Raw genomic sequence first — 53,853 nt, 5'->3', positions numbered from 1 at the left:
TACCCAGGCAGGCCCTTTCATTACATGCTTCGGAACACATCCATCAAGCACCCTTATAACGCCTCTTAGTTAGTGCCCGATGGAGATCAACCCACCGAGTCAGCTAACGAGTGTACACAATTCTCAAATAACGTGTTAGACCATAAGAGAACCTCAATTGATTCGTTGTGGCGAGCCTTAAACAGAGCAGAGTGCACATAAACATTTTATTGGATAAACAGTTTGCATTTCATTAAATAAACATTTTGCATTTCATTGAAACATTTAGAGCTTAATAACTCAATCATACTTTATACATTTGGGAAGTAAGCCCACCTGTACAGGCAAAGCCTGTCGTTTAACCTTATCTCTGAATCGGAATAGCAGTGCTAATCCTCCTGACGTTCAAAGCCTACAAGAAATCTATTCTTAATGGGTCTCCTTGAATTTAATCTTAAGTCACGGTAAAGTACTTAACATTCTATGATTCACTTAGCCGGGTTTTCAAAATTTATAGAATAAATAATTGAAAACATTTCTCTTGAGTTAAGAACACCAACAATATTCTTACTCATCCTTCTTTTGTAATTGAAGTTATAAATAAAACCAATTAAAACATGATGCAATGCATGGCTCATTTCATACTTAAGCATATAAGAAGTGTTTTTTTAAAAAAAAAACACAAAATTCTAGTTCGTTCTGCTCTGTTACGTTAACCAGCTCTGGTCTCTACCAGCTCTGGCTATCCCAGCTCTGGATTCCAGCTCTGGCATTCAGCCTTTCAGCTCTGGTCATTCAGCTCTGGCCTCCGAGCTCTGGCCTTTTAGCTCTGGCCTTTTAGCTCTGGCCTTTTAGCTCTGTCATTCCAGCTCTGACATTCAGCTCTGGCATTCAGCTCTGGTGGTCAGCTCTGTGGTCAGCTCTGGTGGTCAGCTCTGATGGTCAGCTCTGGCGGTTAGCTCTGATGGTCAGCTCTGATGGTCAGCTCTGGCTTTCGAGCTCTGCTCTGCCATCCAGCTCTGCTCTGCCCTCCAGCTCTGACCTTTCCAGCCCTGGCTTTCCCAGCTCTGGTGGTCTTTTCCAGCTCTAAACTCTCGCTACTCTGCTCTGCTCTTCACCCCCAACCTCTGAACACCTCACGATTCTCTCTTTCTCAGCCTAACAGTACAGCTCACGCAGATCTCCTCCTTGGCAACGGCGAAGCGCCGTCACCTTCCTCTGTTTCCGGCAACCGCAGCAAGCCACGGCCGCCACCCTCACTCTCCTCTACTCTCGACTTATCCGCCCACACAGCCAACTCCACAACAAGACTCTACCTTTATCTTATCCTTTAACAGTTATGATGCTACAATTCTAAAATTTCGTATAAACACACAAATGCATGAACATGAATATTTGGGTTTAAAGATCGAAAAGTGAAGTGAAGAAGCAAAAGTTAAAGGTGAAACCTTGGCTTGAATTTCTGGGTGAATCGTTGGCTGCTGTTCTTGAAGTTCTCTTCGGTTGGAAAGAGAGAGAGAATTGCGTGAATGAGAGAGAGAGTGCAGCGGAGGTGTATTTGAAGAGGGAGAGAGAATAGTGAGGCGGTGGAGGTGAGTGAAAATATCTTGGAAACAAGATGGGTTGGGCTTTGTTTGGAAAGGTTTGGGCTCTCATTTTATTACCCATAATTAATTAAAACATAAGGCCCAAACAAAAATAAATCCCAACTCATGGAATGCTTGAATGCTTAATCAAATAAATATGTAATGCATATGAATTTAATAACTAAATTTACAAATGTTTTTGTAAATCATTTTTGTTGGAATTAAAATAAATTCTTTTTCTCAATCCAGCGTGAATCATCTTAAATCTAAGTTCAAAAATTTATTCTAAACTTAGCTCGAGGAAAACGGGGTATTACATCCCTCCCTCCTTATAAAAATTCCGTCCTCGGAATTGCATACCTTGATAATCTAGCTCGGGATACTAGTCGTTTGTTTCATTCATCTCTTTTGTGGCTTTTTCCATCCTGTGATGGTTCCACTTCATGATGAGAACAAAATTATTGTCTCGTAAAACTTGAACCTTGCGATCAAGTAACTGGACTGATTTCTCTTCATAACTTTGGTCCTGTCTAGGACTACTTTATCTGACTTAATCAAATGCTTTGGATTAAACACATACTTTCTTAATTGCGAGATGCAATACGTATTGTATACATCCACAATGCTTGGTGGCAGAGCCAACTTATAGGCTACAAAGGCCTAACTTATCTAGGATCTCAAAAGGTCCTATATAACGGGGTCGTAACTTGCCCCTCTTTTCAAAACGTATAACTCCCTTTGAGGGAGAGACTTTGAGGAAAAATTCGATCCCCAACATTAAATTCTAGCTCCGATCGGCGTTTATCGGCGTAAGACTTTTGTCTATCTTGAGCTTTTTTGATTCTTTGCTTGATGTGGTCGACTTTCTCAACCATCTGTTGGACCAGTTCAGGACCTAACAGCTTTCTTTCACCCACTTCATCCCAGTAAAGTGGTGATCGACATTTTCGGCCGTACAAAGCCTCATATGGAGTCATTCCAATTGTTGCTTGATAACTGTTGTTATAAGCAAATTCTATAAGAGGTAACAAATCCTCCCAACTTCCACATTTGTCTGCGATAATCGTTCGCAACATATCTTCTAGAATCTGAATCGTTCTTTCTGACTGTCCGTCAGTCTGAGGGTGGTACGCTGTGCTGAAGTTCAGCTGAGTGCTCATTGCTTCTTGTAAATCATTTCCAGAGACGCGATGTGAATCTGGTGTCACGATCTGTCGTGATAGATACAGGTACACCATGAAGGCGTACTATCTCCTTGACATCTAAATTTGCAAGTTTCCCCCAATCCAGAAGTCATTTGAATTGGTAGAAAGTGCGCTGACTTTGACAAACGGTCTACTATGACGCTATATCTCTTTTCATTCGTGTTCACCAGAAAATTTTCTTTAAATTCTGGTGCATCTTTGTACTGCCTGGATGTGCAGTGTAAGGAGTATCATGAGCCTCGCTCATAATCTCGTTCTTTAATTCCTCCTTAAATGGCACACACAGTCTTTCACCAACCATAAGTGCGTTATCCTTGGCTTCAGTGAATCCTTTCGTTTCATTTGTTCTTGCAGCAAGACGCATCTTCTCCAAGAACCAATCTTCTCTTTGTGCTTGCACAATTCTTTCTCTCAAATCAGGTTTAGCTATCAAGGCAGCTACACAACCCGATACTGTGTTTGGAGGATGAACAATCTCCGAACTGAGTGAGGCGAAGTCACGAATCAGTTCCTTCTGCTGGGTGATGAAATATTCTAGCTTAGCCTTCGTCTTTTGACTCCGAGCATCAGCTACCACGTTCACTTTTTCTGGATGGTAACTAACGATGTTATCATAATCCTTTACTAATTCGAGCCATCTTCGTTGTCTCAAGTTCAAATCCTTTTGCTCGAAGAAGTACTTCAAACTCTTATGATCTGTAAAGATCTCACACTTAACTCCATAGAGGTAGTGTCTCCAAATCTTCAAAGCGTGCACGACAGCTGCTAGTTCTAAATCATGAGTCGGGTAGTTCAGCTCATGGGGCTTCAATTGGCGAGACGCGTATGTTATCACTTTCTGATTTTGCATCAACACGCAACCCAATCCTAGTTTCGAGGCATCAGTGTACACCTCAAATTCTTCATTCTCCCCTAGTGTTGCTAACACTGGTGCAGTAGTCAGCCTAGTCTTGAGCTACTTAAAACTTTGTTTAAAAGCTTCGGACCAAACATACTTAGTCCCTTTTCTTAAAAACCGAGTCATTGGCCTAGCCAATTTCGAGAATCTTTCGATGAACCTTTTGTTGTAACCTGCTAGACCGAGAAAACTTCTGATCTTATTGACATTTGATGGTGCCTTCCATTCCTTGACTGCTTCGACCTTGGCGGGGTCTACTTTAATTCCTTCAGTCGACACTATGTGACCGAGAAACATAACTTCCTTTAACCAAAATTCACACTTGTTGAATTTGGTAAACCATTTCTCATTGCGCAGGGTTTTGAGTACGATGCGTAAGTGCTCTTCATGTTGTTCTTCGGTCTTAGAGTATACGAGGATGTCGTCGATAAACACTAAGACAAAACTATCGAGATACTGATGGAAAACTCTGTTCATCAGGTCCACGAAAACTGCTGGGGCATTGGTTAAATCGAAGGGCATCACTGTGAACTCATAAAGTCCATAACGCGTTCGAAACGCTGTCTTTGGGATGTCTTCTCTTTTCATCCTGAGTTGGTGGTAACCAGATCTTAGGTCAATCTTGGAAAACACACCGGCTCCTCTCAACTGATTTAACAGGTCGTCTATCCTCGGAAGAGGATATCTATTCTTATGAGCTTCTTGCTTCAACTTCTTATAATCAATACACATCCTTGGTGTATCATCTTTTCTTTGACATCTTGAATTAGTGCTCCCCATAGTGACATACTATGTTGCATGAAACTAGGTCTAGTGAAAATTTGGAAATTCATTGGGAAAAATATCTTTGTACTCTCAAATCTGTTGAACTTCCTTAATTGTTTCCTTCGTCCTAATGCACCTTCTCAGATTGACCAGGGAATTCTAACATCAAACTTTTCTCATCGTCTTCGTAACTTTCACTTCGAGGATTAATGGCACTCCTTCTGCCATGTAAACTCATTTTCCCAATTCCAAATGGTTATTTAATGGGGGTTTCTAAGTTTCCATTGTGGTGGCGTTCCAACTTTATTTTTGCTGTAGCTTCTGGCACTTAGCCAAAGCATTCACTCTCTTAGCTTGAGCCTACTAGCCTTGGGGTTGGGTTATACCTTAAGTTAAGTTCCATTGCTTTCCTTCCATTTCCTTTTTCTTTACCTCCATCTTGGGGTGGTGTACATATCTTGTTTGTGCGTGAACTTTTTCCTTCTCCAATTGTTGTAGTGACTCGGTGGTGAGAGTCTCGTTCATTGCTTGTTCCTTCGTAATATCTCCCTGGTTTACTAGGGGAAATGAAAATCTCATGACGCGAATCATTTACGAACTCCTTTACGCATTTCTCATTATTGTCCACCATGTGGACCACATATTGACAGCTGGTTGAAAACTTCATCATACTCACTACCTGCTTCATTTCTTCGCTTGGGATTCCAAAAATCGCTTTGATTACCAAAAGACAGCTTGATACTTAGTGCATCGTTCTAATGGTTGAAAACTAACGACAAACTGAGTAATTCTAATCGCTACTATACTTATCGTAATAAAAGGATATTCTATTGTGACAACTATATAGCGCGAGTCTCTATATATTGGGATGATGCTCTACCTTGTGATCAAAAATCTTAATTGACAATCACCGAGATCTTAGTCATGTGGGCTGGCCAGACCCAACAAAACGAATCACTCAGTCAAATGGGAGCTTCGCCCCCAATCATGTCAACTTCTTATTCATGTAAGGCTTTGGTCAAACTTCTAACTTAAAACACTTACTGACAAGTACTTCATCATTAGTCATTGATACCTTGAAAGTCCATTCTATGCCGTTCTAGCAAAGCTATCACGACTAACATCATAATCATAAGCAACATAAGTTCTTATGTGAAAAACTTAATCTCACCGCTATTGAAATAGCTCAAGTGAATCCTTAGTCTTAAGGCGTTGCCTCTATGTTGTAACATCTCTATGTTAAACATTTCTATCTTACCAGTCTTTACTTAAATCGATCAAGCGGTGCTATCACGATTAACATTCTCAAAGCATTCTTGGGTGGTACTCAAACGGTTTGTAAGAGGACCCATCATTCTAATCGTATAGGCAGCTAGCCTAAAACGACAACATAAAGCTTTCTCATTCATTCATTCATTTGTTTCTTTTGAAACCTTAAAAACACGTGGACAATAAATGTCCCATTCCTTAAAAACTTTGCTTTCGTCGGAAAGATTCAAGAAATCTAACTCGACCATTCGTACATTGATTCGTTAAGGGCTCGGGTAGTCCCAAACACGAAATAACATTCATTGATTCGTTATAGGTTCGGGTAGTCCCAAACACGACACTTAACTGGTTATATGGGTTGGAGACCCAAAATAACAATATGAAAGCGATTAGCAATTCATAACTTATAGCATATGGAAAGCGGTAAGCAATTCACATAGCATCATTCATTGAAAGCGCACACTTTTTCTTTTCTTGGAAACATTCATAACATCAGAAATACATATATGTATATTTTGAAACTATTATCGTACCATGGTTGCGGCAGTGTGACGGTGAGCTGAGGGCTACTGACATTCTTGGAAGTCTAGAGATACTATTCTAGACTCAACATCAAAAAGCTTATGGTTATCAGAAACATGAAAGGAAACTCATGCTCTGATACCACTCTGTCACACCCCAATTCTTGAAGGAATAAATATAATCGAGATGTGAATAATTCATAGAAATAAACAAGGGAAAAACCTTGTTAAAAGCCGAAATAGGATAGAAAGTTGGGCTTTGCCCCTTTGGATCACAAGTTTTGTTTCATGCTTCTAACAACCGACATTCATTAGCATAAATTTAGTAGTGAAGAGTCTAAGCTCGATCAGGTATATCATTTGAAATTTAACATGAAGATCTTCAGTTTGGGAAAACAAAAGACTGATATGAGTAATTGCTACAGCGGAAGTCTAACATAGGAATTTATCTCTAGCCTCAGCTCCGTCCCGTCAGGACCAGCCAGCCAACCTGAAAACATTTGAAAGAAATTTTGGGCCAAGTACTAATGTACTTAGTGGGCATGCATTTTCTGAAACATTTCATATTTTAATAAAGACAGTTTATCCAATCATACTTGACATGACTTAGAAGGTTTTAAAGTGAAAGAACTTCTAAGCATGTTAAAACATTTCTTTCTTTTGTGCGTACATGTCACACTCCCTTTCTGTTACTCGCTGTGATCCCGGACCTTTTAGCCACCGACGGATCCGTTTCTCCCATTTACTTGAACTGAGGGCGTAACCCAGACAAGTTTACTTTTGACCTCGGGACGCTACCCAGGCAGGCCCTTTCATTACATGCTTCGGAACACATCCAGCAAGCACCCTTATAACGCCTCTTAGTTAGTGCCCGATGGAGATCAACCCACTGAGTCAGCTAACGAGTGTACACAATTCTCAAATAACGTGTTAGGCCATAAGAGAACCTCAATTGATTCGTTGTGGCGAGCCTTAAACAGAGCAGAGTGCACATAAACATGTTATTGGATAAATAGTTTGCATTTCATTAAATAAATATTTTGCATTTCATTGAAACATTTAGAGCTTAATAACTCAATCATACTTTATACATTTGGGAAGTAAGCCCACCTGTACAGGCAAAGCCTGTCGTTTAACCTTATCTCTGAATCGGAATAGCAGTGCTAATCCTCCTGACGTTCAAAGCCTACAAGAAATCTATTCTTAATAGGTCTCCTTGAATCTAATCTTAAGTCACGGTAAAGTACTTAACATTCTATGATTCATTTAGCCGGGTTTTCAAAATTTATAGAATAAATAATTGAAAACATTTCTCTTGAGTTAAGAACACCAACAATATTCTTACTCATCCTTCTTTTGTAATTGGAGTTATAAATAAAACCAATTAAAACATGATGCAATGCATGGCTCATTTCATACTTAAGCATATAAGAAGTGTTTTTTTAAAAAAAACACAAAATTCTAGTTCGTTCTGCTCTGTTACGTTAACCAGCTCTGGTCTCTACCAGCTCTGGCTATCCCAACTCTGGCTTCCCAGCTCTGGCATTCAGCTCTGGATTCCAACTTTGCTTTTTATATATATAAAGATTAGTTAACCGTTGATGTACCAACTTTCAGAAAATAAAAGAGTTTGCTGATATATAAATGTTTCTTTCTGTAATTTATTTAATTAGTTGAAAACTATAATTTATACGTAGAAATAATTTGCTATATTTTTTAAGGTTTGTCTTGCTATTATGAATCTGATTCACTTGAATATTATTTTTGTTAATCAAATGTTTTGGAATTTCATGTTTTTCTTAGTTTTTTAGAGACACGATTGAGGATGTATGCTGCTTTTGAGTCTAGAAGCTCTGTGTATGTATCTATTTCATGTATATATTTACTCTCCAAAATTTACAGAACTTATCAACATTTGTATATGTATATATCTATTTTTTAATATAAAACATTTGGTCACCCTTTTCGATTCAGGTGCTTTTTTCGGCTAATTCAAATTCTTTCCTTTTTCTCTATTTTCTCTAATAGAAAACTTTTTTGCTAAAAACCTATATTTAATTTTGTAACCACTGGTATTTTATTCTTATTTTTACTAAGCTTCTCATACACTTTCATCTTTTCTCTTTATTTTGCTTCTTTTTTTATTAATGTTTACTAGCACGAAGGACAAGAAGTTGAAGAAGAGGGAATGAAAGAGCAATGCGAAAAAGACAATGCCCATTACTGGAAAATAGTTAGAGAATCTTCTATGTATTTCGTAATTTTTAAATCTTTGCAAGTCCACATTTTGGACGCGTGGAAAACTCTTGACATTTTTTCTGTATCTCTAATGAGAAATAAAATAAATATAAGAACATTTGAGTAGATTTAATTAGTGGAAATACTTTAAATATACTTTATTCTAATCAGTTCATTAGTTGGGTTATTGAACTCAAGAATAGTTGTTAGGGTCTAGAAAATCTAAAAGTAAAAAAAAGGGAAAATGTGCAGATTGGCCCCCGAAGTAGTAGCCCCTATAGCGTATAACCCTTCTTACTCACTGTGTGTGCAACTAAGCCCCTGAACTCCAAGAAAAGGGTGCAAATTCCCCCATCTGACCTAACGCCGTTAAGTGTCCGTTAACGTTTGGGTTTAATTGCACCCTCTATTTCAGGGGTGGATCTGCACCTTAATTTATTTTTTATTTTTTTTATAATTTCAGCAACCCACCTCCGGCATCAACTTAACCGCCCCCCGTACTCATCGGCTCCAACTTACACTTTGTCAGCTCGCACGCGCTCAATCTCTTGATCGTCGACTGCTTACCGCCGACATGCAGCAGCATCACCAACTCCAGATGTGGACCTGGATCGAATCCTGCTTGGTCCAAATCAATATTCGTATTTTTTTACTTTGGTCAGGATTCAGTCCAAATCCATTAGGTCCAAAAAAACGAGATTCATGTCCAGATTCACAGGGTCTCGAGTCCTGACCCGGATCCATTCTTTTTTCTCTTTTAAAATAAATTTACAAATATTAAATTAACCAAAAATAAAATCATAATTATTATCTAGAGTTTTAATAATTATTCAAAAATAAATAAATAAAATTTAAATATATATTATATAGATAAATATATACACAATTAATATCATAAGATAAGCCTAAAAGGTTAAGGTGTTGGAGGAGATGCTATTGTGCGGGGCGGTGAAGAAGCTGGTGGCGTTGCTGCATGTAAGCGGTGGGCAGTCGACAACCAAGAGATTGGGCGCGTGCGAGCTGACAAGGTGCAAGTTAGAATCGATGAGTATGGGGGCGGTTAAGTTGATGCCGGAGGTGGGTTGCTGAAATTATAAAAAAAAAAAAAAAAAAAAAAATTAAGGTACATATCCACCCCTGAAGTAGAGGGTGCAATTAAACCCAAACGTTAACGGACACTTAACGGCGTTAGGTCAGAGGGGGGAATTTGCACCCTTTTCTCGGAGTTCAGGGGTTTAGTTGCACACACAGTGAGTAAGAGAGGTTATACGCTATAGGGGCTACTACTTCGGGGGCCAATCTGCACATTTTCCCTAAAAAAAATATGCAAACACATGACTTTATGGCTATAAAGACCTTTTTGATTTTATGCGTGATGATTTGAGAAGGTTGTATCGCATGCTATGTTTGCTTTATTTGTATATGATATTTGTAGATTTTATTTACGGTGTGTTTATTTTGATGGATAAATTTATCATTAGAATATGATGAATAACAAAAATTGATGCTTTCAAAATGTCTCATTTCTTTTCCAACATTTGACACAAAAGATAAGTTCACAATTTTTCTTTCCTTATTTTCACTTAAAGGATAAATAATATTATCCACTCAAAAATGGAGGGATAATATTATTCAATGTTGAAGTGAAAATAAGGAAAGAAAAATTATGAATTTATCTTTTATGTCAAATGTTGGAAAAGAAAGGAGATATTTAAAAGTATAAATTTTTGTTATTCATCATTTTTCAATGATAAATTTATCCATCAAATGAAACGCAACCTTAGGAGCTGAAAATATATGTATTTTTAGTTGCTGTGTAAAATCTTATGGGTTGGGGAGTTAATTTCTCATGCTTCTTGGACAATTTTTTATTTTTGATTTTGAAGTTTGAGAAAATTGACTATTCATATGATGATGAAATTGAGTTTGATTAACTCACGAATAAATTGTATTTAAGCATAATTAATAAATCATGATGACTATTTTAAATCATCGCATCGGTGGACGTATTAGTTTTTAATAAAAAAATGAGATTTATTTTATTTTCAATTGAAATATAGATGATCCAAAATTGCTATCATGAAGGTTGGATTTATAAAATCATGACGTTATATGAGATTCTTTAGTATATCGTTAGCATATATGATTTTTTTTCTTCTTCTTGTCAACTTATTTTTCTATATTGTACGAATAATTAATGTTATTTTATTTGATAAAATAAAAAATATAAATATACTATTTATTATATTTAATTTTTCAATTAATAATTTAGTCTATTTAATTCTATTATCTCTTACAATATTTTTTAGAAAATTTATTAGTTTATTATTTCTACTAATTATAATTTATTAGATAGATATATCTTTATCAATAACCGTAGATATATATCACATAAATTTAATGTAATATATAATGAATTAATATATTCTTATAAATATATAATATGTAAAATAATTTTAAAATAAATTATATAATAAGGATAAAATAGGTCATCCATATATTATGCCTAAAATTCTTTTTATATTAGTATAGATTCATCTGTCATACATGGTTACCTTTTTTTTCCCTTTCAAATATACAAATACATATATCAATCCGTGGATAAGCTTGAGCGACCCACATCAACAATTTGCGTTTGGTTTGTTAATGTTGGAATTGAAACCAAACCATGAGTCTGGATTATTATGAAACCGACTCACAGTCGTAACACTTGGAACTAAGGGGATGTATTCAATTAAGCATTTAAAAGATTTTGATAGATTTTTTATAATCTATGAATTCTGCTAATTCTATGAATTATCTTAATTTTACGTAGAGTTTAACAGATTATGTTAGATTAATTTATCTCTATTTTCATAGACTTTATAAGTTCATCGAGAAAAAGTGGCTTCACATGACTCGAGATGTATTCATACCGGGAATTATTAAATTATTTTTCCATTAAAAAAATTAAATATTTCTTAATGAAATTAACTATTTAAATTAAACATCATATTTAATTTACAATCTCTCTTTGTCGTCCTCTATGATTTTTACCGTATTCACTGGTTTATCATCAACAAAAACAAAGATTATAAACATATTAACATAATGGCACAAAGCATTAAGCAAAGTAAATTTGACAAAAGAATGCCTTTTCTACAAGTGGGTTCACCTTGTTCGATTATCAAACCTCGCAAAAATTGTTAAGATTTCTTAATATTAAATGACTCGAGATGTATTCATATAATATAAATGAAAAAAGAACAACCGAAAGAAAATCATGCAAGCAATCAAAATTTTAAAGTTTAGCAGATGATTAGAACCCGCCGTAGAGACTCCACCAGAGAATGACAAATGAGTTTGGAGAGAGGTAGAATATGTCAAAATCTCTTACGGAGAGGTGGGATTTCTGGAGGGGTTAACTATTTATACTAGGGTTTAAGAATCCTATAAAGTCCATGACATACTAGAATCATGCAAATTTTTAATATCACCAGATTTTGATGGATATTTAAGATTCATAATTGAATACCAACATATTTTTAAGGACTTTTTAAAATTTGAATTGAATACCTATAGACTTTTGAAATACAAAAAAATCTTTTAAATTTTGAATTGAATACACCCCATAAGTAAAAGATTCGAAATCTTATATACAAAATGTTTGTGTAGCTATCAATATTAGATTCTTTTTTCTTTTCATTTTCTCCCTTTATCGGAAGGACCTCATATCTACTTCCCACCTTTAATTTCCCCATTTTTAAGCTCAAACATGTAACTTCATCAGTGGCAGAGATGCATGGCTTGAGGCAGCTTATCAACTTCAACCTCATTGTGATCCTTTTCTGATGATCCTTAATTTGTCACCATATGTTTCCAACACAAAATCTCAACACCAATCATCAAAACTTCAACATTATAAATATTGGAAATAGAAATAATTCACTTGTGATAACAGTGGTTGGGAAGTCTGCTGTCTATGTCGATAACAGCACTTTACTGGAAATTAATACAAAGATTAAGAGGGTGTTTGGCTGAGCTTATAAGCTCTTCAAAACAACTTATAAGTTGTTTAGGAAATTATAAGTTTCTTCAAAGTGTTTGGCAAAATAAGCTCCTAAACAACTTATAAGCTCCAAAAATAAGCTTTAAGAGTTTATAAGCTCCCCAAAAAATAAGTTCCTCTACCCCAATTTATTTTTTTATAATCTTATATGCTACAACCATTTTTCAAATGTTTTTCAACTATAATTTATTATTTTCATCATAAATCATTCAAGTTCATTTCTCTTCGATTTTCTCTCTCTAAAAACATATTTTTTCTCTCTAACAAAAAAAAATCTTTCTCTAGCTTATAAGTTCAATTATCCAAATACTTTGACAACTTATAATCTCTTGAAACATCTTATAAGCTGTTGGAGCTTATAAGTTCTTTAAAATAAGCTTAGCCAAACACCCTCTAAGCCAACGCTTGGTTGGGTGTTTTAGAGGTTAGAAATGGATTCAATTAATTGAATCCATTACTTGTTGTTTGATTTGAGTAATGAGTAATCATCACCCTTACTTGGGGGTAACTCAATAATCTAATTTGTTATTCCTCAAAATAGAGGGAAACAAAAGAAAGAGAATCTCTTACTATTGATTCATTTACATTATTAAATCAAACATTTAGTAAAAGTAATTATTATTATCCTTTCACTCTTTTATTTGATTCTATTATCTTTTCATTCCTCTATTTGAATCAAACTAGCGGTAAAACTTAAACAGGATTCGTTTCATCAGCGGTGATGGTGGTTACATTACATGTATGTGATGTGGGAAGCTGCAGTTCCAAAGCAGAAACCAATCAAGATAAAGTGGACGTGGGATTCAGGTACTTGGTTAGGCTATATTTCTCGGGGAAGCTGCAGTTCCAAAGCAAAAACCAAGCAAGATCAAAAACATTAGATTAGTGGATGTGGGATTCAGGTACTTAGTTTGGCTATATTTCTCGGAGCTGCAACTCAAAATGGAAGAGAGTGGTACAGTAGCATTCATTTTGAGGTCAGCATCGGAGAAAGGGGCAATGAAGATAGCCTCATCCCTATGTACGTGGACTCAATGGTGATGATGAGAGGGCATAAACATGATCTCGTAATCTGGATTGAGTCTGGAGAGCTCGTACGACAATACTCATGTCTGGACGAAAATCAGCTTCATCTTGAAGACACACTTCAGCAATTGCAGCCATCTGTTTAAAACAAACCATAAAATCAAGTGCAAGAGACTAATATTCAGCGACACAAATGGTTTACCCTTTCAACTGGCTTGGCATGGTAGTCTGCTTTGAGTCTAGCATCAACAATATTGTGTATCTTGTCTCGAGAGAGCTGTGGTTTTGCCTGGTGTCATGTCATATAATTTTCGAAGTTAACCTTTTTGATCAACTCAAGAAGAAGCAGAAAAAACTAGTACTCGCACGTCGTGGAAGAAGCTACATACATACCCATGACACAAGGTGCCCCTGCCTTGGATCATTTAGTTTACGACCTGTCAAGAGCTCAAGGAGAATTACACCAAAGCTGTACACATCACTTTTCTGAGTGTGGTTACTCTGTCTACAACCCCAAATAAGAGCAATTACTACAAATGCAAACTACTACTTCTCATCATAACTAAAAAACTCATAGATATACATACTTTGGGGGCTCATAATCAATAAGGGAGGCATAAGGATGACGATCTTCCATAAATGGTACGGCATGGCAATAGGAGCATTGAGTTGATAGATAAAGATCAGTTATCTTAGCAGTTTCATCATCAAAAACTAAAACATTACTAGATCTGATGTTATGATGAATCAATGCATTGTCATGAATGTAGGATAATCCCCTTGCAACCCCAATAGCAATTTTCATTCTTTGGGACCATGATAAATCCGGACGTGCCTCCAACTCTAAGCCTTGTATGTCTTCTCGTCCTAATACATCGTAACGTACATGTATATAAGTAGTCAAGTACATGAAGAAGCTTGAATGATTGCAAATTCCATATTAAGGAAACTGAATGCAAAATAGTATTCCTCTTCAAATTTGTTATTTTGAATAATATTTGACGACAAAATAAATCAACTATTGTGAGCCAACCATGAAGTATGTCATGTAGGGAGCCTCGTGGAGCAAACTCATACACCAACACCTTCATACCAGTATCCAAACAATAACCAACTAGTTTGACCACGTTGTTGTGCTTCAGCCTAGATACTGTTAAAACCTACAAAACCATGTGTTAAAGCTACATTACTCACTCCAAAATTTATGAACTTTTCATCCATATTGTCCAAACCTGCGCTATAAATTGGTGGTCTGGCAACTTCTTGTAGAGCTGTTTGATTGCTGCATCCTGTCCACTTTTCAGGACTCCATGTAATACACGTCCTCCTCGATATCCATAGGAGATCACACACTTACTACTGAAATCATCAGTAATTCGCTTTATTTCAGCTAGTGGAATGAAATTAGGGATAGAAATTGGCAGTTTATAAACAGTATGATCCACTTGTAAGGCAGGGGCAGCAATTGGCTGCACCTCATCTTCAACCTCATTCTCATGCTCAACCCCATTCTCATCCCTTTGTGTTGATCCTGTGTCACCATATCCAACACAAAGAAATCTCAACACCAATCATCAAAAATTTCAATATTCAATATCTATATATTATAGAAAGAATTCACTTTTACCAGATGGTGTAACTCTATTCCAAAATGGCCAAAATTGTAATTTTTGAGCTGTCGTCCCTTTCCTCTCCTGTTGCTCAAGGGCTAACTCAAGCTGTGCCACAGCTTGAGTCATTGTGAGTCGTTTCTTTGGTTCAAGATGCAAACATCTTTTAGCAACCCCAACAAATGTCTTGAGACAATCTTCTGAGATATCTCCCTTCAAATCCGAAGCTACAATCTGATCAGCTTTTCCATTTCGAATTTTTTCTTGAGCCCACATGGACATACACAGCTCATCCTCAACAAGCCTATGCTCAACCGCTGGTCTCCCACTCAACACCTCCAATAACATTACCCCAAAAGCATAAGTGTCACTGGCCTTAGTAAGTCTGCCGCTGGTAAAGTAGCTTGGGTCAAAATACCCAAATGAACCCTTAACGTTTGTGAGGACATGACTTTGTAAGAAATCTTGGCCTAAATGTTTGGCCAGCCCAAAATCTGAAACCTTAGCTGTGAAATTCTCATCCAAAAGGATATTTGCAGGCTTGACATCACGATGAATGATGGAGCAACCGGAGTGAAGATAGTCCAGACCTCGTCCCAGCTCCAATACATATCTTCAGTCGTTCATTCCACGACAGAGTTGTTGAGCCGCCGTCCCTACTCCTCGACAGTTTGTGAAGATGATCTGCCAGCGTTCCATTAGGCATGTAATCATAAACAAGAATCATCTCTCCTTGCTCATTGCAGTAGCCAATCAGAGAGACTAGATTACGATGTCGGAACTTAGTGAGTGTTTCAATCTCAGGCCGCAAACTCTGGCTGGCCTTGCCCTTTATTCGAATCTGAAGGTAGCCGCCGCTTTATGGCCACGATAGCAGAGTCGTTATCAATGAGGCCTTTGTAGACGTTACCAAATCCACCCTTTCCAATAATATACGCGTCACTGAAATTTCCGGTGGCTGACTGGATTTCGACTAGTGAAAATTGCCGACAAAGCGTTGATGATGCCATGTTTTCAGTTCAAGTTATTTGGATATTGATGATTTTCAAGTAACTGGAGAACAGAACTACAACTGCCATGACAAAAAGTGATCGTAGAGAGGGAGTTGACTCACTGTGGCAAAATATTTATCCTAATTTAATTCTGGCGTATCATTACAACTAGAGTTGAGCGTGATTTCTTTGAAAATTCAACAAAACTACACTCATTACTAAACTACAAATTAAAAAAGTAGGTGTTCGTATAACTAGAAAATTTATACCTATATAAAAAGAGCTTGTGATCATCCAAAAAAAAAAATAAAAAAACAGAGAGCCTTGTCTATAAAATACAATTTCATGTTGATATTGTTATATATGCATAAATGTTGCTGTTATTATATTATTTAATAAAACGAGAACTTCATATTATGTTAGTATAAATAATAATTAATTATTATGATTAAGAAAATTAATTTGTAATTCAATTGAAACAATAGAACAAAATTATAATAATAAGTATTATGATTAAGTAAATTATCTCATTAATTTGACTTATATATAAATAAGAGTCCCAATTATGGGGAATAAAAAATCCCTATATAAAAAGTTTTATTGTAAGTGTTGATTTAATCTCTCTTTTAATATTAGAAAGAAAGAAAAAAATGTATCTAGGCAGGGGCAGAGCTAGGGGTGGGGCAGGCGGTCATTGGGCCCCCCTGGAATTTTCAAAAATACTAGGATATTTTCGTAATTTTATATTAAAATTAAAAAATATATAATTTTATCTACATCATTATCTTATTGAGCTATTTTATATTGTAATTGATATGTAAGCTTTAGAGTTAAGACGTTTAGAATAAGTAAACACATAATTAATTTATGTGTATCATGCTTGGATTGGATCCTAGAAATTTATATTTTGAATTTGATATTGAAAGTCACTTTGCCTTATAAAGTTTCATGGGATTTTGGAAAATAAAATCACGAACTATTTTGAATTTGCAATTTTAGTGTCTTTTGAGTGTGGCGAATTAAATAACTATTTTTTCAAGTTTTGCAATTTCATCCCCCAATTTTATTTAATTTTTCCGATCGCTAGAGTGTTGAATTGGAGCTTACATGGATTAGTAAAGACGACGACGTTTTTGTGAGGCCTAAACGACATCGTTTCGTACCATTTCAATTAAAAATTTCTCCAAATTAGAAAGAGATTGTATAATGTATTCTATATATAATATTCAATATTTAGTAATTTTATTGCAAAATACATTGTAACATGAATATGAGCTTGAAAATCTGTTAAAATGTGTTTTTTATAATTTAAATAATATTATAATTGTGTTATTGATTATTATTTATTTTTAATTTAATTTAATTCATTTTTTATTTAATTATTAATTTTCTTTTTAAAAAAATTGGACCCCCCTAAATCAATCTGGCTCTGCCCTTGTATGTAGGTCATATATTTAAAAGGGTTAAGTATAAATTTCACCCCTAACATATAGGCCCTTATAACGTCTGGCACCCCATGGTCAAGGTGGTGTCAACTAAGCCCCTGAAGTACCTAATTTTCTCCAATTAAGCCATTTGCCCTAATGTAGAGTTAACTCCGTCTGTTTTTTTTAAATTTAATTCGATTTAATTCAATTTCATCGGAGCACTAAATCAAGCCCTAATTTCTCCAAATCGTCGCGTCGCCGTCCTGTAACTTTCGGCGAATTCGATGCCCTGCTTCAGAGCTTCTCTTTCTCTCTGAATCACAACAGAGCTCGTCGCTCGCGAACGAAACTCGCTCTTCCCTTTTTTTCTCGCGGATTTCCGCCATCAATGGCTCCTGTGGGGCCGACTGTCATCGGCTCTGAAATGGCGAGGCCAACGTTGTCCCCTGATCTCATCTCTCATCTCCTACAGAGCCCTAATTTATCCTCCTTTCAAGACTGTCGCAGCAACCTTCGACTTCTGGCGAGGACGCCGCCATTTCTGAGGATCAGGCGGTTGTTGTCGTTCTCGCTGAAATCATGTGAGTTGGTCATAGTTTCCCTCTTCACCCAACTCTCCTCTCTATTCCCTTCTCTCCTTTGAAAGTTGAGCTAAGCTATCCTCTCTCGTCTCCAATAGGTCAGCTGCCGACAGAACTATGTGGCGGAGGTCGACGAAGATGATGATGCTCGCCACCTCCACCACCCACCGCGTCATCGCCTCCACCCAATCAGAGCCTGGCCCTTCCACCCAGTTGGACCCGGTGGCTTAGCCCACTGGCCACCGGGTCCTCACTTAAGTGAAGTGACCCGGGTTCGATCCCTCTTGGGAGCGAATTGGAGATTGGAGATATAAGGTGGATTTGGTGAATGGAGAGATAAGGTGGTTCTTGGAGTGGATGGAGAACTAATTACTAACATCTAACATGACTTTGACCGATCAAAAAAAAAAAAAAACAACAACACCAATCCTTGAGCGCCGCCGCTGCCGCTGCTGTCACCTAGCGAATTAGATGAGGATCGCGCATCTGAGGATCATCTCGTCACCCCTTGGACCGAATTAAATTTAAAAAAATGGACAAAGTTAACTCTCTGTTAGGGCAGATGGCTTAATTGGAGAAAATTAGTTACTTCAGGGACTTAGTTGACACCACCTCGATCATAGGGTGCCAGACGTGATAAAGGCCTATATGTTAGGGGTGAAATTGATACTTAACCCTATTTAAAATGCCTCATATTACAAAAAGTAGTCACATAATAAATAAATTATAAAGAATTTAGTCATTTCTAACGTACATAAAAATTATGAACATTTGAAATTAATCAAATCACTATAAATTGTGTATCAATAATAATATCATCAAAAGTAACATAATCATGGCACTATAATTTATTGTAGTTGATGATCCTATAATTGAACTTATCAGATATACAGTGGGGATTTTCTATTATCTACCTGTGTTTCCATGATTATCAGAAGGTCAGAAAGCTAGAGAGAGTTTGATAGTGGAAAAATAGAAAAAAAAAAAAAAAACGAGAGAGTCCATTTTATTTTGAGGTCGTGGGTATTTATAGATATTAGAACTTAGGGTAAAATAGTAACTTTACAAAATCACCCATTTCGTGAGGTAACTACCTAACTGACTAGGCCTATCACTGATATGTGCTTTGTCGGGCCCTTGTCTCTAAATATAGAGCTAGCTTGGAAGTCCTTCTTCTGGCCTTTTGTCTGGAAACCATGTCTGTCTGACGACGGATAATCTTCTTCAAAAAAGCCCATCTCGACTGATCTGTCTGTCGACTTTTCTTTGGAAAGGTTGTCTGGAGTCTTCTTTTCTGCTTGATCTTCTCGAACTCGGCTATTTAGATCTGGAGTAGTCCATTTTGGCTCAATATAGTCTACTCCTTGGTATTACTCTGATTTGCCAAGCCAAGCCACGTGTCATGATCCTAAGGGCTCATATATTTTACCCCTCATAAGTAGTAATTAAAAAAGGGGTTATTGCCGGAAAATACATGTAGTTTGTCAATTTTCTGGTTTATAACATGACTTTATAATTTGACCAAAAAATACATCAATTTTCAATTTAATCGCAATTATAACATGACTTTATAGTCTGACAAGAAAATACACCAAGTTTCAATTTATTCTCAATTATAACATGACCTTATTTAGATTATTTTTCATCATATATGCATTAATATTTATTGTATTTATATTAAATTGTTATGTATAAAATATTGTTAATTGATTGATTAATTTTTATAAAAATTAAGTTAGATGATTAATTATTTTTAATATATATATATATATATATATATAAATTCAACACACAAATGCATATATATATAAATTTGATTTTAATATTCTATTAATATATTATATATAATAAGTATTTATTCATTTAAATTATGAAATTATAAAATATTAGGATCAATAAAAAATTTAGGTACATATATAATAGAAACTATGTTAAAAAGTAAATAATATTATGTATTATTTACATATATTTATCAAATATATATGTATTTATATATAGTATATTGTGAGATGAAAAGAAAATTAAAAAAATTTAATGTATTAAACTTTGATATTATTATACAAAATTAATTACTGTAGTGGGCAAATTTTGTATAGCCCATTCGAATAAATATTCGCGGCCCAAGCACCTACCTAGCCCAATCCGAAAAACTGAATTAATTTCAATTAATTCGGCCCAACCCGGTACTTTAGGTCATCAAGGCCCATCGACCCAAACCCTAGATAGGGCAGCGACGTGGGGAGAAAAAAAGGAATGAGGTCAGGGATACGATGCCCCTAATATCGGAACGACTAGGGTTTAAGGAGACGTGCCAGCAAAACCCTAGCCGTCAGGCCATTGCGGTATAAATAAGAACTTACTAGGTCATTCGAGACAATCATTCGCACTCCAACACGTTCTCTCGCTCTTCTCTCCCCTCACGCACTATTCTGCCTCCACGCTCTCAGCCTTAGGTTTTCCGGTGATCAGATCAACCGAGACGACCCAACGCCCCTCGCTCATTGCTCAATCGCCTTCAACTCCGTCGACCAGATCGACTCGATTTAATCTTTCATTTACTTTCAATTGCTTTCAATACGATTTTTATTAATATTGTTTATTGACTTGAGCGTCGGAGACCCTTCCATTGACACCCCCACCGGTGCTCCAAGAAGGGCTCTAACGTTGTTCGTGTTTCAGGTTGCTAGTGCCCATCGTATCGGACGACCCCGACGTCCTTATCCGTAATTGTCGGATTCATCCCCAACAATTACAAGGTCATGTTATAATTGAGAATAAATTGAAACTTGGTGTATTTTCTGGTCAGACTATAAAGTCATGTTATAATTGCAATTAAATTGAAAATTGATGTTTTTTTTGGCCAAATTATAAGGTCATGTTATAAACCAGAAAATTGACAAAATATATGTATTTTCTGGCAATAACCCCATTAAAAAATATATTGTATATTACTCCCTCCGTCCCACCTTCATAGTCCACTTTACTTTTTCACACATATTAAGAAAATAAAATAAGTAGTGCTTGAAAAATACAAATTATATGTAATTATTCAATTTTGTCCTTATTTATTCTATGTTTGACTATATTTAAATAAGGTTATTTTAGTAAAAGAAAAAATTAATGCTTATTTAATTTAGAAAGTGAACTATGTATTAGGACATCTCAAAAAAGAATAGGGGACTATGAAGGTGGGATGGTTGGGACTTTAGAGTACAATTTATCACTCTAAATAAACTACAATCACCAGTTGATAAAATCACAATTGCTACCACCAATCTCATTTCATTAAAATTTTCTTTTTCAATAACACTTATTATTATTATTATTATTATTATTATTATTATTATTATTATTATTATTATTATTATTATTATTATTATTATTATTATTATTATTGTTGTTGTTGTTGTTGTTGTTGTTGTGCCTCAATTGTGGTCATTGATCTAAATTTTACAACTATACAATGTCAGATCGAAATTTAATATGAGGCTTGTGTATGCAATCAAAACACCAACAATGTTATCAGTTACGAATTGTGTTTTATGATCCAGATGTAAAATTTTTAAAAATATATTAAATCCTTACAAATATTGGTTGAATGTTTTCTATTTTTAAAATAGTTAAGTATCAAATACACTCCTAACATAGAGGCCCTTATCATGTCTGGCTCTATATACTCGACTTTGGTTCAACTAAACCCCTAAAGTCTTAAATTTGGTTCAATTACACCTTCTGCCCTAACAACCGTTTAACACCGTTAAGTATTTTAATTTTTTTTTATTGGTGGTGGGACCCACGCCTTCTTCTTCGCCAAGCTCGCCGGAAACACATCTTGAATCTTGAAATCGCCGGAAACACGCCAATTTGACCGGCGCGGCAGGCTCGAAATCGCTGGTTTTTTACGGCGAAGAAGCAAAAGAGGAGGCGAGTGGCGTGTCGTGCAATAAGTGCATGCCTAGCAATAGGGAGAGGTGCATATTAGAGCTTCCAGGTTTGGGCGCGGATCGGACGATGGGTCAGATCCGGTTGACCATCAGACTTGCCTGACCCAAGAATTTGCATTTTTGAAATGGGCCATTGTTAATGAGATAGACATAAAAAGAAAGGTAATTTTTTAAGAAACTTTTTCCCCCAAAAAAAGAAAAGAGAGTCATTATTAATAGATTAGAGGAAATATTATTTTTTATGGAAAACACTCTTTTTCCTTCGCGAGTATTGATTTAGAAGGTTTTAACGAGGCTCGACCCTTCGTATGCTTTTCTGTTCTTTCAAGGGATTAGGTTTCTCTTTTTTCATTTCGTTTTCTATATAAGCTTTATTTAATAATGATTTTTTATGGAAATATTCCTATATAATGTGGACATTAGGGAAAAAAAAAATACTACTATATGAGAGTTGCCCGAACATATCAATTTCTTAACGGAGGGTATAGCTGTAAATTAGCTATCCGGCCGAAAAAATAAGTTAAGGAAATAGCACAGCCATGTCACCGATCCATGTATCACTCGTATAAGGAAATCCAGCCGCTGGATCCGAACCCATACAACAGCCCCCAGCCATAGATGCATTTCGATAAACTTTTACTCATCTCTTAAAATATTTATTTATTTATTTGCAGCAATTGCTTTTTCCCATTTCCGATCTAGCTCCAATGTGCTTAACCCATTTATAACCCTTCTCCTCAACCAAAATTATCCATTGAATTTTCTTCCTCCATACTGTAGCTCCTTTACCTCAAGGGTAAAACCAGAAAAATTTCCCTCTCTAATTAATTTAGAATTCTGCTTGAAGTTTTGAAGATCGATCGAGATTGTTCGTGGCCATGGCGAGCGAGGAATTACAGGGCGGTGATCTTCACAATCAAGCTCCGCCACCGGCTCCGATCCCTTTGCCTCCTTATCCAGAGGTAGAATGCAGCTGACTTCGACTTATTAACTTTTTATCAGTACTGAATTGCATGTTGTTAGCAAAAACTTTGCATCTGGAAACTCGTACGTTTGTCACGGAATTTCGTGAAAACATTTCTCGACTTTTATTTTTCCTTTTCACATAGATGATTTTGGCGGCAATCGAAGCGTTGAATGAGGAAAACGGGTCGAACAAATCGTCGATCTCGAAGCACATCGCGAAGCACATCGAAGCAACCTACGGCCCGATCCCGCCGGCGCACTCGGCGCTCCTCAACCACCACCTCAACAAGATGAAGTCGTCGGGCCAGCTGCAATTCCTTAAGAACAACTACCTCGTTCCCGATCCCAACGCGCCGCCGCGCCGCGGCCGCGGCCGCCCTCCCAAGCCCAAGGCGGCGCTCCCGGCGGGAGCCCCTGTGCTGCCTCCTCGCCCCCGTGGCCGCCCCCCCAAGTCTCACGACCCCACAGCTCCGCCGCCGCCACCGAAAAGTGCGATCACAGCTCCTTCACTTTCCGGGAGAAAACGTGGCCGGCCACCGAAAGCTGCGGCAGCAGGTGGTGCTGCAGCTGTAGATGAGGCTGTGGCTCCTAACCCGCCTCCGGCCGCCGGAGGAGCGCCTCCTCGTGGTCGTGGAAGGCCGCCGAAAGTGAAGCCTGTAGTGACTGCTTCTCTAGGGGCTTAATTGAAAGACGAGTGGTAGTTTAGGGGCTTTAGGCTAATTTGTTGTTGTAGTGTTGTTTATTTTTATTATTTGCATCTTGGTCCTTGTAGTTTGAGTGATTTTTAGTTTAGGGATGGTGAGTGAGTGGCAATTTCATTGTTGTAACTTTGGTGTAAATTTAATGGGATTCACATGGGATTCTCACTTTTAATGAGAAAAAGAAAAGGGAGGGGAAAAAAGATTCTATTGATGTTTTAATTTATCTAGATAATGCTTTTCTTTACATTTGTTTTATTCTAATTGGATGAAATGATATGTATATTTATGCGTCATTAAAAAAATTGGTTTGAAGGTGCCTTGCCACTTTTGCTTTAGTTTCATTCAAAAGGAAAGTGCATTGGGACATGGTGTGTTACTGTCTGTTTTCTTTAATTGGATTTGGCTGAAAAAGATGCTGCGCTTGGAAAGGTTCTTATTTGTTTGAATAGAAATAGAAAAAGATGCTGTGAAACTGCATGAAATGTGGTTTGAGATGAAAACAAATGTTATACAAAAAGTTGGGAAAATTCCAGGGTGAAAAGGAAAAGTAACTCTGAAATGTGGAATGGATTGGTGATATTATCAAGTATATTGTGAGGTTTAAATTTATTACTCCACTATTTATTTATTTATTAGAAATGTGAAGTTTGAAATTGAATGGGGGTTTTGGCGGGTGAATCTTGGTTTCGAAAAGTCAACAATCATATGGCAATAATTGTGTTGGTTCTTGGTTGGTAAACAAAAGAAGGAAGTACTCCCTCCGTCCCGCTAAAGTTGGCAACATTCGTTTCGGCACAGAGATTAAGAAATTGAGTGTTATATGTTTTAATAAAGTGTGGCCTACAATTGTTGACCAAATTAGTGAGTAATTGTTGACTTAATTAAAGTAATTTTGACATTTTTTGAAAGTGGCCTACAATTGTTGACCAAATTAGTGAGTAATTGTTGACTTAATTAAAGTAAACTTTTGCCATTTTTAGAAAGTGGCCAACTTTAGTGGGACACCCAAAATAGAAATGTTGCCAACTTTAATGGGACGGAGGGAGTACTTGTTATTCTCAATTTAAGTTTTGGTTATTGTCTTATTGATTTAAAAAGTTGTTGATGTCTATGTAATTAGCTTTAAGTAATACACGGTTTTGATTTACCTCAGGAATCGAGGAAAAATGAGTAATTGTGTGAGTACAATGCTAAATTAGGAAACCAATAGGGGGGAAAAAGATTTAAAGAGGCAATTTATAAATCGATGAGTATAAATTAATTGGGAATAATTATCCTAAGAGCTGGTCTTGGGTACACCTGGGTGTACCATACAACCGAGTTACACTTTCACTTAAATTTTGACCCGCATTTTGATCTGAACCCATATCCTAACCCAACTCATTACTAACTGATGAATAATAATTTAGAATTATCATTTTCTAAATATGTACTCGATTTGCTCTTTATGTGATATCAGGGATGTAAGTACTAAATCATCGAATTTCAGGGGGGTGTATTCGTTGTGGAGTTTAATAGATTTCTATGGATTTTAAAAGTCTGGGTGTATTCGTTCCAGACTTTTAAAAGTCTGCAGAAATCTGGGTGTATTCGTTCAAGACTTTTAAAAGTCCATATAAATCTGGGTGTATTCGTTTCAGACTTTTTAAAATCCATACAAATCTAGGTGTATTCGTTATTCCATTGACTTCAAATCCGGAATGACTTTCATGGATTTCATCCAAAAAATACACACGACGAAATCCGGCCAAGAACCACGAGAATTGAAATCCATGAAGTTTTAAGCGAGCGCTGAGTTCCAACGCCCGCGGCCAAGAAGCCAGCGAGCGCCGGAACTCAGCATCCGTTGACATCGGCCAGCGATCGCTGGGTTTGGAAATCAAAACCAAAATTCCAAGGTTGACATTCTCAAACGCCTGAATTTCTAAACAAATGGTCTTAAAGACACCCATGATCATTTTCTGAAGACCACAACACGATAACTAGATGCGAAAGCGGAAACAATGAAGAAAAAGATTGACCAACAATACAATCCAAATCAACTTCGAGGATTCGTGTTAAGCAAACACATCATCAGTTTCCAATCATCCCTGCTTACATTTCAAGTGTGTATAAGCACCTAGTCACAGTATACAGCCTATATTTATATTCACAAATCTCATTCTTAACGCCATTAGCAGAACCATCAAATCTAAACACATCGAGAATGCACATACATCAACAAGCATTTAAAGTTAATCAAAATAGTCGACAATGAAAAATGAAAAAGCAATAACCATACGTTTTCCGCCGCCCAAAACCTTGTGCACTGGCTTCTCGCGGCCAAACAGACGGTAGATCTTGGCCTTCGTGGCGGATGCCGCTGATTTGAGGTCCCCATCATTGTCGGAGTCGGATGAAGACGAACCGCTGCCGTGGAATTTGTCCGTGATCTTATCCATGAGAGATTCAGCTGAGGATTCGTGCTTCTCGTGCTCACCGGCGTGATCGGCCATTGATTCCAAGCTTCGATCTCAATTGCCGCCGTCGGAAAAGTAGTTCTCTGCTTCACTCGCTAGACACACTGTGCGCTCCCAGCGGTCGCTGGGTTTCCAGTGGTCGTTGGGTTTCCAGCGGTGCTGGGACTCAGCGGGCGTTGGCATCATGGATTTCAATTCAAGAATTATCCCCTAAATTCTTCGAAAATCAGTGAAAATCGGGGTGAAATCCAACCACGAATTCTTTGAAAGTCGTCTGGAATCTATGTGAATTCCATGGAATTTAAATTCCATGGACTTTTTAAAATCTGTGAAAATCCACAACGAATACACCCCACTGCCCTTGTAAGATTGTGGTCTACAAGTGTTGTTTTAAAGTTTCATCGGGTTATAAATTTTGGGTCCATTGATTGTGGACTGGAAGTTAGCTATAATGCACGGTCAACTGCTTCTCTTTTTACTTAACTGAATATACACATACGCCAAGTCTTCTGATTGTGCTGATTAGTCTAATTAGATTAAATTAATTCACTAATTGGATTTATTTTTTAAATTATGGACTTAATTAGATTAACTAGGAAAAATTCTCAATTAATAAGAATATATATACTATTTAATTATAAAATATCTACTAATCAAGTAATTATTATTATTGGATAATAATTCAAAATAGTTTTATTACTAATCCATAATATGGTATTAAATAAATAAAATTAAATTAAAGACTCAACTAATGGTTAGTTTAACAATTTCGACCTAGGACATCTAGTCCACTACATTAGTTAATTAAAAATAATCTAATTAAGTCCATAATTTAAAAAATAAATCCAATTTGTGAATTAATTTAATCTAATTAGACTAATCTAAATCTATACTATATTAAAAAGGGAGTTTTCAATTTAAAATCAATTTCATATTAATTTCAAAATTGAGTGGCAATTTTATAGTTATAATAAAATTGAAGGTTTATGTTTAAATTATATATTTTTCCTTTTATTTTTATTTTCTTTAACTTCTTATTTGTTGTTACATTTCGTTCCAAAATTGTGAAATTCAATTAATTATAAATATTTAATATGCATATCAAATTAAAGATCACGATAAGAGCTTTAATATGATATATTTTATGAAAATATTTGATTTCAAATGTAAAAGTTAAATTTGTTTAAATATTAAAGTTTTATAAATTTCTCTCTCATCTCTCATCTTTTTTGAATAAATATATTTTTAATTCTTTTTAATTAGTATATTATTTTTATTTTTTTAACTAATTTTTTTTTGTTTTTGTTTTTCATAATATCAAATTTTATAATTGTGAATTCTTTTTTATTTTTTCAATATTCAATTCTGTTAGGTCCCGGAGGATCACTGAACAGGTGTATGGGGGGAGGATACACCTGTAGGACAATTCTTCGCGAAAACTGAAGTTTGAACAGATAAGAGAACTTAACTGATACTGAAAAGCTTTGTATAAGAATATCAATTGAAGGTTTCAGTTAAGTCTCTAAACAATTTTCAGTTGAAGAGAGGCTAGTGATACTGATATTAATATCAGTGGATGACTTTAGTTAACTGAAACAGTCAGATAACTTCAGTCTAGATAAGGCTTCAGTCGAGTTTGAACATAAACAGAGGAGTGTTATGAATCTTACTGATTATCCGAAGATTTATCAGTTAGACTACTAACACTATCAGCGAAAATTAAACTTAGTTCAAATAGCATTTAGAAAGGTTTGTCACTTTATGAAATCCTTAGTTTCACTTTTCAGTTAGTCAGATTCAGTTGTAAAAAATTTTAGCGCAAATAAGAATAACTGAAAGCAGATAAAGAACATAATGACTTTTACGTGGTTCGGAAAACAAGTTCCTACGTCCACGACCAGATGATCAGTCAGACAAACACTCTGGGCTTGTGCTTATGGGTGCATAACAAACCTTGAACTAAAAATACAATTTTCAGTACCAACGCACTGGGTTGGATTTCTCAATCTTCTCTTAGCACGCTAAGACAACAATGCATTTGCAGCGCTTGGCTAAGATCTCTGGAGTCAGAACACTGGTTTGAACTCCTCTCTACTCAAACACTCTTTTCGCTCGGTTGAAAAGGGTTCGAAATCTTCCAACTAAGATTACTGAGAACAGGCTCTCAAGTAATCGATTCTAGGCTTAGGATTCAACAAGAGTTGCCTAGATTTCTAAGAGAATTTATGTAATCAGTAAGACTGATTTTACAATGTTTGAGTACTCTCTTCTTCGATTCAAAGTTTTGTCTAAGTTAAGGCTGGCTTGTGAATTTGACAGAGCTTCAGTGTTAGTCTTTGAATCGGTGAAGATTGCAGTGTTCCTCGAGTTCTATTTATAGGTAAAGTCTTGAATAGATCCGTTGGCTGAGATGGTCTTCAAGATTTCTACCGTTGTGAGACAAAATTTGAATTTGGCTGAGGCTACAATCTTCGAGGTTCCTAATTTGGTGAAGAACAACGTCTCAGGTACAACAAGCTTGCACCAAAAAAGAATGCTCTGCAGAGATTAATGACGATCTTCAATATCTCTGCATTTAATACGGCTGTACTTGAAAGTACACGGCTTCCTTTTAACGCTGAAACTTCAGTCCTAGGAAGAATATCAACTGATACTTGACTTGAGTATCAGTCCGCTAATTCCACGTAGCCAGCATTAATACTTCAGTCATAACTGATTCATCAGTGAAACTCCCGTTTAGTCACTACATCAGTATTTGACTTTGTCTTTTCACAGCTATTTTCATTTGGGATCTTCAGTCTTCAGTCCTCCGATCTTCAGTCTTTAGAACAACAGTCTAACTAGAAAACTTGAACTCTAATTCACTTGAGTTCGAAAAGTTCTAATCTTGAGAAAAGAAAACTAAGAGTTTTGGGATCATCAAAACAATGATAGGATATTTCTTCTACTTTTCAACAAATTCAAATATATTCAATTAAAATTAATTTTTGTATTATATTTATAAGTATAGTAATTGAATAAGTATTAATTTTATATAAATATAAAAATTAAAAATATTTTCCTCGTGCATTGCACGGGATGCAAATGCTAGTATAATATAAAAGATGCGTTTTTTTACCTCTAAATTTTCTCCGGTCCTCCTCTCATTTTTTTCCATCCAAATTTTCTTTCTCTTTTTTCTTTTTTCTATTATAATTATTTTCGAAAAAATAGTTAACTTTGATTCATGAAAAAAAAAAAAAACTCAATATGAATGTTAGATTAAATATTACAAGAAGATCTTTAATTTGATCTAAAAAACACTCTCTCTGTCCCATTTAATATGTCCCTTTTACTCTCACTGAAGATGCCATGTTAAGTGGGACGGAAGGAGTATAAAATATAAATTTGATACGAACAAGTCATGATTGTTTAAAGTGTCAAAATTAATTTTTGTTCGTTCTCATTTATCTCTAATGTTGAACACCGTACTCTTTTTTCATTTTGTTTTCGTTTGTTGGTGAAAAAATAAGTAGATGTCAGTTTTTTTTCCTTTCGAAAAAGTTTACATGGTTGTTTAATTATAATTATTTTTAAATTATTGTAATTTTTAATGCAATTAAGGAGAAGAAATTTTGTATTAATTTGAATTTGAATTTGTAAATAAAAAATTATTTATATATCTTAATATTAAAGTTTTAAATATTATATAGATTTGCTTAATTATCTATATATGAATTATTTATTTATTTATATGAACATATTTGTTGTCATATTTTTCTTTTTGTATTATCCGTATTTTTTTTATTTTTAAATTAGTTTTGGGTTGTTTCAATATAAAATTTTAATAATAATATTAATAATAATATAGTTTTGATTTTTAAGATCCCAAAATTGTTATATTAAATGATGACTTTTAATTATATTATATTGATGGTTTAATGTTATTTGCTCAAAATGATATTGGCTTAAATTATTTTCTTTACCATCTATAAATTTAATTATTGTTATACATATCTTAATTATTATTATACAATACTCATTAAATTTAATGTTATATTTATTAAGTTGATAATATTGTTATGATACACTATTTTAAATCAAATACTAATATTTAAATTAAAATAATTTTTTTTATTACCAATTAATCTAACTCATAAATAATGATAGTTTTACTTTTACATACTTTAAAATTTTAAAAATAAATAAATATACCGTGGGAGGGCATCCTAGTGATTAATTATAATAGGGCTCAAACAGTTAACTATTAATTAAAATGACTCTACTAATTAATAAAGTTTAGCCCAATTGTTTATTTTAAAGCTAGCCCAAGACCATTTAATTAATCTTGGCCCAACCTAAATTTAATGTAAGATTAACTGGGCCCAAAAAAATACTATAAGAGAAGCCCAACAAAACAACTGGATAATTTTAAATACAGCCCCTATTTACTCACCATAGCCTCTTATCTAAAAAAATAATAAAAATAATTATAATTTTACTATTATATCCTTATATATCCTTATAGCCCCCATTGTTTGAAATTGAAGGGAAATTGAAGGAGCAAGCGTCAGGAATATTTAGAATTGGAGGAAACGAGCAATAAATTACAGATCTTGATACATATTTGCAAGAATACAATGATTTAATCATTTGCAGATTTTAAAATTTGAATCTGCCCTGTCCATAATTCTCTATGTATGGCCGACTGTTTTGGCTTGAGTCTTTGTCTCGTATGTTGAGTCGAGGGGTGTCGGGGGCCAGAAAAAGCTGGCTGTCGACGGTCAGCGTCGGAGCCGTGTTGACTTCCATTCTGCCGAAGTAAAGAAAGAGGGGATGGGGGAGCGAGGAGTCGAGGACGAAAGGGACAATGCCAGATATGGAAAAAAAATGGGAAGAACGGCGGCGGCGGCGGCCGTTGGGGCTGCTGTTCCGGTCGAAAGAGGGGAGGCGACAGCGATTTACGGCGTTCATCATGGGAGAAATGACAGGGAGAGAGAGAACGGGGGAGCAATGACAACTGTGGGGCAGCAGAGGAGCCGAGAGAGGGAGAAAGTGGTTGTGTTAGGTGTGCTAATTTTATTGCAAATTTCAGAAGAGGAGCCGAGAGAGGAGAAAGTGGTTGTGCTAGGTGTGTGCTGACATGCTGTTGCAAATTTTAGATTGAGGCTATAAGAATATAATAGTAAGATTATAATTATTTTTATTATTTTTTTAAATAAGAGACTATAGTGAGAAAATTGAGGGTTGTATTTAAAATTACCCTTAAATAAACTAAGTCCAATGAATTAAGCCCAATTCAGTTAATGAATTTTCTTTTTGGCCCAAGATAAAGAAGCACAAATAGCAGCCAAATTTTAGCTAACCCTCCCCTTTCTCTATGCTCACGTTCTCTCTCTCTCTCTCTATTCATAAATTTCGCACCTTCGCACACCACAAATCACCTCTCTCTCTCAGTCTCCGTTAGAGAGAGAGAGAGCAAGAAGTAGGGTTTGAGTCGATTCTTCTACAATTAGGATGAACTGGACCTGCAATTTTGGACATAAGATTTGGGGCCCTTTTTTATCCAATAAAGGCATGCATACATTTAGCTAAAGGGTAATTATATTCACAGCCCCCATTTTACTCACTATAGTCTTTTATATAAAATAATAATAAAAAATAATTATAAATTTACTATATTACCCTATAATTATAGCCTCTAAATTAAATCCTGTATATTCTTTTTTCAGCTAATAAAATCGGGTATAGCCCCAATCAATCAACATAACCCCCGTCCATTTCTTCCTAAATCTACAGTCCACCGCCACCTCCTCCTATTCCGGTGAAGGTTATCGCCGCTTCAACCACAACCACCACCGACACCTTTCATTCTCGGCCTCTAACACTCTCTCTCTCGCGCCCCAGAACATGCACCACCAAAAGAGACATCGTCCCATCCTTCTTCCTAAATCCACTGTCACTGCCATCGCCCCCTTAAGATTTCCGGCAAACAGCAGCGACAGGGCTGCTGCCGTCGCCCAAGCCTCCTCGTCTCTCGTTCTTTGACTCATGTCCCTTATCCCTCTTTGAAACCTTAGATCCCCAAATCTGCTAGTGCTCCCTCCCTCGATTTCCGGCGAGCAGAAAGAGAGAGAAATGGGTAAAGGGAAGTTCAAGGGTAAGCCGTCATTTCTCCACCATTGAAGAGATGATTGTTGTTAAAATCAAAGAACTTGCAAGCATGTGCTGCGGTGTCGACGATTGCAGATGTCGTCCCTTGGCTTCTCCTCGGCCTCCTCTCCGTTGCCATCCTTCTCTCCTTCCTCGGCATCGTCATTTGGATCGTCGGGATTTTGTTGAGCTGCTTGTGTCCGTGTTGCTGAGCTCATTCTCTGATTTTTTGAGTTTTTGTGGCTTAGACAACTTTCTAGCATTGTTTGTGCGTGTTCTAATTCTTTATCCGACGAGTTGCACTATGTGTCTACTTATATTTGGAAATTTGGAAATGGGCTATACGTATTGATGTGTCTTCTTTTTTTTTTTTTTTTTTTTTTTGATCGGTCAAAGTTATGTTAGATGTTAGTAGTTAGTTCCCTATCCACTCCAAGAACCACCTTATCTCTCCATTCACCAAACTCCACCTTATATCTCCAATCACCAATTCGTTCCCAAGAGGGATCGAACCCGGGTCACTTCACTTAAGTGAGGACCCGGTGGCCAGTGGGCTAAGCCCCCTGGTTATTGATGTGTCTTCTTATATTTGTTGTTTAAGGCAAAATACAATCACAACATCGTGTGTCTCTGTGTTTCTTCTTCTTCATGCGTTTGTGGTTCTTTTCTGAAAGAATCACATAAGATTCTGAGTGGGGGCTATACTGATGGATTAAATTCAAGAGGGGGGTTATAGATTTATTTGCTAAAAGATTATATATAATGTTTATTCTAATTAATTTATTAAAAATTTTAAATAGGAACTATAAGGGTATAATAGTATAATTATAATTAATTTTTATTATTTTTTATATAAGGGGCTATAGTGAAAAAATTGGGGGCTGTGTTTAAAATTACCCTTAGCTAAATCACCAACTGATAATTAAGGCCCAATTAGTTAGGTTAGTTATAGATTAAGACCCCTTATTATTTCTAAAATAGGAAATGCAATGAAAGGACGACCCAAAAAAGAATACACACTGCTTTCGCGGGAACGGAGGGAGTATAAATTTTGCATAAAGTTGGAGAGAATTGTTGTCGATGTGATTGATTGAAGATGAGAGTTTTTTACAGGTTTATGTAACCTTTAAATCATAAGTTTTGTATCTCTTATACATAATGTCTTAGTTAAGATGCTGAAATAATATTATCTAATCATAATAAAAAATAATAATTAAATATGTTAAAATTTATAATCAATGCAACTTCTTGATTTAATAACGCACTTAGAAGGACAGGGTATCACACTTCTACATTCCATAATCCAACATTTGTTTGTTTTATTTTAATTATCTATTTTTATTGTTATGTGAACATTCGTTAAGCAAACCAATCATGTTATTGCCTAGACTAAATAGTGTTAGTTCAATGAATTAGAAATAATCACTATAATCTAACCTCCCTAATTCTCGTGGGGTACAATCTTGTTTCCACTTATTGCAATTTTATCGTCCACTTGCAGCATAGTGAAATCAATTTAGCAAACAACATTGTGATCTTTCGCCTATGAATCCATATATGGGCATGTGTACTATTATGAGTGGTGTATTCCGCGTTGGCTGACTGACATGACAGATCTTAGAATGGATGATACAAATTCGTTTCACATCTTTTTAGATTTGCATTTATATTTCATTACTCTTGTAGATCTCTATTGGAAGTATATCTAAAAAAGAGGATGTTGACGATGGTATACGGTTGACATTTGAGACGGAGAGAGAGAGAGAAAGAAAGAGAGCAGCTCAATGGTGAGACGGAGAAATTAGGGTTTCAGAGCGAAAGTAAAAAAGAGAGAAAATTCATATTTTTGTAGAAACAAAAAAGAAGGACAAGGGCAATTTAATCTCAAATGGTTAAAACTAGCTTAATTTTATCGAAATAATGTTTAATACACAACTATCATTTTCACTATTATCAATGTATATTATGCACGATTAACACTAATACTTATCTAGTATTGAATAAGAGTAGATTTTGTAATACTTGTTTTACACTAACACTAATGCACGATTAACACTAATATTATGCACGATTAACACTACTTGGCTTATTTGGAAAATGCGGAATGAGAGTAGATTTGAGAACAAAAGATGAGAGAGTGCAAACTTGTTTGGAGAAATCAAAGCTAGAGTGTGGAGTTGGGGTAGAATTTTTGGTTTTGTTAATGATGGAGTTGGGTTTCATAGGTGGATGTCGAATGATGAATCCCCGATGATTTTGTAATCTTCTTGGTACTACTGGTGCCTTTTCGTTCTATAATATTTACTTTCCTTATCAAAAAAAAAAAGTATTGAATAAGAGTAAATTGAGGCTAAAGAAAACCCATAATGATCAAGTAAAATATTGTGAAACTATGTTCTCATAAAATGTATCAAATTTGTTATTTTTGTTTGTTCTTATAAAATGTATCAAGATTATTTTCGATAAATTTTGCACCTACAATAAAAAGAGGTTTTTACTCAATTCACAATATATTTAATTAATTTATTGAAATTTGTATCATTTAAGTGAATACATATGATTATGCTTATAGTAGTCATCTCATCCTTACTGACTCATACGTACCAAAGGTAACAACAACAGAAATTATGAGTCACATCTTAAGTTTGAAATTATTTATTTCCTAGATCAACGGTCAAATAGTGAACCAATCAAATAATTTCATGTACCAATAATGTGAAAGATAATTTTGTACACTCCGAGAATAAATTATAGTCCGCTGTGTATTTATATACACTTTTGGATCGTGGCATGGTGCTTCCCTTCCGCTTTCCAGTTCCTTTCTCACCAGCTACTATAATCAATAAACCTAGATACTTCTACCAATCTCTCGCCACTAATTCTTCGATTCCACCGAAACGTTACTCCAATTTCATAGCCATTAACGTCTTGAAGCTGAAAATCATCGCACAGATCAGAGAGCTATGAAGCAGCAGCTGCTCTTCGCCGTCAAATTCCTCACTCTAAGCGGCGTGTACATGTTCACGCGGTCTCGAACTCCCGCAAACAAGCTCAGGAGCCCCGAGAAATCGCTGGCGGTTCTGTTCATACTCGAAAATCTGAAGCGAATTTTCGTCGACAACAAGCGTTTGATCAAGGATTCGAAGACCGACGCCGAGATTCTGGAGAACGACGTGCGCCTCTTCAAGGCGTTCCTCAAGGACTGCGCGAATAGGCGCACCAGGAACGCCGCTGTCGAGGAATTGGCGGCGGAGATCGAGAGCGCGGTGGCGGAAGCTGAGGAGGCAATCGCCTTGTACGCAGCTGAGGCGGCGGAGATTAGGGATCGGAATTTCCTCCTGAGAGCTATCGGTGGACAGAGGAAGCTCGTCGCCGCCGCAAAGAAGGTTAGGGTTATGAAGGCTAAGGTAAAAAATATATATGAGAAGAGCAGGGAGACCTTTTTCCGCTAGAAGGCGGCGGCGGCGGCGGGAGGGCTTTGGATTTAGATTTTTCGTTTTGTATATATGCTAGACATGAATTTAGATTGACTTTATTTTCTTGGTTTATTGTAGGAGTATTTTAAATTGGGCGTTTTATTTGAATTATTTTAAGTCGTTTTTTCTGATAAATTGTGAGAAGGGAATTTTGACAAATATGATGATCTATTGTTTCATGATCCAGAAATTAACTAACTCATTGCTAGTTTAAACGAGTGGCATATGCTAGATTTTCAATATCAATTCTTTGGTTTCTGGGAAAGAAGCTACATTGAATTTATTTTTATCATCATCTCCTCAAATCCTGGTAGTTCAGCCACAATAGGTGATCTTGGATGCGATGCACAATTGGATTGCACCCTCAATTAAATCATGATTTGTATCCTAACTTAAATTCATATTATGATCTTAATTGTATAAATAACACTATTTTAGATGCGAGTCAACCCGATTGCACCCAAGTTTTTGTGCAGCCACAAATCTCATAATTCAATCGTGAATTTGAAGGAGTTGACGCATGGTCTTTTCTTGCAAAGTGGCCTATGATCGACTTTTCCGCTACTAACAATATATGCTAATTACTTGACAAACACTGTCCAAAAGTAGGAAAAATCTGGGAAATAATCCAGCGTGGAGGGTCAAATTCGCCCACTCAACTTTGTAAAGCTACTTTTCTTGCACATAATTTATTAACAAAATAATATTACATCTCGTATTATAATGTTATGTGATGCTAGTGGTATTAAAGCATCCATTTATATTAGACGATCAAAACTGTGGATTTAAAGTCTTCTGGTTAAAGGGCTTACATTTTCACCTGATAAAACTTTATCCTACTTGTTTCATCAGTTTCATGATTCGATGTATTAACCTAAAATTCAATAAATTATTCAAATCATACCATCCGTCAAAATTTCAACTCTTATCAATATGATCATGAACGCACTTCACAATCTGGTAACTGAGGAAGGGAGAAAACCAGCAATAATTTTCATAATATTGAACACACTCACAGCAGCACAATGAACAGATCGAATAGCAATACATATACCATCTATCAAACATAATCACATTGCAACACTTAGTTCAGCATATAAAGAAAAGAATGTAAGTGACGTGGCAGAGTACGAGAACCGGTTCTCCATCACCAGGCATTCTTTCCTGGCTCCTCTGCAAATTGTGATGGTAAGCTGATTTTGAGCATGTATGTAACATGGAACACAGTTAATGTTAAGCCTGGGAATATAAATCTAAAGCATTGATGAAATATAGCATCTTACTTACCTCTTGAGTGAGAAGTCATCAGCGATCATTGATCACACAGCAGGAGGGAAAATGGATAGCTTGAACATGACTGTGATGGTTTGATCTCCCTCCTCATGCCTTCTGTTTGCATCTTGAATCCTCTTCTCATGAATTCTCTTGGCGGAGGCAGCTGCATATTCAGTACGGTACAAGTCCAACAGCTGGAAGCTCGGTATATCTGCCAGCCCGATTGGAATGTACTGAAGTTTCTCGCAGTTACACAACTCAACACATCTAAGTCTTGGGAAGTGATGAGCTGAAGCTTCCCAAATGACTAAATCCGTACGTCCAATGTGCAGGACTTCAAGATTTCGGAAACACCCATCAACTGCTGTCCAGTTTCTCCCCTTGAATGCATTGTCTTTCAGCTTAAGCACCTCCAAGTTCTCGAGCAATCCCAGGGTAGACATATGACTCCAATCGAGAAAGGTATCAGCTAATGTTAGGATCCTTAGTTTCGGAGGGAATTGATAGGTAGGAGGAAGGCTGCCCAATTGGCCTTCTGAAGGGGGGTCAGGAAACACGTCATTCACTAGCTTCAACCTTTCTAGATTACGCAATCTTCCCACACTCTCAAACGACCCAGCCTTGCCATCCACGAGAAGTGAGAGCCGCCCACGAATGCCCAGTTTCTTCAAATTAAAGCATTTATCCAGAACATCTTCACTGCAATTTTGAGGTGAAATAGTGCTGAGTGTTTGAAGCTTTTCGCCTTCTTTACTAGTTTTACTACCCGTCTTAGGCAAAGTAGTGCAAGCATTTGTCTTCAAGTGCCTTAACTGAAGCAACTTCCAAATATCAGCTTTAACATCAAGGGCACGAGATGTTGTATCGACTACAAAAGTTTGTAGGTTCCAAAGTTTGGAGAAGGCGGCAGGAAGAACAGCTAGAGTGAAAGACAGAGTGATATACCTCAGATGAACCAGATGGTATAAGTCACTTGGAATTTTGGTCATTTTGATGGGCTTGACTTCTAAAACTCGGAGCAATTTGAAACCTGCAGGTATGGTTGAACAACTCTCTGCAGGTAAATTGATATCTTCTTTGGAGAAACAAACAAACGAGCGGACATGCGGACCAGTGGGCTTTGAAGAGACAAAGCTTGAGATATTTGAGTGAATACAAAGACGACGACAAGTTGCTACATTAGATATGGGAGGTTCGAATTCTCCTTCCCCAGTCTTCTTCATTTCTTGAAGGAAATTCTCCCTTCCTTTACCACCTTCGTATTTGCAGAAATCGCGCAACATGTCATGAATGCGGCATGTTTTAACTTTTCCACAAGGTTTCCTCTTATCAACTCGTACCAAGTTCCTATTGATAAGCTCCTCCAAATAACTTTCAGCAGTTTCCTCCAAATTAAGACCAGATTTTGGCTGTATGAATCCTTCTGCAGTCCACATTCGAATCAACTTCCAAGCCGGGATCTCAAAATCCTCCGGAAACATCCCAAAATAGAGAAAGCATGCTCTTAGGTGAAACGGCAGTTTATCATAACTCAAAGCTATAATTCTTTCCATACGTCTCTGTGGATCCTCCTCAGTGAGATATGTACTCACACTTTCAGACACCTTACACCAAGCTTTCACCTTTGCACTCGTTTCATGTGATGCTGCAAACTTTTTCGCAAGGATGCCTCCTATGACAACTATTGCAAGTGGGAGGCCGCCACATTGCTCTGCGATCACTTTTCCAAGAACCTCTAACTCAGAAGAAGGCCACTCGGGCTTACCAAAAACCTCGAGCTGGAGCAGCAACCAGCTCTCGTCTGGAGTCAAAAAACGCAAATTGTGGGGGCCTCTATTGCGATTGACATGCCAAGCCACTTCCTTATGACGGCTGGTGATCAATACTTTACACGTCTTATTGCTCCTAGGCAGAGCTACTTTGAGCTTATCCCAATCTTCACTTGTCCACACATCATCCATGACTATCAAGAACTTGCCTCTCTGCAGATGATCAGCAACCAATTGGGCTAACTCCTGATCATTTCTTCGATACATGTCTTCAGTGGGCCTCGTAAGTTGTTTCAACATGGAAAGGAAGACATCCTTTTTAGAGAACTCCTGAGATACATACACCCAAACACGAGTGGGGAATTCGTATTGAATGTCTGGATCACGGTAGATCTTCCACGCGAGCGTTGTCTTGCCAAGGCCGGGCATACCAATAATGGAGATGACATCAAGCTCATGACTTTCTGCGTTGATGTACCCTATTATCGTCTCTGCTTCATCCTCAAAACCCACCACATCATCTTGGCGTGGAATGGGCGCCTGTTAGAGAGTATTTTAGGACCAAACTCAACAAAACTCTTCAGACATAAATCACAAGATAAAGCTAACTGCTGCATTTCATCAAAATGATAACAAGAATAGTGAAGAACAACAATGACTTGCTAAACTTTACATCTTACATCTATGATCTATCTTTTAGCCTAAATAGATAAAAACAGTATAGGCTAATCCATTGTTTACTAATATGAATTCGAGCTTTGAGATATGCGAAGGCCCCTTGAAATTTCCATCATTGGTCCGAATTTTGCTCAACTCGGATCCCATTGAAATAGTGGGATTGGAGAAATCCAAGTAATAAAGATAAAAAAACCCAACCATTGTATCTTATCAATCATGAAAAGTAAACACCCATAAATGATTTTTGGGCTTCTAAATCTTTTACACCTGTAAAAATATAAAGATCCTATCTTCTATAAAGATTCATTCTATTCATTCATACTACATCAATCTCTTTTCCTTGCTGCTACATTTTTACAAAGATCCTATCTTCTACTAAAGATTCATTCTATTCAATCATACTACATCAATCTTTTTTCCTTGCTATTACAACAATTACTATAGTGTAGATTCACAATCTTGAAATTTCCCATTTCAAGAATAAAAGTCAACTCCAAAAGTCATCTACCAAAAAAACCACCATCATTCCAAATCCAACAACCACATTTTAACATCCAAGCATAAAATCAACACAAGAATTAAAATAAAAGATATGAATCAATTTAATCGATGATGACCTCAGATTCTTCAGGCCCTCCATCTCCAACGGTGAGGCTGGCGAAATCAAGCTTGCCTTTACCGCCATAGATGTCTCTAACTTTGGCGCCGACCTTCTCGACCTCCTTAGCGATGGTGAGGAGCTTGACGGGCGCCTGAAAGGCTCTGAAGATGCGGCTCTTGGACCTGCTCTCGGTGGCCTGGGTGACGAAGGCGTCGATGACGTCCTCGGCCTCGTAGACGACGTCGCGAATCTGGCAGACGAGCTCGCGGAGGCTGTCGTCGCGGCGGCGCTTTTTGGTGGAGTCCTTGAGAAAGGATTTGAAGAGGCGGAGGTCCCTCTCGAGCCGCTCCACCTGCTCCTTTGCGTCCTTGATTAAGTGGACGTGGTAAAGCAGCAGCTGCTGGAGGTTCTCCAGCAGGAACTCCACCGCTGCATCCGCCATTGCATCTGTCTCCTCTCCTCGCAGAGAGCTAATAATTGAGTGATATTTGGGTGTAGACGCATAGTCAGCCAGTGACCGTTGACTCGATTGTTTTTAATAAACATATTTCCACATATTAATCAAAATTCAATGTACCGTGTTTGTGATATTACCGACATTTTCATTTACTAGTTTTACTCTGGTGGCATGTAAGATATTGCACGATAATAATTACTCCCTCCGTCCATATAAGTGAGACTTTTTTTTTTAAATACTTAAATTAAGAAAATTGTATCTTGTGTGTAAATAAAAAAAAAAATTAAAGGCTAAAATTTTTACCCCAAAAGAAAAGAGTCTTAGGTGAGACACCCAAAATAGAAAGAGTCTCATTTATAGTGGGACGGAAGGATTATTTACATATCTTTTTGAATTTGAATGTCTTTTTATATTATACAACTATAATAAAATTAATAATACTTTTATAATTAACTTAAATGATAAAATTCATAAAATTTTTTAAGTTATAGATCTCACTAATAATACTATAAGGGTTCAAATAAAAATGACTTTTTATAGTTGTATATGAGTCAAATCAATGATCAATATCTCAATTAACAACATATTTTTATGGGTTAATAGCCGAAAAATACATGAAGTTTGCCCGAATTTGCATTTTGCACATCAACTTAAAAAATAGCCCACAATACATTAGCTTTTAATTTTATCGTAAATTGCACATGCGTTGACCGCCACCTTGATCGGTGTTGACGTGGCTCTCGGATTTTGCAGACGTGGACACACCAGCAATGTAGTAAAACGACGTCATTTTTTCAAGTTCTTTTAAATTAAAAAAGAAAAAGAAAAAAAAAGAGAAAATAGTGTTGCTGTCGTTGAAATAGAAGTTCGGGCGGCAGAGGGAAGCGACGGGGCGGTGGAAATTGAACCATGAGTCTCGAGGGAGGGCGGCGGGGCCAGACGGCGGAGGGAAGCGGCAGAGATTGAAGCATGAGTCTGGAGGGATGGCAGCGGGGTTGGACGGCGAAAATACTTGTACAGAGTTTGGCTTTGTTCGTGGGCAATTCGGCAAGGCCAACCACCCCAATCCACCGCCACCGCCTGATACTCAATCACCCCAATCCACCGCCAGATCTGCAATCCACCACCACCCCCACTACCTGATACTCGCAGAAGGAGAAGAAGTCCCCAGATCTATAAATACCCAATCACTTTGTCTCCTACCTTCACTTTCTCAACCTTGTTGCTATGCCCACGATCTCATGCCTGCATCAAACATTCATGACATCAATTGATTTACTTTGCAACAATTCATGTACAACACATATGAGTAGCCACCAAAAGAAACATAACTAATTGAATCAATTTCAACTATTATTCATTATCGTCAGATCACAACTTTGAATAAACACTTGAAACCAGATTTCCTAAATTACTGCTCCCAACTGTATTCACCACATCAAAATCAACCGATTAATTTCCCATCTCCAAACCCTCTCATCACTTCGCGCGGACTGAAATCGAGCCGCTTGAGCCTCTCATCACTTTCTCATCTCCAAAATGAGAAAGCGGCGTCGCCGCTTGAGATGAAATCGAAGGAGTGGTGAGGTAAAATGGGAAAGTGGCGCCGCCGCTTGAGATACAGGCGGCAGAGACGAAGACAAAGGCGGGCTGAGGGAGCAGGAGCGGCTCCTCATGCACATAGGAGTTCATCAGCTTCGTCATCGGCGAGGCCTCCGACAAGTGCCACCAGGAGAAGCGGAAGACGCCCGCCGCGTCTGACGTCGGAGGGCTCCCATTCAACTTCGACATGCTGGAGAAGAGGAGGATTAATTAGGGCTTTTGATTTTGTCAATTTCTCTCTCTTATGCCACATGTAACAAAAAAAATTGCATTGTTTTTAATTTTTATGCCACGCATATTGCCACAGCATTAAAAATGCCACACATACTGCCACGTCATTGCCGGTCAACTTTAATTATAGCCGGAATTCTCGCCGTGTGCAATTTACGATAAAATCAAAAGCTGATGTATTGTAGGGCTATTTTTTAAGGTGATGTACAAAATGCAAATTCAAGCAAACTTCGTGTATTTTCCGGCTATGAACCTTATTTTTATCAACTATCATTATTAGTTAGTTAAAATATCCATCAAAATATCAATATATTTTTTATTTCAAGTTTCTAGTGTAAGTAAGAATTTTTTTTAAAACCTACTCCCTCCGTTCCATTTGTATTGGCCCCTTACTTTTGAGCACGGAGATTAAGAAAGCCTTTATTTATGAGTTAAGTGGGTGGAGTGCTTTACTTTTGCCCACTTAGGAGCCTTTATTTTTGCTATTTTAAGAAAGGAGCCAATACAATTGGGGCAGCCCAAAATGGCAAGGGGGCCAATACAAATGGGACGGAGGAAGTATTTTTTATGCATATTAGCAAAAAAGATTTTCTAGAACTTTTATTTTTTAATGCATATTATACAACTCAATTTTTTTAAAAAATATTTCATTCTTCCCAATTATATAGGCGGATTGAATATTGCAAAAGGATTAAGAAAATTATAGGAAAAGAAAAATTATACAAGTAACTTCCTAACTTGCCCATATTTATTATTTGACGATAGATTAATGCTAGAGTTAATCAAATAATTAATAAAGAATTAAATAGAGATATATTCGTAAATGATTTAAAAATGCATTACCTTTTATGAAAAGCGACCTATATTTTCGGACATCTGAAAAAGAAAAATAAGTCTATGTAATTGGGATGGATAGAGTATATTTTATCAACGCGAATAAGGACAATAGAGATGAGAAGTTTTAAATAAATTTGAAATGTTAACTAAAATGAATTAATTTTTTTAATGGAACAAATTTAACGAGGAAAATGTCATAAGATAATATAAAAGTTTAAGAGTTTTTTAAAAGTTCAATCAAGTGAAATTATTTTGAATTTACATTTTCACATTCTTGCTTTTTTCTATATAGAGATAGACGCTCCATGTTAATGTACGTGAGAAAAAAACCGATCATCTTCATAAGTTCATGGTGGTCGTCGTATACCACCAAATAATTCCTGCAATTCTACCAAGAATTAAATGAGTATAGTAATAAGCAGGGTCGAACCAAAGAGAACAGGTAATTACAATCAATTTCCTAGAGATCTAAATCGTTGTAGACACCACGCCTTAAATTTGAGAAGAATTATTAATCAACTAAGAAAGCAAATAAATCAAATTAACAATTACTAGAAATCAATCAAAGGAAGGTAACTCGGCTCGAATAAATCCATAATAATTTAATAACTCCGTTCATCGACGCAAATATAAATTAATCTCTATCAACCAACCAATTATAGGATACCGTGAACGCACTGGCATATGTCCAAGGACCTGCGGGTCAAGGTAGCATGTACATGGAGACCATACAATCCAAGGCCACAGCCGCGGGGCAGGACAGCGAGCGAGCCAGGAGAATGCGGGCTGGGCCACGCGGCTGCGTATTTCATTCACGTCTTCGCTCGATTTTTGCATGTTTTTTGAGTTTTCCACCTATTTTCCGATTCTACACTGGTTTGACCTATATTTTAAGACTTAGGGCATATAAAGAACCTTAAGAAGCATATTGAAAAGACCTTTGCTTATATTCACACTTGGAGAATTTGAAGAGACGACATACTGGAATATTGGAAGCAATAACTGAATGTTCATCACAGCTTTTACGATTTTATTGTTAGATGATTTACTATATTCTTGATTTTTCATTGCTAGTTTGAATTTTTTTAATGTCTTTGTGTAGTTAATACGTTTTTATCCTAGGGTTTGGTAGTAAATAGATTATTATTTTCTGACTTTATTTGATTCAATTAATCAAGGCAATGTTTTATCATTTTCATGTTCTTGTGCTTATTGTTTGCTTAATTGATTGATTACCTATTTTGCATGATTATTGACATTGATTTAATATCGAGAGATGATTATTATTTCCTAAACTAAGAACATGAAACATACTTGTCAATATTAGCTGAGAAGACTTGAGACTTGTACGATGACTTTAATCCTAGTAACTTTTAGGAGTTATATGTTTAAGTGTGATCCGGGGATGGTAACCTTGCATGTAATTTGTGGTTTGTATGTCACGAGAGTGAGTATAGACTAATTTTGAGATTATCTTAGGAAGAACTTGTTATTGATTGATCAATTGAATTGAATTCTCTCCATGGTCGGAACAAGATTTTTTTGTAAAAAGAAAGTATTCTCACAGAGAAGTCTGTGGAAGATGTTAAGTTGTGATGAAGAAAAATTTCAAGGCTTAAGGCATTTAAAATACGAAAGATGTGAGAAGACGATGGGTTGTTCGATTCTTGTGCCTTAAAGCAATTTTAAAAAAGAATTCACGTCTGCAGGAGACGTGTGCCTCAAAAGTAGAAATGAATATAATCATTGTATCTTGTCAAATCAGTGAAATTTGCAAGATTTGATTGCAGAGGCAAGTGAGTTAATCAGGATTAAGAACTAGTTTAAAAAGCTTTTCCAACAAGGATATTTCAGTTCCAGTTTCCAACAATCAGTTAAAACATTTAAAGTAACTTATCAGTTAGAGGAATGATTTTTATTAAGGCGAGGGCTTATAACTGATTTAACCGTGAAAGACTAAAGTTAATGCATAAGTTAAGATTACTTACTGGTCGACTGATCATTGAAATTAGCGATACCGCAGCTTTAGTTGAACTGTTGAAAGATAGTTTCCCCTCAAAAGAAGATACATCTTCCTAGGTTGCCACGTCATCAGTTGAGAAGCTTCAGTTGACCGATCATCAGTTGTTGAGACTTCAGTGCATTAATTGCTTTCTTTGATCAGCCTCAATCTTCAGGATTCAGTAATCCGATCATTCCACATAGATCATTGAATCTATCTTTCGGAAGTGCTTTGGTCAGCAAATCGGCTTGTTGAATGCTTGTATGGATCTTCACAACTGAAACATCTTTATTTTCCACATGATCACGGATGAAGTGATGGCGTACTTCGACATGCTTACATTTGGTGTGATGTACTTGATTCTGTGAGATTGCAATAGCACTGGAGCTGTCACAGTAGATGGAAACTTCTCTTTCTTCGATCCCGTAGTCCTTCAGTTGTTGGACTAGTCATAGAATTTGTGAGCAGCAACTTCCCGCAGCAACATATTCAACCTCAGTTGTAGAGGTGGCAGCTGATGTCTGCTTCTTTGAAAACCAAGAGATAAGTTTGTTGCCTAAGAATTGACAAGTGCCGAAAGTTGATTTTCCGATCAATTTTGCATCCTGCAAAATCTGAGTCTGAGTATCCTGAGAGCTTGAAGTTGTCGTCAACTGGATACCAAAGACCTATATTGGTTGTGCCTTTGAGATATCTTAGATGCATTTTGCAGCGTCCATGTGAGCTTCTTTAGGATCTGACTGATATCTCACACATACTCCGACTACAAATGCTATGTCTGGTCTGCTTGCAGTTAAATAGAGCAAAGACCCTATGATTTCTCTGTATTTCGTTGAAGATACTGATTTTCATTCAGTTCCTGGATCCACTCTCCAGTTGGTGTTCATTGGGATCTTTACTGACTTCATATGTTGAATGTCAAACTTGTTGATCAGTTCCTTGGCATACTTTGAGTGATTGATCAGTATTCCTTCCTTGGTCTGCTTTACTTGTAATCCCAGAAAGAAATTTATTTCTCCCATCATTGACATCTGAAATTTCTTTGTCATAATTTCAACAAACTTCTTGCACATCCGTTCGGATTTGGATCCGAAGATGATGTCATCGACATATATCTAAACAAGTAAGAGGTCATCTCCTTCTTTCAGTGTGAACAGAGTTCTGCCCACTGATCCCTTCTTGAATCCTTGTTCAATTAGATACTCAGAGAGAGTATCATACCATGCTCTTGGTGCTTACTTCAATCCATAGAGCGCCTTTTTGAGTTTGTACACCTTGTCTGGTCCAGCAACCTCAAAGCCTGGAGGTTGTTCCACATAAACTTCATCAATGAGCACTCCATTGAGAAATGCACACTTTACATCCAATTGGTGTACTTTGAACCTTTTATGAGCTGCATAGGCTAGGAAAAGTCTGAGTGCTTCCAGTCTAGCAACAGGGGCAAAGGTTTTGTCGTAGTCGATTCCTTCTTCTTGACTATATCCTTTGGCCACTAGCCTTGCTTTGTTCCTGACCACATTTCCTTTCTCGTCTTCTTTATTCTTGAAAATCCATTTCAGTCCTATAACTTTTGCATCATTTGGGCGATCCACTAGTTCCCAAACTGAATTCCTATTGAATTCATTTAGTCATTCTTGCATTGCGATAACCCATTGAGTGAACTTCAGTGCTTCTTCTACATCTTTGGCTTCTGTTTCTGACAAGAAACAACTGAAATTGTCATCTTCATTGATGCAGTTATGGTTGATGTCGTAGACGAGGTTGCACATTGATCTTCGAGTCTTCACACCTTCTGATGGTTCTCCAATAATGTTGTCTTTAGAATGTAGCTCAAACCATCTTTTGTACTTCTTAATTTCCTCTGGTGAGGGTGGAGGTTCTTCAGTTAGGATAGATCGTGGTCCTTCATTTGACTGTTGTTTCATGATGCCTTCAGTTGCTTCTCAAGCAGGGGAGTTTTGAACTGGTGATGAAGTATGTTCTACATGCTCTTCAGTTACAACCTTTCTGATTTCTCTAGTCGTTGGAGTTTCCCCTTGACTGATGCCTTCAGTAGCAACTTCAATTGGACCTTCAGTTCTTTGACAGATCTTCTGATACTGAAGCTTTTCAGTATCTTCATCTCTTCCTGGTCCCCACACCAACACTTCAGTAGGTTCAGTGCTTTTCATTTCAGTATTGGAAACCCCAATGTTCTTAGCATTTTCTTCAGTTTTCTGTTTTTTGAAATCATCAAAAGACTCATAAAAAATAACATTAGGTGTTTCTTCCACAACTAGAGTTTGAGAGTTAAACACTCGATAGACTTTGCTGGATTCTTCAGTTCCAAAATATCCAAGAAAAATTCTCGGATCAGCCTTGCTATCAAAAGTATTTTAACTCTTTTTGTCATTGTTATGAATGAAACACCTAGAACCGAAAGCATGAAAGTAAAAATTTGTTGGCTTCCTGTTCTTCCATAGCTCGTATGGAGTTTTCCCATGTCTTTGAGTGAGGAAGGAGCGATTCTGGGTATAGCAAGCATTGCTGGCTGCTTCAGCCCAAAATTTCAGTGGTAGTTTCGATTCAGCTAGCATTGTCCTTGCTGCTTCCTTCAAAGACCTATTTTTTCTTTCAGCTACTCCATTTTGCTGTGGAGTTCTTGCTGCAGAGGTTTGGTGACTGATCCCTCGTTCCTCGCAGTAGTTCCGAATAACTGAATTGAGGAATTCAGTCTCTCTATCCGATCCAATACTGATGATGTTGATATCTTTTTCAACATATAGTCTTTTCATCAGTTTTGGTAGTTCCTTCAGTGTCTCACTTTTCCTGTATAGAAAAATAATCGAGGTATATCGTGAATAATCATCTACCACTACTAGGGTGTATTTTCTACCGTTGTAACTTCTGGGAGACATTAGACCAAAAAGATCCATGTGAAGCAGTTAAAGAATCCTTTCAGATGAGTGTCCTGTTTTTTACTTGAATGAAGTTCTTGTTTGTTTTCCTCTTTGACATGCTTCACATTTTTGCTTATTCTGGAATATAATAGAAGGTAATCCTTCTACCAGTTGATGTTTAGCAAGTTTGTTGATCGTTTTGAAGTTGAGGTGGTTGAGTCTTCTGTGCCATAGCCAGTTAAGCTCTGAGTTGCTTTTGCTGATGAGGCATGTTTCAGGTAGGCTATCTTCCCATGATACAACGTAGAGATTTTCTTGCCTGATTTCTCTCAGCACCACCTTCTTCTGGTTGTTTCTTACAGTGAACTCATCCTTCTTGATCTTCACTGCAAATTCGCTATCACAAAATTGACCCACAGACAATAAATTATGCTTTAGTCCAGAAACATAGCTAACATTACTGATACTGGCGTTACCCATATTGAGCACACCATAGCCTTTAGTTTCTCCAAATGAGTTGTCTCCGAATGCAACTTTTGATCCAACTTTCTCAACAGATTGCGTTAGATATTCTTTGTAGCCCGTCAAGTGCTTCCAGCAGCCACTATCCAGATACCATGTTTTGATTGAAGCTTTTACTTCTTCCTTCTTCTTATGTTTCCTGGTTTTGCCCTGCAAGGAAGAGTTACTTTAGGTACCCAATCAATGTTTGGGTCCTTTAACATTAGTTAGTGTTCCTTTTGGATTCCAGATTTGCTTCAGTATTGGTTGTGGCACTGATCCTTTGCGGTTGACTGATCGTCCGACTGAAGTTGTTGGTACTTTAGTTGACACATAAATTTTTGTCGGTTGAGCTTTCTTCTTTGAAACCTCTTTCTTGTAGTAGTTTTGCTTGGTGTAGATTAGAGGTCTCATTTGCTTCATTGTGTATCTCCCTTGAGATACATGAGTTGGTCTTGACTGATAATGTGGAGCATATAACTGATTTTGTCTGAGCTGAGACTGATGGGGTCCAGTCACATGATGTTGTGAGTGATATTGGGCTCGCCTGGACTTGTCATTGTTTTATCTTCATGGTTGTTGCTCTCGTTGGAACTGAACAGGTTTTAGTTTTTGGTTGTTCTTGTTGTTCTTCCCCCTGGACTGATGAGGAAGACTCTGTTTTTTTGCTCCATTGGCTTGTTGTCATTTCAGTCCGAATGTTCCTTCCCCATACTTTAACTGAAATCGGCTTTTAAGTCTTTTCAGGAGGATGTACTGATTGGATGCCTCATTTGCTCGTCTGTAGCTTTGTGGATGAGGAACATTCCTATTCACCATCGGGTTTCTCTTCTCAATTTCTTCCTTGTCATAATCCCTTGATTCTTCTGCTGCATCATCGTCGGATGTTTCAGTTACATCCTGAATTATGACTTTATTTCCCTTATCAGTAGGAATCACCTTTCCTCCAATACTTTCCACTAGGGCAGTTGATGGAAAGTTGTCCATTAAAGAAGATTCCTTCATACAGTTCTTGACTGTTTGCTCCAGTTTGTAGTTGAGCCTCTTGATTTTATGATAGGCCTTCTCACATTCTGTTGTTGATTTCTTGAGCTTTGCTTTCAGTTGGTGATTTTCTACAATCAGTCCGTCAAGACAATTTTCATCTGGATAGTAGATGACTGTTTCTTTCTTGACTCGATCTTCACTGATCTCCTTTGTCATTTTTTGATTTTGTTGCAGGAGGTTCTCGAACATTGTTCTTAACTGACAATGATCAATCATGAGCTGATCATACTCATCAACTTCATTGATTGAGTTGCCTCCAGATTTTGAGTTATCTTATGTGAACAACATGGAGTTATCAGTATTAAGAGTTCTAAAATAAGAGTTTACCTTCGGCCCATTCATTCCGTTGTCGTAGCTGTTGTCTGTATTGTCAGCCACAGTTTCAGCATCGTTGGCCATGAGGGCTTGGCTCTCGTCGTCTGAGCTGGTGGAGTTGAAGGCTGATGATTCAGTAGCATATTCAGAAGAGATCCAGCATCTCCACCTACCATAGCTTTCTTCTTCGCGTACTTGCGATCCCTCTTAGCTCTTAGCTCTTTGTGCGATAATTCAGGGAAATCTGATATGTAGTGTCCTTTCTTTCTGCATCCAAAGCATTCCATATCCTTGAGATCTGTCGAGGATGATTTCTTCTCTCCGCTCCTGTCTGTGGAGTGTCTGGATTTGTGCTCTCTTTCTTTTCTCTTGAAGTGTCTCTTGTGAAACTTCTTGTATTTGCGAAACTTGGATTCCATTAAAAAAATTGGTTTGTCGCGGAAAATTACAGACAAGAGCGTTATATAACTACATTATATATGATGCTCATAACTAAAACCGAAAAATTGGTTTGTTGCAGAAAATTACTACAAGAGCGTCATGTAACTACATTATATATGATGCTCTTGAATCTTGAGTTAGAGCATCCGCAATGGGGTTCCTTGATAGCCTACTTGATAGTGATTGTGTTATTGAGTAGGTAGTGCTGCATTGGGGTTCCTTGATAGCCTACTTGATAATATTAGTTTTGATTTTATGTTTTTCATTTAAATTTTATTGCATAATTTAAATAACATATTTTTGTAATAGTTAAATACGTCATTAAACATAAAATTTAAAATTACCTAAAACATAAAAAAAATTACATAAAAATTTAAAAACACCTAAAACATAAAAAAAAATTACATAAAAATTAAAAACACCTAAAACATCATTAAAATCACATAATTAAAAGCCTAGGATAGACCACGACGCCTGAGCACGTCGGCGATCATGGACGCGTGCAATGCCCTTTGTGCATCCGTCATGTGCGTCGTATCCGTGTTCAGGAGCTGCATATCGAGCTCCATCTCCCTGATATCGTTCCTCCGCTGGTACTGAGCGGTGAATGCCCTCATCTGCTCGTCGATCCTGTCCAACCTCTCCACTATTTGCGGTGGAGGATCCGAGCTCGTATGCGACGCTGATGCCTTCTATTTCCCCTTCGCCGCCTTGTTGCCAATGGGCCGGGCAGAAGAGATCTCCTTGCCCGAAGCCGAGGTGGTGAAGCCGCCCTCTTCCATAGTCTTTGTCCTCTTGGAGGCATGCACGTCTCCAAGGAGGTACATCAACTTGAACTTGGGATTGTTCCGGAGAACTTTCCACGCGTTCCAGAAATTGAAGGAGGCCCTGTGTGGGCTTCGAGACTTGAAGAGTTTTTGGGCCTTGTCACGAAGCATATCATCCGAATGACCGGAGGGCCAATTGTTGTTCGTCTCCACCCAAATAGCTTCCCAGAGACGCACATCCGCGCTCACCCGGGACCAGTGGCCTTGAAGTTGCTTGATCTTAAGGTTGACGCCGAGGATGGGGTTCACACGTTCGCGGATCCGGCCCCAATACGACTCTCCCTTCTGATTCGTCCCACGGATCGCGTCGTTGGTCTCCTCCACCCAAATTTGGACGATGAGATCCGTATGCTCGGGAAGGTAAGTATGACGGTACCTAGCTTCCTTGTCGTGACTGATTTTAGTGGCCATTTCCTTCCTCCGGCCGCCTTTCTTTGGTGGGGAGACACTCTGCTGTGCACTGACCGGTTCCTCCTCGGGCGGGCTCTCCTCCAAGTTGATTCCTCCCATATCGGGATGATAATCGGAGGAGAGATCGGGGCACCAATTTGGATCGTAGAAAGGGTTGTGTGGATCCATGACGGAGAAAATTCTTGAAGAGAAATGGAAGATATGAAAATTAGAGGAGAAGAAGAGGTGTGAAGATGGTGGGGAGAAGTTGGGGTTTTGTAAAGAGGAGAAGAAAAAAAAAATTGAAAACGGTCGGTCAAAAGTGCGCAAATCGAGGAGGTGCAGTCAAAATTCGAATAAAATTCGAATTTATTAATTTTTCCTTTTTTTTATTAGGGCGCGTGCATTGCACGCGCCATCCCTCACCCCCCCTTCGAGCATACTCGAAGACTCGAGTATGCCTCGAGTACCTCCCCCCGCAACGGTTTACCCGAGTGCAATGCACTACTCGAGGAGGCCCTCGAGTAGCTGCGTTGCAGGTAGGGCTGTCAAACCTTGCGGGCCGGGCCGGGCCGACCCAACCCAGCGGGCCTAGGCAATTTTCAGCGGGCCTCGAACAATGAAGCCCAGCCCGGCCCTATACGGGCCGCCGGGCGGGCCGGGCCAAAATGGGCCAAAAATTAATAAATTAATATATATATATATATATATATATATATATATGTAGTTCCAAAAATTAATAAATTAAATCAAATTCAAAAAAAAAATTGAAGACAAATTCGATGAAATAAAAAGGGTCTTAAACAATCTACATCTAAATTACGTAATTGACTAAATTAAATGTAAACAAATATGACTAAAACTAAATGTAAACAATATGAATACAAGTAAAAAATAAAAACTAATTGCAAAAACAACAAAAACTGAAAACGATTTATTCACAAATGAATTAATACAGTAATAAAATCAATTGGAATCAAATAACAACCACAAAAAATAAAAAAAAATAAATAAATCTTTCAAGTAAAAATAATTTAATATTGATTGTTGATTGCTAATTTAAATCATAAGTTAGACTTTGACTCGTCAATTGAAGAAATGGACTTAGATTGGGTTGGATCCATTGGGATTTGGGAGGAGATATAAATTTTTGGAATTTTCACCTACTATACTGACGGGCCGATTTGGGCCCGAAAGCCCGACGGGCTTTTTGGCCCGCGGGCCGCGTGACCCGACGGGCCGCATGGGCCGGGCCAGGGAGGCCCGAATTTTTTGGACCTTAAAAATCCTAGCCCAGCCCGGCCAAAACTACGGGCGGGCCCATCGAGCCGGGCCATTCTCGGCCCATTTTGACACCCCTAGTTGCAGGTGCTCTTAGGTTGATTAAAATTGGACTTCAATGAAAAGAATTAACTAATGTAGCCAAAAGAATAACTGTGAATAGGCGAATCTACCCACTTTTATAACTTGTCTTACAAAACTACCCACCCAAGCCAAAGTCCAAAAAGTCAAAGCCGACATGCTTGGTTTTTTGTAAAAGTAAACCTGACATGCATCGTTTTTTGTAAAATGTCTCACTCACGTCAGTTTCACAAGTTAAAAATGTGATGAAGAGACAATAATTGGCCAACTCACGTCACTTTCACAATCTAATGTATACTGTATGTTTGAAAATTTATAAAAAAATTAGCTTACGTTTGCGTTATAAAAACATTAGTAAGAGGACTAAAAATTTCACTATTATGTATATTATGCAACAAAAAAATATTCTGAAACCAATGGAATAATTAGCCGCCGGAAATTCATAGCCGTGAACAGTAGCCGCCGGTCCAAAATATACACGGCTAATATTTTTTTGTTGCATAATATACATAATAGTGAATTTTTTAGCCCTCTTAGTAATATTATATTATAACACGAATACCTTAATTTAGAGTTTTTATTTAAATTTTTAATTTTAATTTTTTTATATTACAAGAAGTATACATTGATGTGAAATATGAGAGATACTGAATCTGCAAAAAATTGGATTATAGTGGGGTAATAATACTCACTTTATGCATGATTTTATTGAACACAAAATAATACAGTAAACACATAAAATAATAGGCTATTTTTGAAGAAAACACTTGAAACTCCTGAAATTTGAACAAAAAAAATATTTGAGCTCTAAAAAAC

General features: G+C 37.0%; 2 protein-coding genes and 1 pseudogene across 4 annotated transcripts; 1 reads left to right on the top strand and 2 right to left on the bottom strand.

Annotated features, from left to right (window-relative positions):
- Positions 1 to 13,178: 13,178 nt before the first annotated feature.
- Positions 13,179 to 16,296, bottom strand: LOC131019650 (receptor protein kinase TMK1-like; annotated as a pseudogene).
- A 6,468-nt stretch (positions 16,297 to 22,764) lies between these two features.
- On the top strand, positions 22,765 to 23,975 carry LOC131019649 (HMG-Y-related protein A-like). The gene is made up of 2 exons (XM_057948239.1): positions 22,765 to 23,051; positions 23,199 to 23,975. The coding sequence occupies exons 1-2, from the start codon at positions 22,968 to 22,970 to the stop codon at positions 23,736 to 23,738; spliced, it is 624 nt and encodes a 207-aa protein (XP_057804222.1). The 5' UTR covers positions 22,765 to 22,967; the 3' UTR covers positions 23,739 to 23,975.
- A 12,813-nt stretch (positions 23,976 to 36,788) lies between these two features.
- Positions 36,789 to 40,669, bottom strand: LOC131019648 (probable disease resistance RPP8-like protein 2). 3 transcript variants are annotated; one of them, XM_057948238.1, is made up of 3 exons: positions 40,163 to 40,669; positions 37,095 to 39,407; positions 36,789 to 37,055 (listed from the first exon to the last, which is right to left on the bottom strand). In XM_057948238.1, the coding sequence occupies exons 1-2, from the start codon at positions 40,586 to 40,588 to the stop codon at positions 37,143 to 37,145; spliced, it is 2,691 nt and encodes an 896-aa protein (XP_057804221.1). In that variant the 5' UTR covers positions 40,589 to 40,669; the 3' UTR covers positions 36,789 to 37,055; positions 37,095 to 37,142. The 3 variants fall into 3 exon arrangements, with proteins under 3 accessions (XP_057804221.1, XP_057804218.1, XP_057804220.1); XM_057948235.1 differs by having other exon boundaries at positions 36,789 to 37,016; positions 37,111 to 39,407; XM_057948237.1 differs by having other exon boundaries at positions 36,789 to 36,996; positions 37,111 to 39,407.
- Between the last annotated feature and the right edge of the window lie 13,184 nt (positions 40,670 to 53,853).

Source organism: Salvia miltiorrhiza, chromosome 4 (assembly GCF_028751815.1).
Source record: "Salvia miltiorrhiza cultivar Shanhuang (shh) chromosome 4, IMPLAD_Smil_shh, whole genome shotgun sequence".
NCBI lineage: Eukaryota > Viridiplantae > Streptophyta > Magnoliopsida > Lamiales > Lamiaceae > Salvia > Salvia miltiorrhiza.
Note: the sequence above shows the minus strand (reverse complement) of the source record. Positions and strands in the feature narration are given on the sequence as shown.

Coding starts and splice junctions, on each gene's coding strand:
- LOC131019648 (XM_057948238.1), bottom strand. CDS start 40,588: ATGGCGGATGCAGCGGTGGAGTTCCTGCTGGAGAACCTCCAGCAGCTG. Junction 39,408..40,162: donor GAGGGCCTGAAGAATCTGAG/GTCATCATCGAT, acceptor ACTCTCTAACAG/GCGCCCATTCCACGCCAAGA.
- LOC131019649 (XM_057948239.1), top strand. CDS start 22,968: ATGGCGAGCGAGGAATTACAGGGCGGTGATCTTCACAATCAAGCTCCG. Junction 23,052..23,198: donor CTTTGCCTCCTTATCCAGAG/GTAGAATGCAGC, acceptor CTTTTCACATAG/ATGATTTTGGCGGCAATCGA.